Here is a 72,089-nt window from a genome sequence, read left to right on the forward strand (position 1 = left end):
GAAGGACAGTAAAGACGGACACTGCGGGAAAGACGGACACTTGTCATATTTCATAAACAATAATTTTTTGAAGCAAATCAATGATGGGAAACGTTTCTATAGACTGAATTAACACTTTTGAATTAAACTGCCGATTTTTAGCAGCGCAGCTGTCAAATTTATAAGCAAAACAAAGAAAAAATGCGTATATACGCTAACCGATGTAATTTTGTGTGTGAAGAAAATAGCTGGTAAATCGTTTAAAAACAACATATTCATGCTAAACCGACGGCATTGCGTTAGTTTGATCCTTCACTGAATATCCATTGGAAACCTAAGGAATTTTTGAATATTCAGTAAAAAGTTATTGAAGTTTGAAAAAATGGTATCCAAGTCGGTTAAGACGGACACCCAATGGTAGGGAATGACGGACACACAGATTTTGAATCCACTTTGCCCAACAACTATTTAACATTGCAAATACTTACATATTATATATGTAAAAGTAACCAGAAGTCATATAGCAGTTGGAATAGGCCAACTTTTAGAAACGATTAATTCGTCACCAATTAAAATATTGAAGGGAACCATTTTATTTTCTCGCTCAAAGGGGGGGGGATCGGGAAGGGTGTTTTCCCAAACCAATTATTTCCTAAATACATGATGAAATATGTTAATCTTGCTTAATACTGATAATTCGACGACGCGTGACACCTTTTTGCGAGTGTCCGTCTTTCCCATATCAAGTGTCCGTCTTTCCCGCCCATGCGCAGAAACTTTGATTTATACATGCTGTTTATAATATTAAAAAAAGTTTAAATTTTGGAAGAAATTTTCCAGCACACGTTGTAACTTTATTAGACAGAGACTTAAAGGTTCAGTTTGCGCGAAAATTGCGATCAATACAGTTATATTTGAGTAGATATTGAGTCTTTACCTTAAGGTGTTCGTCTTTACCGCCCTTCCCCTACTGCGTTTAAATTTGAAAAAGGAAAGACACAGGAAAAAACGTATTAATTCATTATTATGAATAGATATATTCAATCAATGCTCTCATTTGTACCAAGTAAAATTGTATTCAAGTAAACCATTCGGTGATGATTGAAATAAAAATGTGGCAAAACGGTAACGGTACGGTACTTATATTTTGTAAATCTGTTTTTAAGGAGTTCTTCTTTATATATCAGTTTTCTGTGCTTGGTAATTCTTCTAATTTGGTTTTTTTCTTTGCCGTGCAACAATTGGGCTGAAGGTGTGTAATACCGTGGACCCCCGTTCGTTTGACCGTTTTTAATCTGAACACTTTTTAATTTGAACCCCGTTGGTTTGCACGACGTGCAAATTAAAAATGGTTCAAACGTCATACTCATTATGACATCATTTGCTTATGCAGACAATGCACATAAACATGATTTATTTGTGCTGATCTAGCGTGTTTATTATGTTTCACATTGCGTTTTTCCAACGATTATGGTAGAAATCCGATCGGAGAATGAATATTCGCTGCTTGCAACTGCCAACTGAATCAAACTACCAAAACAATAACAAAGAGCAGGGCAGCCAGTTCACACAAGTTCCAGCATATTTAGGGTTACCAGTTGTTCAACTTAAAAACTAACCCCGTTAGTTTGCATGAGGAATCGTTCAAACGAACGGGGGTCCACTGTATTGGGCAAATGACGTTAAACAAGTGGGCAACAATTGGGTCTGTATGATGTGAGACAAAACCTCAAATTGCATAATATATGAAGTATTTCAAGCTATGAAAACATACACAATGTTTTATTGATAGATCATTTTGCTTACAGGAAAAATTTTGATATAAGTAACGTAATAGTTTCACCGAGAGATAAGAAAAACTGAAAGTTCCTGCGTTAGGTGCGCAACAATTGGCAAATTACCCTAGTGGATTTAAAAGGGAAAGTGTCATCTATCTCAATATATTGAGATACTATTAGGACGCTCGTAGAAGAAATATTAGACAAAATATCATAAAAAGAACATTAAAGTCACACAAAAATGGCAGTAAAATAGCCTAGAGCTGATAAAAAATTAGACAAAAATTGGATACAAAAATAGAAACATTGCCGGCTATCTTCTCTGTGGCAGAAACCAAGGGGCAGTCAAATAATATCATTAATTCATTTTTTAAAATTTTGCGACTTGGTCCGGTCTGATTGAACACCGACCAAATGATTCGCGACAAGCAATCGAGTTGAGCAGGCGAGTCGAGCAGTCGAATCAAGCAATCGAGTCAAGCAGTTGGGTCGAGCAGTCGAGCCGAACAGTCAAGCTGAGCAGTCAAATTGAGCAGTCTAGTCGAGCAATTAAATCAAGCTGTTCAGTCAATCAGTCTGGTCGAGCAGTTGCGTCGAACAGTTGAAACGAGTGTTCGAGTCGAGCAGTTAAATTGAGCAGTTAAGTCGAGTAGTCCAGTCGAGCAGTTGAATCGAGTAGTCTAGTCGAGCAGTTGAATCGAGTAGTCTAGTCGAACACTTGAGTCGAGCAGTCGAATCGAATGGTTTAGTCAAGCAGTCGGGTCGAGCAGTTGAGTCGAGCAGTCCAGTCGAGCAGTTTAATCGAGCAATTAAGTCGAGCTGTCGAATCAAACAGAAGTCAACCAGTTGAGTCGAGCAGTCAGATCGAACAGTCTATTCGAGTAGTTAAATCAAGCTGTTCAGTCAAGCAGTCCAGCCCAGCGATGCCACATATAATTCTGTGTTTCTTGTTGGAAAAATCTGGCCATCTGAATGAATGAAAGAGACGGAGAGTCATTTTGCGGACTATTTCCGTCTCTTTCACTCTCATTGTAAAAGCTTAAAAATCTGTTTAATCTGTATAATTGGCGAAAATCTGTATTCTGTGCATACAGATTCTGTACAGGCGTTTCCTTTCAAATATCTGTTAAACATAGAATAATCTGTGCATGGGGCAACCCTGGTCCAGCCGCGCAGTTGAGTCGAGTAATTTAATCGAGCAGTCCAGTCGCGCAGTTAAATCGAGTAGTCTAGTCGAGCAGTTGAGTTTTAGCAGTCTAGTCGAGGAGTCGGGTTAAGCGGTTCAGTCGAGCAGTTAAATCGAACAGTGGAGTCGAGCAGGTCAGTCGAGTAGTCCAGTCGAGCAGTTGAATCGAGCAGTTAAGTCGAGCTGTCGAATCAAACAGTTAAGCCAAGCAACTGAGTCGAGCAGTCGGGTTGAGTGGCTAAGTCGAGCAGTCGGGTTGAGTGGCTAAGTCGAGCAGCCTGGTCGAGCTGTTGAATCAAGCTATCAGTTGAGTCGAGCAATCGAATCGTGTAATTTAATTGAGCATTTGAAACGTGCAATCAGGTTGAGCAGTTAAGTCGAGCAGCCGGTTGAATAGTCCAATCGAGTAGTTGAGTCAAGCAGTTCATTCGAGCAGTCGAGCCGAGCATTTGAATCGAATAGTCCAGTCGAGCAGTGGAATCAAGCAGTTGAGGCGAGCGTCGAATCGAACAGTTTAGTCGAGCAGTCTAGTCGAGCAGATAAATCATGCTGTCCAGTCAAGCAGTCCAGTCGAATCGAACAGTCCAGTCGAGTAGTTCAATCGTGCAGTTAAGTCGAGTAGTCCACTCGAGCTGTTAAATCGAGCTGTTCAGTCAAGCAGTCAAGTCGACCTGTCCAATCAAGCAGTTGAGTTAAGCAGTCGAATCGAACAGTTCAGTCGAGCAGTTCAGTTAAGCAGTCTAGTCGAGCAATCAGGTCGAGCAGTCTAATTGACCAGACCAGTCGAGCAGTCTAGTCAACCAGTTGAGCAATCGAGCAGTCCAGCAGTAGACCAGTGAGGTGACCGAGAATACAACTCATTGCTACGAAAGCATGACGTCCTGTCAGGGACCTGTGTCTAGTTACCGATAAGCCTCTTATGACGTCTTGTCCGAGACCTGGGTTTCGGTACAGACATAAGCCTCTTATATAAATAGAAGATTCGTGCACTCTAAAAGGTTACGCATTTCAATGATATCAATAAGTTTCTAGAACATACCACACCAGTTAGATGAGCTTCTAGGTACAAAAAGGCTCATAACTGGTTTTAATGGGGTCACATCAGAAAGTCATTCATATCTCGCCAACCAACCATATGATTTCGATAGTTTATATCTTCAGCAAAACTAAATGAACTATGTAATGCTACAACTTTGTCCAAGACACGGACTTTCTATTTAATTGCTACAAAAAGTAATTTTTTGAAGTGCAATACTAAGGGGGTATGTCTAATTATATAAATACTAGCTGACCCGACAAACTTCGTATTGCCACAAATTAACCTGTGTTGTACATAAATCATGAATCTCGGATGATCTTTGTCACAATCTTGAGTTTTGCAAGCCCCCCAGTGGGCGGCGCTTCCGACTGCGGGTCACCGGCAACACTCGCGACCGTCTCGTCCTGAATGATCTAGTGTTACTATAGATAGTTTTTGTGGTCTTGTATTGACTAATGTTTTATGGAAGAGTCTCGAATTTCTCGAGTTCGATTAGTTTTTAAGTTTCGCAAAAATTTCTGTTTTATTTGTATGAGAGTCCATATCCCCCTACCACAGGGGTGAGAGGTCTCTAACTATCGTAAAATAAATTCAAGACTCCAAAATCTCCCACATGCCAAATTTGGTTCCATTTTCTTCATTAGTTCTCAAGTTATAAGGAAATTTGAATTTCATTTGTATGGGAGCTCCCCTCTTAAAAGGGGAAGGGGTCGTAATTCACCATAGAAAAAATTTCTGCCATCTAAAACTCCCACATGTCAAATTTGGTTCCATTTGCTTGATTAGTTCTCGAGTTATGAGGAAATTTGTTTTTCATTTGTATAGGAGCCCCCCCCCCCCCCTCTTAAAGTGGGGAAATCCATAGAAAATATACCATAGAAAATATTCTTGCCTACAAAAACACCCACGTGCCAAATTTTGTTCCATTTGCTTGATTAGTTCTCGAGTTATGAGGAAATTTGTATTTCGTTTGTATAGGAGCCCCCCCTCTTAAAGTGGGGAGGGGTCCTTATTCACCATAGAAAATATTCTTGCCCTCGAAAACTTTTACATGCCAAATTTTGTTCCATTTGCTTGATTAGTTCTTCAGTTATGAGGAAATTTGTATTTCATGTGTATAGGATCCCCCCCTCCTAAAACGGGGAGGGGTCCCAATTCATCATAGAAAAAATTTTTGTCTCCAAAAACACCCACATGCCAAATTTGGTTCCATTTGCTTAATTACTTCTCGAGTTATGAGGAAAATTGTGTTTCTTTGGTACAGGAGCCCCCCCTCTTAAAGTGGGGAGGGGTCCTAATTTACCATAGAATAAATTCTTGTCACCGAAAACACCCACATGCCAAATTTTGTTCTATTTGCTTGATTAGTTGTCGAGTTATGCAGAAATTTGTGTTTCATTTGTATGGGAGCCCCCCCTCTTAGTGGGGGGAGGGGTTTCTAACCATCACTAAAACCTTTCCTGGCCCCAAAAAACCTCTACATGCATATTTTCATGCCGATTGGTTCAGTAGTTTTCGATTCTATAAGGAACATACGGACAGACAGACAGACAGACAGACAGACAGACAGACAGAAATCCTTCTTTATAGGTATAGATGTTAAAAGATGCAAAATATTATTTCAAGAAACTTTTCCAAAGCCACGTATGCTCAAAAATATCAGGAAAGACAAGGGTTTGACCTTCTTTTTTGGAAATGGTTTAAGTGTGCGTCAGTGCGAATATAAAACAAGCGATTATAACTCATACTTTCGTCACAGTTAGTAGTTTTGTTTCGCTTTCCCACAGTCGTGCGTTATGACATCATTATCTCTACAAACTCATAGTCATCAATTACGATCAGTCTAGTGCGACTCATTAACGATTCTACGAAATTGAGCGCTTTTCGCTCTCCTTTCATACTCTCAGTTCTACGTATCAGCGAAGGTGCTGTACATTCTCAAACAATTCGTTCAAAAAATTGCGTCCTGCTGTCATTCCAGCAAAGAAAGCAACTCTCACAGCAGCGCAGCTCACAAATCGCGCTAATCATCCAATCAGTACGCCGAGTGAAGTTTTCGAGTGGCCATTGAACGTAATTTAGTGATTATTTGCGCAAGCGGGTCGGATTTGGCGTCGGCAGGCGACCAGACCGTACCAGCACTTAAAACCTGAATCCACATCTGTCTACAAGACGACCGCAGCGCTTTGAACGTGCGATAATCTTTCATTCCGAAAAGTGGAGATCGACTGGAAAACCCCAAACAGCCGAATTGTTCGCCGCTTATCGCCAATTTCGGCAGCCCGGCTACTTCAATCACGATCAGGTGCCCATCACATCAGAAGCAACAGTCTGACCGCGATGTTCATTCTTTGCGCACTATTAGCTTTGGTTTCCAGTGCTACGAGTGCTACGAATTTTTGCTGTGATCCTCTGCTGGCTCCGATTCGCTGTGGAGTACCGAGGCTGCAGCCGGACGCATTACCATCACGCCCATCGGAAGCGATCCGCGGGGAGTTTCCGTGGCATGCCGCTTTGTATCGGGAAGAAAGCGGAAACTTTTCCTACAGTTGTGGAGGATCGTTGGTTAGCGAGCGATTCGTCATAACGGCAGCGCACTGCGTGATTAATCCCAACAATGGATATAAGTTGACGGTGAAGCGTGTAAAGGTGCTGCTGGGTGGTCACGAACTGGGAGCAGAAGATGAGTGCGTGCAGCACATGAAGGTGAAAAAGATTTATGTTCACGATCAGTATCAGATGGGAGATTACAAACATGATATTGCCGTTGTGGAGGTGCTTGGTCGCGTTATTTTTACGCAAAGAGTTGTGCCCGTTTGTGTGGATTTGAGTGAGTCTGAGGATGGTTATTTCTACAAACACTACGGAAAGGTGCCAGGATGGGGATATACCGAGTACGACTCGGTCTCCAACTGGCTCAGGATGACGGAGTTGCCGTTCGTTAACTACACCGCTTGTCTGGCGAGTAATCCGGAGGTGTTTTCACATACCATTTATGAGGGAATGTTTTGCGCTGGATATGCGAACGGGACCAGTGTTTGTAACGGAGACTCCGGAGGTGGGTTGGTGTCGTTCAAACGAGATCACTGGCTTCTGCAGGGAGTTGTGTCCTTTACTGCGCTTCGTGAAGGGGAAGATACGCTTTGTGACAGCAAGGAGTTTGCTGGTTTCACAAAAGTTCGCTTTTATCGTGATTGGTTAAATAGCATTCTTAAGGATGAGGTTGAACCGAATCGTTCGGTGTTACCGGTAGCGAAGAAAAAAGTTGAAAAACCTCCGGAGGAAGAGGATGTTGAGGATGATGTGGTAGCCTGTGGTGAACGGAAGATCAACAAGCAGCATTTGATAGTTAACGGAGTTCGTAGCTACTCCGGTGAGTGGCCCTGGCATGTGGCAGTGTACGAAGTTGATGGCCGACAGAAACGGTACATTTGCGGAGGAACTCTGATTAGCGATCAATTCGTGATGACGGCTGCCCACTGCATACTGGATGACACACTGAAGCAACGAAGTGGCGTTATAGTGGTTCAACTTGGTCAGAATGACCTGTTTGAAAGTTCGGCAAATATGAGGGAGGTTCGAGTTAGCAAAATCACTTCGCATCAACAGTTTGATCCGCAAACTAAGAGCAATGACATTGCACTGCTGGAACTGTCATCGAATGTACAATTTAACGACTACATTCAGCCTGCGTGTCTACCGAAGAAACAGAAAGGTAGTGGGTCCATTGTACCGGGAGCACTAGGTACTATTGTTGGCTGGGGATATCAACAGCCTTGGTCTTTCATGATTTCGAACATTTTACAAGTCACCAAATTACCCATTGTCAACCAGTCATTGTGCGTTATCGGGGGAAACCTGGCAGCGGAGATGGACGGAATTATTTGCGTGGGCTCAGACAAAGGTGATTTGGTCGTATTTGGTTATAAAGAGAGATTTAATACACAATGTTTTACAGGATCAAATGCGTGCACAGGAGACTCAGGAGGGGGCATGTTTTTCGAAAGGAATGGCATCTGGACTGTTGGAGGCATCATCTCCGCTTTAGATACTAACAATGGTTTCTGTAATCCAGATGGATACTTGAAGGCTACCAATACGGGCCATTTCGGAAAATGGATCAAGCAAGTGGTATGTTCCAATTTTTGCGACTCTTAAGTGCTGTGATTTCGATTTCATTTTAGCTATAACAAAAGTATTCTATGTTGTCCCAACAAATTCTTTAACCCACTTCCAGATAAAAGCCGCGCTGCACGGCATCAAACCTACCGACGATCGAAACATGTCCTTCATGCAGACACCAACCAACTATCCAACCGCACCCAACAGTCCGGGTAAGAACCAAAGCTCGTCCATAACATAACTTACAGTCCAACACGCTGGCATGGCAATTGTAATGTTCTTCAAAACGACACCCTTTTCAGCAGCCTCCAGCCGTCCAGCTGGCGAGTCCCATGTGCATCATCATCAGCATCATCATTACCATCACTATGACTACCCGGCGGCGGCGTCCGGAGGAGACCGGGAACATGTTCCCTGCATGGAGCAAACCGGTTCATCGGAGAGTAACGAATCGAGCCTGACAGCACCGATCAAAAGGATAATCAAAAAGAAAAAATGCTTTATCAAGGATTTGACAAGCAGTCTGCTGTCCAAACTGTTTTGAGTCACCGCTCTGGCGAGCTTCATTAACATGTCGTATGATGGTCTAAGTGTTATCGTACCATACTCTGAATACATGACCCAAATTCGAATAATTACCAGATCCCTTCCGCTTGGTGTTGTGTGACTAGAGCATGTGGGCATGTGAATGTGTGTGTGTGTGTGTGTGTGTGTTGATGTCCTCACAGGATGCTGCGTATGTGTCGCTTATTGTAGAGGCTGTATCCTTCAACTTTGTCGACACTATAGCATCAAACCGGCAAAGCACAAAGGTCGCCTTTCAGCTGGTGTTACATTGGATCCTTTATTGAGATATGGCATCACATTACGACGGCACTTGTACGAAAGGCAATTTCCTCGGAATTCACTCCTATTCACAACAATTAATGGTGACACTACTGGCAGCCGGCTGCCCGTATAGCGAGCGTGCTTTAGCCAGTTACCGTATGAGGCGGGAAAAGGAAATATCTTTTCATGAAAGTAGTCCTCGAAACGCCCGTCGACCGTACCGCGCACTCAGTAGACGGCCTGCGAAAGAAAGATTATTTTCAGGAACTTATACCTACGGTGATGGACCCGAGAGCTTGCTTCTAATCGAGCTAATGCGATGAGTTTTACGAGGCTTGACACATACACGTACACACGGCACGTCTGGTGGTAAACATGTTTTTCGTTCGATATTGATTTGATAACGTAGAATGCTTTTAATCCTGCGGACAGCAGAAGATGGTCGTCATTTCTTAGTTAGTTCGATATTGAGAAGCGAATAAAAGTGATTACCTAACGGTTTTGCCAGAGGGTTGGGTTGAAAGCAAACGAAAACTTTTTCGATGGATCCACATCTTTATTGCGACTAAAGCTAATTCTTTGGAATTTCGAATTTCTTGTTAAAACAAAAACTAGTTGTAATCAATTCCGTGACAACTTTTTCATACTCAAGTGAATTTTCCTAGTGAAGAATTACAATTACAAGTTACCTAATACCTTATACCATATCTGCACTTATATAGTAGGCTAAGGAAATTTTTCGAGAAAAATTGATTTGAAAATAGAAGTTCTATAAACTTCAAAACTATTGATTAGAGTGTCCCAAAATAGCACTATGTCAAAAAACCCGGGGGCTCACCCCTCAAATGATAGCTTAGGATGTCACAGCAAAACTTTTATATGGCGTAAACATTGGTTGACACGATTTAGGGGTTTAGGGGGTTTAGGGGCTTAGGGGGTTTAGGGGTAGGGGTTTTTAGGATACTCTTCTGTTGATATACTGCATTTTAAGATTCTCCGAGACGACTCAACCTATCCAGATTTTATTAGTGGCTAAAGCTTTTTGTCAAATTTCAGTTATGAGTGATATCTTTTCAATACACTGAATAACTCCGGCCACTCTGGAACACTCGGCCTCCCAGATTACCTAGAACGACACTGGTTTAACAAGCCGGACATCGCATGCTCGAATCTCAACTGGCAGAGACTGCTGGCCGTTTGTATGCACCGGCTAATTGTTAGAATTTGTGATACGGAACAGCCCAGCTGGAAAGATAGGGCTATTTGCCCGATCTAGAAAAATGATGACAATTTGGACTGTGGGAACCACCGAGCGATCACCGTTCTCGATACCACCTGTCAAGTGCTACCCCAAATCATTTTCTGCCGACTATCACCAATTACGAACAGATTAGTGGGAACTTATCTTGCCGGCTTTGTCGCAGGCCGGTCTACAACGGATGAAATATATACATTAAGACAGATCCTTCAAAAGGCACGTGAATACAGAGTTCTCACGCACCATCCGTCCGTTGACTTAAAAGCCGCATATGATACCATCGACCGGAAAGAGCTAGAAAAATCGTGGACGTGAACATCTTCTCCAGGAAGCTCATCGAACTGATTCAATCTACGACGGATGGTACTCAGTGCTGTGTTGGGATTTCGAGTGGATTGTCAAGTTCATTAGAATCACACAGAGGGCTTCGTCAAGATGATGATCTCTCATGCCTGTTGTTCAACATAGCGCTACAAGGTATTATAAACCGAGCGGATATCAATTCGCATTTGAAAGGCTATGTCTTAGGACGACAAATTATCTAAGTAAGTAAGTGAGCACTAAACTCGCAATTGTGCTGTGCCCTAACAGGGTTACGGAATGTAACACTTAGGCTTTGATTTGCTTATACTGAACACCTTAATGTAGAAGTGGCAGAATGAGGCGGAACGGAATTTACCCTAGTAGCTAGTAGTGTCCTAGCACCTGATCTCCAAGAAATTAAACGAGAAATTGGGTTACTGAAGACCCTGTTAGGCCGCCGGTTACGGATTCCTACCAGCAAAGCTTTATAAACACTGCCAAGAAATGCTGGGAACGGCTCTACACTGGATTATTTCCAAACGTTGGTAGGAGGAGAAGCTACTGGAGGACCATTTTTGATCCGTCTACAAAAACGGTGATCGGCATGATAAACGCCATCTATAAAGTACTCTACCAGATCCTGTTACGGCGGCTGTCATCGATAGCACAAGGTTTTGCACCACCAGGACCAAATTTTTTACCATCCGACAAATCCCGACAGAAAAGTCGGGAGTACAACGTGCCTACGAATCCCATCTTTATTGACTTCAAAGCAGCATACGATACAGTCGATCGAGCCAGTCTATGGGAAATAATGCATGAATACGGTTTCCGGACAAACTGCCACGACTGGTTAGAGCTACATTGGATCGAGCGACCTGTGCCTTCGAGGTGCGGTGAGGGTTGAGGCAAGGCGACGACTTATCCTGCATGATTTCAACTGACGACTTCTCGGTAGTCGTTGAGATGTCTGTCCTGAATGATAGCTTTTCATCTTGTAACACTCCCAATTCTTTCATCAACTGAACCAGTGTGGCACAGAACCATTCAGTTGTTGTTACTGTGACTTTTGTTCCAACGGCGGTAAGAAGACACCGCTCACTCACCCGCATTCACATGTTGGCATTGGTGCCAACAGCTTTAATATAAAAACTCACTTTGTACGCCTTTTTCACAAAGGTTTTTTGTATAACTTTTATCTAATGTTCATGATATTATGCTCAGTATATAGGATTGGTATTGATTTTATGCTTATATAAGCATTTATAAGAAAAGAAACACGATTTCCTTAAACGGTGCATATTAACCCAGGCTACTCTAATTTTGATATTTTAACCACTATGTCAACCAAAATTAAAGCACAGAAAAAAAGCAAAGCCTTGGGCTTAAACGTCTTTCAAAGACTTGACCCTTCTTTATCGACAGACTTCCTACTGACTCTATCTAGCAGCACCGCCTAGCCGAGATTCGAACATACGACGACTAGCTTGATAGGCCAGTATAGTGCTTCGAAATGTCTTTGGGTACGAAAGTAACCCCATTGGCTTCGTACCACTCCAGGACATCCTTTGAATTGTAGCACGAAGCTAGATCCGGCCAAAACATAGTAGGGCCCTCGAGTTTTATTTATTTATTTATTTTACTGGTCTTCGACTATGTAGCACAGACAGTTCTTAATATAGACTTATTCTAAATTTAAAGGTACTTCTGGTTACATTAAAATCATAACAGTCAGACACAATATTAAATTCACGAGAACACACGTCATTTGGATTACTTCGGGCGAAGAGAGTACGATGTAACGGCAGTCTAAAGAAATCCGCTCGTCGGATATGCCTAGGTGGTACGTTGAACCGAACTTGGCCTAGCAGCTCCGGCCTATCAATATTACTTTCCAGAAGATCGTATAAAAACAAGCGTTGTAACATAGTTCTCCTGTTGGTCAAAGTAGGTAGGCGTATAGGAGCACATCGGTGTTCATACGGAGGCAGACGAATTGGATCATTAGCATTCGCAGAGCATATCGAATGAAGTGACGCTGGATTCGTTCAATCTGGTTGATATGGATAGCATGGTAGGGTGCCCATACAAGCACACCATATTCCAGAATGCTCCGTACGATCGCACAGTAGAGCGACTTCAGGCAATAGATATCGTCGAACTGCTTCGTATTCCTTTTAATGAAGCCCAGCATAGCGTAAGCCTTAGCGGTAGTAACTGCAACATGCTGAGCAAAACATAATTTGCTGTCCAAGAGAATGCCCAAATCTTTAACAGAATTGACTCGGGTAATACTGACAGTTTCCATTTTATAATCAAACAAGATTATGCGTCTATTTCTGCAAAATGAGATGACGTTGCCTTTTTGGAACATCCACGTCCATCCCGTTCAGTGAGCACCAATTTAACAGCAAGTCGATGTCGGATTGTATGGCACTACAGTCAATTGCCCATGTAACTACTCAAAAAAAGGTCGTCGGCAACCATATACTTAGGAGACCTTATAGTTGAGCATAAATCGTTAACAAAAAAAAAAACTAATAACAGCGGCCCCAGGTGGCTTCCTTGGGGTAGTCCAGAGAGTATTTCAAATGGAATAAAGCTAGTTGCATTTACGCGAACAAATGCACTACGACCGGTAAGGTATGAGAGCATCCATCGTGTCAGCCATTCAGGAAATCCGATTTTATCAAGCTTCGCTATCATCAAATTGTGTGGTACTCTATCGAAGGCTTTAGCAAAACCAACATACACGGCGTCGACTTGTTGACGCTTCTCAAGTGCGCTTTTCAGTGAAGAGACATATGCCATCATACATATTGGTGATCGTCGAGCATTTTTTCACGAAACCATGTTGCCATTCAGAAATGATCAGAACCTTCGGGTAGAGTGAGTCGTGGATAAGGCTTTCCAATACTTTGGGCAGGCAGCTCAGGATCGAAATACCACGGTAGTTCGCGACATCATGGGCACTATCTTCTTTATGGACAGGTGCAATTGCAGCAGTCTTCCACACACGCGGGAAAATTCCTTCCGTCATGGATAAATTAAAAATAATTCTTGAAGGAGCTGCGAGCGACGCTGCACAGTTTTTAAAGAAAAGCGGTGGCAGGTTGTCAGGTCCGGCGCCTTTAGATCCATCAATTGACTGCAACTTCAACAATACCTCATTTAGTGAAAAGTTAAAAAGCGGCATGCGCAAATCAAACGTTGGCAAACTACTCAAATACGCTTCAGAAGGAGGTGGTAGGTTATTACTTTGCACACTCCGAAAGAACGACGAGAATAAGTTCGCTGACTCTAGCGGGGATTCGGCTGTATTTCCATTATAATGTACACGTTGAGGGATTCCACCTTGTTGCTTCTGATTTATCACATACGTTCAAAACGATGTAGGGTCATATCTAACCGTAGATTCCACGCGTCGAATATATCAGCGAAAGCATTGTGCATTCAATGAGTTATATTCACCCTCAATATCACGCAACAAAGCTTTGCTCCATTCATCTCTCCGGCGGAAGAACTGCTTTCTAGCTTTGCGGAGTCTGTTTCGCAGATGCTGTAACTGGTTGTTCCACCTCGGCTGCTTACTACCACGCCGGCGAGATTAGTTCTTCTTGGGACAAACTTCGCTAAGTATACCGTAAATGTGCTCATAAGACCGCGACACAGCTTCATATACACTGCAACCGACTAGAAAATCCTCCCAGCCAGTGTCGGCAAACCGGCTGTTAACCGATTCGAAATCACATCGATTGAAGTCAAAGCTGAGCGGGTCCAGAACGTTGAAAACATTTTCCATTTTTTCAGCAAGCTCAAAATTTAACACAAAGGGGCGATGGTGATGATCAATCGTAAGCAACGGTAATGGCGGATCCAGCAGTTGCACACGACTATTATCGTTGATGAAAGCTAAATCAAGGAGCCTTCCATTAAAATTCGCTGTCATTTATTTGAACAAGTCCAGTTGATAAAATAGATTCGACAAGGACAGTTTCCTGTGCGCACGAAGCATTAATTGGTAGCATACAATTCAAATCCTCATCGCATGTCCAACATAAGTGCGGAAGATTATAGTCTCCAACCACCAAAACTAAATTACGGTCGCCCGCAAGATCGATCAATTTTTGCACGCATAATGCATGCTGTTCATATAGTGCGGGTGTTGCTTCAGTAAAGGAAGCAGACGCTTCTGTAGACACTCCTTGAGGTAGATCTTGCCGTTTACAGTCCCGGTAGTAACGAACGGTGCACACCTTTTGCCACATAAGCAGATCGCTTGCCAAATCATGTATTTCTAGGCAAACTATGAAACTTTCTGCTTCCTTATTTTCTCCGGAACATCAAACTTGTGCTGGGCGGTAAAGAACAGTAGCCCCGGAGGCTGCCGGAAGTCCGCCTTGACGTAAGCCTCATCATCCATGATGAGACAATAAGGTTTCGTCAGCATCTGGGTGTACAGTTTCCGGGTCCGCGACTTTCTCACCGTATTTTGCCGTTCGTCACGATTTGATGCCTTCTGCACTTTGCACGTAAGCAGTTCCTCCCGGACCTTGGCTCTCTGAACGAAAGACTTGAACAGATTCAAATTTTTGGCTCCTTCCCTGACCACCGGAGCTCTGGAATTCTCCTTGAACGCTTCCACGACACGCTTATGACCCTGATTATTAATAGAACATTTCTTCCAGTTTTCGAAAAAATAACAGCGATAAAAATACAGTGTAAACAATACACTGTAAACTACTTTTACCAAAATTTTCAAGAGACCAATAAGCAATTTTCTACAGCGTCACTTCCGTGGTGCAATTTGATGTGGGACACCCTTTACGCTTAGCCGTCAATGGGACCGCCAGGCTTGTCCTGCACTCAGAGAACTTATTTTGCTTTTTTGACTGTAACACCTCAGCCAAGCAATATTCGAAAATATTATATATGGGGCGTTTATAGAGTAAATTATTATCCATAAGATTGCTGAACTTAGTATTGCTCTATCTTTAGTATTTACGGCGCACTCCCAGTTTATACTGGTTGGTGCACCAAGATGCGATCCCAGTGTGAACTGGGAGTGAGCCATAAATACTAAAGATAGAGCAAAACTTAGTTCAGCGATCTTATGGATAGTAATTTACGCTATAAATGTCCCATACACAATATTTTCGAATTTTGCTTGGCTGAGGTGTTACAGTTAAAAAAGCAAAATAAGTCTACTGAGTACAGGACAAGCCAGACTGCAATCGTGGTACTAGGCGAAGAAAACTCGAGTGCACGGTATGAGTTGACCGCGGTCCTGAGCAGGAAAAAGTGCCACAGGTCGTGAATCGCTAGAACGGTCTGAGACGCGCAAGTTCTAGGAGAAGGTAAACCAATATCGTACAGGATGCACACGGAAGCCTAATATTTTTAGGGACGAGGGGGAACCTTGAGACAAACGAACGCGAAGTGATCAACAGGTGTTAGCACTCTTACATGAGCATCTCAACGACGGTATAAAAGTAGGAGACGGAACGGAGGTTAACTTAGGAATACCTAAAGACGATAACAACTTGCCGGCATCCGATCTCGAAGAGATCCGGCGAGAAATCGTCAGCTAATAATTGAGCCGCCGGAAAGTACCGGCACCCGGTAGAACTCTACAAAAATGGCCAAGAACCACTAGCAATGACACTCCACTGGATAATTTCAAGGAATAGAAGGAAAAAAATCTACCGGAGGAGTGGCTGGTGGTTTGTCCATCTATATAAAGGGTGATCGGTTCGATTACTGTAATTACCGCGGCATTACGCCCATCAACGCCGCCTTCAAGGTGCTCTTTTAGATTTTGTTTCATCGCCTATCCCCAGTAGGAAAAGAATTCTTAAGGCAGTATTCGGAGGAGCCAGGGCTGGACCAGATCAAATTTTCTCTTTCCGACAAATCCTCCTGAACTGTCGGAGTACAAGTTGCTCACGTATCGTGTCCACGATACAGTCGAGCGCAAACAGATATATTTAGTAGATAATGCACGAGAACAATTTTCTGGACAAACTGACGCGGCTGATCAAAGTTGCTTTGGAGCAAGTGACGTACTGCGTGTATATTTCGGTCAGACGTGAAGGGGAAAGTGCGGAAGATGAAGGTAAGGGAGGATCATTGAAGCAACGCTTAAGAAGTTGTGTAACGCAATCTTTTATACAAGCTGGGAGATTCATGGATCATACCAAGCTGCGTTCGGAGTATTACAACCGGACTCGAACCCATTACTCCTCCAAGGCCATGTGGCTCGTCGGTAGTAATGATCCTTTGAACCCCAGAGGGCTGGACAAAAGCGAGACGCTACAACACCACAACCTCCTTATTAAGCATGCGACGTACTTCGAAACTCCACCAACACTGGCGGTTTGACCAATCAAGTTTACTGCTGCTACTATGAGAGTATTAGAGTTCAACACCGAAATTATTTTTTTATACGAAGCCATATTGCCATATTATATATTCTAGTACATATTTCATTTGTGCTCAGAAACAAAAATCATCAAAGCAAAATGTTTTACAGAAAAAAAGTTATTATCAATCGGTTTTTCTGTTACAGGAAGCAGCCAACATAATTTTGCTAGAAATTGAGATTGATAACCTGAATATATTTATTTGGTTGAAACAACCAGCTTTGGAAAACTGCAAAATTTCGATGGTGCGTTGATTTTATCCACCTACATATCAATATGCACGATAAAATTCAATGCGCATATGCAGCAAACCAACGGAGACTGCTGAAAATTTATTACGTATTCTATGGGATATATTATTATGGTCGCTATAAAGGGACGATTCAAATATGACGTCCGCCAAATTTCTGCTTTTTTAGACCCCCCTCCCCCCTCTGTCCGATTGTGTCACAAAACTCAACCTCCCCCCCTTTGGACGTCACACAAACTCAAAATAAAAATGAAAAGCGTGTTGAAAGTAAAAAGTGGTTTATAAAAATAGCTTAACCTTTTAAGAGTTAATGTAAGATTTAAAAAAAATATAGAAAATAACAATTAATAAAAAATAATAACTGCGAACAAGGGCTCTAACAACATTCAATTGCAAATTGTTACAAATCAATGAAGAAATGAAGCTTTGGTTTCAATTGAAGTAACACGGCTCCGCTTCAAAACAAGCTTCAATCTGCGTCGGCGAAGCAGGTTTCACTACATCGTGACGATAGCTTTTAGAGTTCATTGTACTTTTCTATCCAATATTTAGCAAAATGCTAGAAACTTTGACTGCAAATGAACTGAAATTGATGTGTAAATTGATCCTTCAATGCAACGCGTGGTCTATCTAGTTAACATTGACAAATTGTGCCTGACCTTCAAGTGCCGTCAGTTGGAACAATAAGTTTGAAAATCGAGATAAATCAATGAGTGATGAATGACTGAGAAACATATTTTTGCTGCCTTTTGATGAAAATGCAATTTTTTTCGACGGATGTCACATTTGCCTAGACCCCCTCCCCCCCACTTTGTCACAACCTGTCACAAAATTGACACCCCCTCCCCCCCATAAACAATGGACGTCATTATTGAATGATCCCAAACCAAATCATTCAGAATGATCTGACAGTAAAACTTTAACTTTTCTACTCACGGATGTATTTTCAAGTCAAGACAAAGCTGGCGAGCTGATTTAGCTTATATTTAGCGTAAGCTTTAGATTATAACCTGATTCTTATAGAGGTTATGAAAACATTCTGAGGAGAGGGCCACTTGGTCAGAAAGCAGTTTAAGTTCTGGTGGAGTTTATAGTTTTATTAGCAGTTTTATGAAATTGGTCATGAAAACTACTATACGAACGTAATAAAACTTGGAATTGTTACTTGAGCCTGCCGTATTTGTATGAAAGGTGTTACGGACTATGTTGCAGTAAGCGGTAGTGGCGTAAGCGTATGAACCACGAGTTGCAGGCACTACTTGCAGAGATTTTTATTGTGGACTTGGGGAAAATCGAGAGACTACGGGCTGGTTACGTCGCATGGATGCCGGACGACTGTACAGTGACATCTGTTCTTATCAAGAACCCCACCGACACCAGGAATTGACGGGCCCAATTGGATGACTGGACCAGGTTGAAGTCGGCGTGCGCGTATCGAAACGTTGAGATGTACAAGGATTACTGTCCAAACAGTAGGTCTTGAAGTCGGACGAAAGTTCAAAGTTTAACACGTCACTGCTAGCCAGGTTTCAGTCAGTGCAATGACGTCATAGTCGCTGGAGGATAGTGCCAAGCGTAGCTTCTTGGTTTTTGCTAATCTAATCCACGAACATTCTAGTAATATATTGTTACGAAAGAGCTGCATGAGTAATCTAACAAGAGAGCGCTTGAAAAAGTCCAGATGGGCCGGAACCCGGATTACCCGGCAAACGGCTAAGGGTGGAGCAGGGACCGACGCCTTGATGCTTTGTGATGTAAACATATTTGTCATTCATTGCAGCTGGTATAACCTCTTCACTACTCTCATATACAAGGCCGAGACGACCGACGTTTGCTGGCTGCAGATACGTGACTGTGGTGGAGGGTTCCAGGGTTTCCATATTGCCAGCTCTGGTACGCATCTGCCCTGTGCATTTGCGCAAATCCCAGGCCAAAAATATTACATTGATAAAGGTAACGAGGATTCTCCGAATAAGTTCAAATTTGTCTTCGCAGATAAACTCGCTCGCAAGTGGACGATTTGACAAGGCATCTGTAATTGTGGAAAGAAAACAAAGGTTTTCATCACTAGAACCAATTTGCCAAGGAGTAGTGTGTTCATGGAAATTCATTCGATTACACGAAAGTCCCGTGAAGTTCTGGCACGACTAGGTCAGCCACCATTATAACCAAGATGTAGAATGGTACATACATACAAGCAAGATGGCAATTTATGGCAACAAAACGTTCGAAAGTTTAAAGCCTAATAAAAAATCTACACAACAATATATTTTTAAAATTTTTTTTACTTTATTTCCTGATGGAGAAATTGAAAATTTTGTGCGGCCAAATTATAAATGGAACAGACTACTTTCGAAAATACTGAGCTACTTTGTTCCGGTCGCTGCAGCATCCTGGTATCCATTTTCTCCTGATTCTGACTACGTAGCAATCGTCAGCTCTTCCCTGAACATTTCAGTAAAGTTGCAGTTGTAGTCAATTTAGTCACTTTCAGCGATTTTCTCGGGGTAGGAATAATTTGGATTTTAATTATGCGCGAGCAAAATTTTGATAGGCTGTTTCTCTTGCTTTGACCCCATTTTGACAACTGAATAGAAACTGGGAGAAACAGTCTAGAGGCAACATTCCATATGCGTATGCAAAATGAGGGGTGTTCAATTATTTTTAAATGCACGATTTTTGACTGTACAAACCATTAGTTCTTAGACAGAGAATTTATTTAGGTGATTGAATATCATTAACTTCAAAGTCCTGATGGGAACCTCCAAGGCGCACCATTTCAAATGATCTTCATTCGAAAACCAGCAAAAACTCTCACCACTTTGCAGCGCCGTTGGTGAAGTTCCTTAGCATTTGTCATCGCCTCACAGCCACAGAACGTGAACATTAATTAGTGACAGATGCAAGTGTAGCCACGCACCTCGACGGCAGAAAATGAAATGGGTTTTATTCCATTTTAACACAACTTACAGCTTCCTTCTTTGTACAAAACAGAAACAGCGAGTGACACACTTCAGCGACGAACGATACACGAGCTCCCCCGGGGAGGCACAAATGGACACTCACTCACCTTCCTAAACCCGTGCAATCCGAAGTACTGGTGGTTGTCCTTTTCTCTGTGGCACTGACAGGCCCTGCGAGTACCGAATGGAAACTGCTGCCAACAGATTTGCATACGGAGAAAATTTTATTCGCTTACGAACAGGCCAGCGGAGAAAAAACTGGCAAGCTCCAGAAGGAGTTGCATTGCGTTGAATGCATTTTTTTTGTTGCACTTTCTGTGACCGAAGGCGAGCAGCGTATAGTCCTGCCATTGCAGCCCCAGCCAGCCGTATGCCAGCTGTTATGGTGCGCTCGAATTCTTGGAAACAATTGAAATTCACTGTACGTTGGAAGTGAACTCCCTCGGGGATGTAGGTACTTGTTCTTCTGGTGACATTGCATTTACGATGATACGTTTTACATTGCTCTCGTGTTATGGAAAATGTCAGCTCTTGGGCATTGGCGAGTGCCGCAAACGTGGGATGCTGCGAAAGGTTGTAATTCATGTTAAAAGTAATTTCATAATGAGTCCCAACTAAACCAAACAACTCGTATTCAACTCAACACTCTAATTCTGATTAATGATTTCTCGTTGTTCTAGTTGACTAGTTTGCTTGATTTTACGGAAAAGTTTTCAAAATATCAGAACCGCAGTCCTTTTTAATTGTTCTTCCCAGCAGCATGCATGAACATTAGAATACCGTCGGATTTCTGGCAAAGAATACAATTTACTGACCTGTTTACTCCGAAAGTAATTGCCATCAGTGTACTTTATCCTTGGGGACATGTCATGCAGCAAATTGAACGACTACCAAAAGTACGGCCGGGTGCCGGGACGAGCCGGTTGGCAAATGAAAGCGAAGCTCATGCTCTATTGCCTTCTGTTTTGTGTTCCTCGCCGAGGAAAGGGTTTGATTTCACTCGCAGAAAAGTGTCCTGAATAGCAATCGACTCAGGATGGAAAACTGTGTTGTCTGTAAAAAATTTGCTTCTTTATACACTGACTGAAAAACTTACTCTTTTTTGCCAGTAATAGTTAAATTAATTTGGATGCACTTAGTGACATTTGATACATAATATAGGTATTTAATTTAATGTAATTAATAAATTAGCAATAAAATAAAACTGTGAGAAACGCTAAATCGGTTCACTGCTAGGCGAATCACCGTTGGTATTTTTCCTCTTTTTGGCACACATCGGCCCGGTGCCAAATGGGTCACAAAGCTTCCTGAATAGAGATTCCGTACAAACTCCCTGTTTCGATTCCCTTCGCCGCATCCTGGCGACTGACTGTGAGTTGAATAGTGTTCATTGAGATGCAAGCTTTTAGCTTTCTCCCGGCCTTTGGGTAGGTAATCTGCTGTGGGGCTGCGTGTAAGGCGGGTTGTCTCCTTTCGGTTTCCGGGGACCTAAACTGGGTGATACCGTCCATTCGGCGGCGGCCAAGTGGACCCGTGGCTGGGCTGTTGCTTGCCCGAAATAAAAAATTGAACATCAAGAAACTGGTACAACTTGTGTGTGAAAGGGTTAGCAAAGGTTTTCCTATTTCCGGATTGTCACTTGGAGCCGACGATGTGAATAAAACTTGAATTGGAATTCCTAGAATGAACTCATGTTCTGCACACCAACTAAGCATCGAGCTGGATAGGACTGATGGTGGGAGCCTTTCGAGATCAGTTTGCACTCTCGTAAATGGCAACATTAAATACGGGTGAAATGCTATTGCACAAAGTTTGTTGTGCTGTATGTGGACTGTGGCCTGGATAGATTGCTCGGAAAAGTGGATTGTATGAGAGTGCTCTAGAAGTTTGAAACTCTGATGAATGAAAAATTACACTGCTGTTGAACTGTGACACTATTCTTCAGTTTTACAACTGTCATTCATTAAACGGTTGCACAATTTATAATATTAGTGTGTGCTTATTCTGACATTCCGTATTGTGAAACTTGAATTGCAAAATTTCGAAAAATTTTAAAGCACAGCGAACCACATTTTTACTACCTATTTAATTCATGTGCTATACATTAAATAAAAATAAGTGTTTTTGTACCACCACCAGCTCGCTCGGCAACACCGGAAAGCACGTCTGTCGTATAAAACTTTTCGCCAACGCTTATAAATACCAACTTTTGCAATGTCTCCGAAGGGACCGAAGTTAATGATTGAGAAAATATGCGAAAGTCCATCTCTAGGAATTATTGTCGAAACAACCCGCCAACCCTTGGGGTGATTTTTCATCATCTTGTCTTCTTTTGCCCTCCCAGAGCGCAACGCTGGCTGCAAAAAAACTTTCTCCCGAAGCGAAGTAATCTACCTACCTATTTTTATACCCCACAGCTGAGTACGCTTCTTTTATTGTTTCGCCTCGGTCGCCAACTTTCAAACTAAAAGAAAACTGCAAAATCAGAGCCATCAGAACCAAAGTGAGGCAATGAGCAGAACATACTGGGGAGGAAAAATAATGGCCCCCCGCACCTACAAACGATTGTCGGCGCTTTGTTATGTGCTGGGAAAAAAAATTAATGGAGCTTTCTCGAAATATAGGACTGGGACGTGCTGTTCACAAAATAAAACTTCGCGTTTTGCACCTCGAATGCGAACTGGAATCGGTTCAACTTTGCATTTTCGTTGAAAAACGAAAAATAAGTTTGTATTCACCTGGCGCAGTGGCCTTTACCTTCCAGCGAATTGCTTTGTCAAATTTGTCAACTCAAATTGGAATTTAATTTTGTCGGTGCTGGACACATATCTCTGGGTTTTCTCACTCGTTTGCTTCGCTTCTTAAGTAAGATAAGCAGTGATCGTATAAATAAAGCAGTGATTCCATGTTTTTACTCTTTATTTTTTACTCTTTGCTTTTTACTCTTTACTCTTTACTATTACCTTACTTTAATCTTACCTTACTTTACTCTTACCTTAATTTACTCTTACCTTACTTCACTTTTACCTTACTTTACCCTTACCGTAATTCCAAAAAATCAAAAAATGCGAGCGTCACGAAAAAATGAAAGATTTTGAACACTAATAGAGCTCTGTCAGTTTTGATAGTTCAAATACCGATCGATTCATAATAGATGTAGCAATCATGGTGTTTTTATTACAATTTTCATTTTCAATAGTGAAAATCCACGAAAAGTTTCAAAGTCAAATTTCCCTATAATTGTTTTTATGATTACTTTGCTTCACAAGCATGGACGACAATTGTCACTCGCCGTGACTCGCCACGGCGAGTCGAATTGACTGCTGTCCACTAGATGACAACCGTGCAAGCAAGCTGGATGCAAGCTGGTAAAAGGTAAGGATGACCGCTCATTTTTCTATGACGTTTTACTTGCAGGACGTCAAATTGAACTAGGTTAAATGTTCAAACGATAAAATCATCCCTATTCTGCGATGATGCGTGAGTGTTATGTATGTTTGTCTGTGATATTACCTACGCGGAGAATAAAAATGTAGTTTCAACCATATTTATGGTTGTTTTACGCACAAACAAAAATTTCGTTTTGTTTCAAACTGAAATGTATGATTGAAATGAAAATATTTATTGTTACATCAATGTCAACTTCAAATTTGAAAATACTTTACTTTTAATTCAAAACTGTTATTTACTTGATTCAAACAGAATCTCGTTTGAAAACAACAATATTTTCAGGTTGTTATAAAAATATTTTATTGAGGCTTAAAATAACAATCATTTTGTTTGAAACAAACTGGAGCTTTTTCGCTCCGTGTACACTTATAAAATTTTAAACCTAAAAATTATAAGACGTGAACACACACTTTTCATATTACACATTAGATTTATTTGCTTAAGCAAGGTACGCTGCTGAAAAGAAAACAGCTCAAGAAAAAATCTTGCTATTTACCGAAGAAATTTTGACAACTGCAATACAAGCAACCAGCTGTCATTTTTTTGTGAAACCGATTAAACACGCTAGGTCAGTACAAACAAATCGTGTTTATGTGCATTGTCTGCATAAACAAATGATGTCATGTTGAGAATGACATTTGAACCATTTTTAATTTGCACGTCGTGCAAACCAGTGGGGTTCAAATTAAAGTGTTCAGAGTAAAAATGTTCAAACGAACAGGTGTCTACGGTATACGCTTACCGCTTACCTAAGGGCCCGTACAGAGTAATAGCGACTTCGTAGTCGCTTATCCTCTGTACGGGCCTTAAGCCTGTTTCTATGCAAAAACATATTTTTACCTCTACCAAAAGTCCAAAAACTTACCCACAATCCACGTATTTCGTTCACCGCGTCGATAGTTAATTTCCATAGCTGTGCTGAGTCCACTTAAATTCCAAACAAGAGAGTCGTGTGTTGAACCAGACCTACTAGCATCAACGTATCGGATCATCTGTTGATGGTCACAGAGCAGCATTACATTGAGGCTATGAAAGCCTTTTCGGTTGTAGTATGAGTGCTGCACTTCTGCTTTGGGTTTAATAATTTTGACGTGCGTCCCATCCACACATCCAATGACACCTGGAAATCCTGTTTTTTCAAAGAAACCCCTTTTGATTCGTAGTTTTTCAGCTTCTTCTGCAGGAAATTTGATTTCTAAAGGGCAAACTTTCATCTCAAGGATGTCAAGTACTTCTGCCAATATTCTCGACATCGTTGGTTGCGCAATTCCTGCAAACAGGTCGTTTCCAACACCTTTTTGATAGCTTCCTTCTCCAAAGAACCTAATGCAGGCTGTCAGTTTAATGATTGGCGGAACGGAACACGATCCTATAGTTGGGCCCATGTTGGTATCAATGATGTCAAGTAAATGCATAAACAGTTCTTTATTGACCCGAAAATATTGCACAAACCTGAAAATATCGTAAAATTAGGTCACAAAATTTGGCTGTTTACATTTAACTTACGTGTTGGGCGGAAGATCTAGGGGGTTAGACCGATCTCTGATGTGCCGGCGTTCGATTCTATATGTTGATGTTGATGATTCACGGTTAGTTGAATTATCGATATTATTAAACCAGAATACAGCACTGCTCATGTCTGCAAGTTTTTAATAAACAATATAAGGATATGAAAAGTGAATTTTCGGATCACGATTTAACTGATTCGTTTATTCCAGTAACTAGGTTTATATGTAAAAATTTACGATGAGAGGTAACAAAAAATAAAAAAGAATATAAATATTGCCCTCTTGGCTCTTCGCACTCAATTGGACTGCACAGTATAGTGCAACCTTCAAAACTGTGATGAAAAGTGTGCTACTGATAATATCGCTAGTAGTCTTATATCAATAATACCATAAAACTTTATCTTCACGCAAGAATATCGAAAATTGGAGGGTTTAAGGTGACATCTTCTTCTTGTCTTCTTATTATTTTAACAGTTTTGTTACGTATTTTTGCTTATACTGTCATATTATCGTTATTAATTATTAACGATAAGAAAACTTTATCAATAATCGTTATAGATTTTGATCGGCATTTCCCATCATTACAACTCTCCCATCTGAGCTGACATTTGATTTAGCAGTGGCGCCAGTACCAGGTGTAGGAAAAGCAAATAGTATTTAATTTTTCATTTATTTCATATTTGCTGCATATTTGTTCAAGTTATGAATTATGCGTGGAAATATGTATTTAGAAACTATTTTTATATTATTCTTAGTGTCGATAACAACTCTACGTAAGCATTAGAATTCAAATAGGAATTAACCAAGATTCATTTTTTTTCCCACGAAATTTTGGCAACTTTTCTCACCTACCATCCCTACTGTTTATGTTATTTAATCAACCCAGCTAAAAATCGAAAATAAAAAACGGATTGTATACAATTACTATTATACTAGTATATTATATATAATTATTATAATAGTAATTTATTAGAGATACCTACGTCAATCACTTAGTTTACAACTCTATTCAGGATCGAGAATTTAGTGGCTTTTCAAGTTTTATTTATATTTATAAAAATAAATATCGCAAATAGATATCGTGTTAGTTTTTCGATTTATAATTAGAGATCTTGATTGATCTTGTGCCATCAACGTAGTGATAACAAGGACGCAGCTGGTCCAGAAATCGTTAGGTATCCCATAATTGGACGCCAAATTTATCGTAACCTGAAGAGCGACGGAGCCACAAGGGCCGAAAGGGCAATCTTTATCGCAATAGCAGTTGAAGCAACAGCAGAATCGAGAGTACAGTAGGTCTCGATTCGTGGCCCTGAGATATCCGCCCAAAAAAAACCTTTATCCCGAAGATATGTACAATGCCCATGATAGTAATTCCGAAGGTAGGGAAAATAATGAATTTCTGACACAAACGCTGCCCCCAGCAAAGTGGAGAAGTGATTAAAACTAACAATTCATTTAAAATGATTACTAATTTTAGTTCTGTTTTCTAGCACTGATGAAGGAAAAAATTATAACGTTATAGCCATGCTAGTCCCAGCGATGAACTTCAAAACCTTCCTGTCGAATCACCAAATTCACCGAACGGTGACATAATAATAATAATATAAAGGAACGCTCTTGTCGAAAAGTTTGGTAACAACGATAGAACTAATAATATAGTTATCATGTTTGATGTACTAAATCATAAGCGAGATTTGAAACTATCATAAGGTACAAAGCAATCGTTCAAGTGCAAGTTCACGAGCATAATCAATTCATATTTAAGCTATGTGCCGCTGAAGATGATTTGTAGACCGAAATTTTAAAGCCAGAGTTTACACGAATTCAGTTCAATTTGAGAAATTGTTGCAGTTCATAGATCAAAATATGTTTATCGTTGATCAACAAATCTCGGACGGTAATGCGAAATCAGAAAAATATGTTCAACTTTTATATTTTATTTTGGATTCATAAATTTCATTCATAGATGATCTTCACAGTTATGCTAATAAATTAGTAAATTTCTTTGCATGCCACTGCTCAGTTACTAAATAGTTAGTGCGATATTTAAAGGTTGCTGCAACTGATTTAGATTGAATTTGATGTAGATCCAAGTTATGTACATTGAAAGTACCAGCATCGATATTGGCAAATTGAGATTAATACACTCAAATGAATGCATGTCGTTTTGTTGCGACAACAGAACTGTATGCATGGAATTAAGAGTTTTGAACTCAATTTGATAAAAATATCATCTAATGCGCGGCGACTTAAACATGCGCGGCGATTGGTGTTTTCACGGTAAATAACCGTAATCACATATTCCATATATTTCACGAACTGTTATGAACACAAATGCCATGACATAACAAAATCTACAGTTTTCTATATATATCAAATAATTTGATAAACGTTTGCTCGTTTTACGTCTCTTATTTGGGTTTTTAATTTTACGTAGCTTGAATTAAGTTACACTGGTCGCAGTGGTCCAAGGTCCCCAACAAGGAGAAAAAAAGTTACACTAAGCTAATTGAAACGAAGTCAAACGAAAATTATATATAATCTAACGAGCGTATAGCTATCATCGACAGAGCATCCAACAGCAGTCGCCTGTTTCGATGCATCGTCCTTATCCGTAAGATGGATCCGAGTGCGGGTACTGAAAACAATAAGAAACTATTTGCATACAAATTTGTGATAAATATTTTAACTGTATTCACTATGATAATCCTTGGGGTTAGCAATTGTAACGAGACGTAGCTGCGACATTTGCAGACCAACAGCTCTCGTATTTTCATCACTGTTCTGTTGATTTTTCACTTTTTCAAATGTTGTAACTTTTGTTGTTTAACTAATGATTTAATTTAGAAAAAAAATTGTGTCTTGCGTTTTCTTGCCAATTTCTTCAAAAAACTTTCCCGAATTTTCAATTTATCAAAACCTTAAAATCAAAACAAAAAGCAGCTGACAGTTTGCGCTACATGAACACGATGAACACCAGTCGTGCCAGTCGCAAGCGCTTGTCACCTACTCGCCAGCGCTTGTCACCCAGTCGCCAGCGCTTGTCACCTAGTCGCCGCGTCAGTCATCTCATTCGACTCGCCGTGGCGAGTCACGGCGAGTGACAATTGTCGTATTGAGTCATGTGACTCGCAGAATAAGGGCAATTGTGTAACGACACATTACAAAGAAGCGAGGCCTAATTTCATCGATGTTTTCTTAACACTTTACACTCTACATTTATCATGCTTGTCATGCAAATTTCTGAACAGCCAATTATGTTGTATACGGCTGTATACAACAGGGATTGTCCACTAAAATTTTTAACATTTTTATCTAGTCATCACCAAGCGCGAGGCTCTGTACCACCGCACGGGTTTGCCGGCCTAAACGCCGACTCTGCTTCATTTTATTTATTATATTCTTCATTGCATTGTTTTTTCTACGTTTTTATTCTCTATTGTCGATTTAACAATTTTCGTTCTTAATTCTTGATGCCTAATATTTTAATTTGTCTTTGTATTTCCTTTTGTCTTTGTATTTCCTTTTATAATTTTCATTGTTTTGTTCCTTTTTTACTTCGATATTTTGAACCTTTTTTTGTTTTTATCCTAATTTATCATATATTTTCTTTATTTTCTCGACATTCATCGACCGATTTATAACTATATTTTCGTAATTTTTATGCTTTGTCTTTTTCTGCATTCTTTTTAATTTCCATGTCTGTTAGTATTTTTTTCTTTAAGGTTTGTGCTTTTACTTTTCTCTCTCTTTGTCTTCACTCGTATATTTTTATTTTGCATTCAGTACCCTTTATTGTTTGCATTAGGTTTCTTTCCGTTATTTCCTACCCAGTTTGTACATTTCAAACCATTTACTCATATTTTGCTAACCGTAATCTTGCATGGCTTTATTTCTATGCACATCTTGCATTGGTCCATTTAATAATAAGCCCGCATAAACTCATAAAATAAATCATGGACTTCATCGTAATCCCCGTAGATGCTCCAGCAGCAGTCTGATGTTTTACAGTTTTGCAGTGGGTGAGGCCTTCGGAAGAAACCTACCCAGAAAAAAGTACAACCCGGCATGTCTGAAGAAACATTCCGGGACCGGCAAAATTTTGCCTCGTGCTCTCTCTGTGGGCACGTGCCTGTGGCCATGACATATGAATCGCTTCGTTGGTATGGAAAAATACGTGGCACACATGTAATAAAAGTTAACTCGAAAACGTTCGTCACATTTCCAGTGGTTGAGTGTGCATATAAACTTGGAATGCAGATGGACTTGTATTTTACTGTGTGGGAAACGTTTAAATTAATTGAAAGAATGGTTAAAAACTAGAGTTTTTAAGAATGTGTCCAATAAGGTTCATTTAAATATGTTGCTAACTTATTAAACGATATGGCAGCGAGGTGCGTTGAAATGGAATTTCAATCAATCAAAGGTTATCACATTCATAAATCTTTTTATGCGTCTTCTACGTGCGGAAATTAAATGGAAAATCCTATAAGCTCCAGTCTTCGCGGGCAACATCCGAAGCGATGTAAACGCCGCGTCGTCAGGTAGGTAGGTACATCATCGCTCGACAAGACGAGACCAAAGGAAAGCAGTCTCGGTAAATCATAACCAAACTAAAAGCACGTCATGCAGGCCACAGTTACGGAATCAATCCGATTATGATGCCGAGGGTCGTGTTCAACAACTCTGCGGATGTGCGATCCTCACGACCTAACGACGAGGATGACGAGGGGGTGTGGAAAAACTGAACTGCCATTTATGTTCTGTTCCCAGCAACTCTATCACTGGCGGATGGCAATCGTGTGCAGAGCTGTCTGAAATGAGCAAAAAAAAAAAACCGCCAGAAGAACGAGGGCACTGCAGTAGTTCCCAGTGCGGGCAAAAAAGAGTTATTAAATTTTGAAGATGGTGCACCATCTTTATGATTGCAATTTCTGTTTTTTTGGTTTTATTGGACAAGCATTTCATGCAAAGGAAAAGCCAATTTAGTTGTTGAGCACCTCTTAACTAAACATTAAATCACAAGATAAGCTGTTTATGGAAATTTTATATAAAATCAGATTTGCAACATTATCGTTTTAGTCAATATGTTAATATTTAAAACTCTAATAACATTTTTAATTTCATAAAAAGAACCTAAAAGTCATTGAATTTCTACTCCACAAAGAGGCGCTTTCCGAACTGCCTGTCTCTTGAAATTGATTGCTGTATACATAAATCTAATCTTATCGGTAAATGTTGAAACTTTCCAAGCATTTAATTCCCAAAACGTTTCCCTTTTTATTCGGTTCAGCAGCACCACGCCAACGCGTACAGGACGTTAAGGAAATCGCTTTTTTATTGAAAATTAAGCACACACACGAAAAAAATGCTTACAATTTATGTGTATCCTTCTTTCTATGTACAATTGTTCCCGGGTGCTGAGCAAATCCACTCATACAATGGGAAATATTTGGCAATAATTCCATGCCACATGCTTGGTTTGACTTTATCATTATACCGAGCAGACGGAACGGAGAAGGGAAAAGCATATTGCTCCGCAAATTCCACCGTATTAGATCCCGCTGGTTTTGTGCCAGCGCGTCAGCCAAATCTCGCATATATGTATGTACGTAAGTACTTCAAAAGCTGGCGTTTTGTACGTACTTCTAAGAAATCGAATACAGTGCTCTACACAACACAGCATTACACAGGAGAGACATCCGTCGTCGTCGTCATCAGTGCCAGATAAGTACGAAACTGTAAATCCGGAAGCACACTAAATATCGCGTCGTCAAAGTCCACTGGTGTGTCCAGACCGTAATCGGAGGGTGGGGAACCTAACTTTTGCAATATAGAGTAGATTTCCCACGAGTAATTAACAATACTCAATTGTAAAGGGTGTCTCACATCAAATTGCATCACGGAAGAAACGCTGTAGAAAATTACCCATTGGGTATTTTCTCTTGAAAACTTGGGTAGAAGTAGTTTAGAGTGTATTGTTTACACTGTATTGCGGTCAGTTTTTCGAAAATTGGAAAAAATGGCGTTACCCGAAAAGCAACGTCGCGAATTTATTTTGCGTAAGCACTTGGAAAACTCTTAAATCTCTCATCATGGATGATGAGACTAACGTCAAGGCGGATTTTCGGCAGCTTCCGGGGCTACTGTACTTCACCGCCCAGCACAAGTTTGATGTTCCGGAGGAAGTAAGGATGCAGAAACTTTCAAAGTTTGCCAAGAAACACATGATTTGGCAAGCGATCTGCTCTGCTGCTGCTGCTGCTGGCTACCGGGACTTTGAACGGGCACTTCAAGGAGTGTCTACAGAAGCGTCTGCTTGCTCTGTTGAAGCAACACGAGGGCCCTACAATCTTCTCGCCGGATCTAGCTTCGTGCCAATATTCAAAGAATGTCCTGGAGCGACACGAAGCCAACGGAGTTATTTTCGTGCCCAAGGACATGAACCCGCACAACGCACCGGAACTAAGGCCCAATGAAAAACACTGGCCTATTATAAAGCAGGCACTACGGAAGCATCTTAAGGAGGACAAATCTAGGGAAGACATGAAGAAAAAGTGGGATTCCTTATAGAAGGAGCTGCAGCCAGATGTTGTACAAAACTTTTGTGTGGAGTTAAATGTAAGGTGCGAGCATAATACGGTTATGGTATTGAAGTTGAATGAAATAAATATTTCTAATAGGCTATATTTTATTGTCTGAAAGTTTGAAAAGGATCGGTCAATTGTGTAATTTTCTACAGAGTTTCTTCCGCGATGCTATTTGATGTGGGACACCCTTTATGTAGTCTTGTGTTATTCGATTAGTTGAATTAGATGTAGTCTAACCAAGAAAAAATTTGAGAAGGAGAAAAAATTTAAAAACCCTAATTATTTTATGTAAAAAAGTCCGTAGAAACGAATAGGGCTAAAAAACTTCCCCGGTAATTCGGCATCGAACAATTTGTGGAAAAATATTCATGTGAACGTTTCCATTTAGTGAAATGAGGAGACACTGCCTGATGCGGACTTAGGAACCTAATAGAGACCTAATTCGGCGTCCACTCCGGAACATCCAGTCCGGGTGCTGAGGGTTAGCACGTTAGCTCTAAAGGCTCCGCAAATTAAGATTATAATTAAGAGCCACTAGTCCTATCTCCTATTCATTCCATTCTTTGACACTCTTAATTGGTCCGCTTCGTTATAGGTAAGTAGTCGGGTTGCGCGAGTCCTCCGAAGGTCGGTTGCCGACCCTGAGAGAAATAAACTTGAACTAGCTGAGTTTAAGGTTCGAACCAACACTTATCTTTTAAACATTCAAACATCTTTCTTTCATTATTTTCTTTTACCGTCCCCTACGTTGATTGTAAAAAAAACTACCGTTATAAAAATTTAATCATGTGCCTGACCTCATCAAAGGGCAAGACAAAAACACGAGGTTGGTTTATTGTATTTTTAGCATAATTTCCGTATTTTCTGTGCCGTTTGCCTAATCAACTTTGTGTTCGTTATATGCCATTTAAATTGCTTTTTACAATATTTATATTTTCTTCTCAGCGGGCAATTAAGTCGAGTAGTTCAGTCGAGCAGCAGAATCGAGTAGTCTAGTTGAGCAGTCGAATCGAATGGTTTAGTAAAGCAATCGGGTCAAGCGGTTAAGTCGAACAGTTGAGTCGAGCAGTTGAGTCGAGCAGTTGAGTCAAGCAGTTGAGCCGAGCAGTCGAATCGAGTAGTTTAAACCAGCAGTCCAGTCGGGTAGTTGAATCGAGTAGTCTAGTCGAGCAGTTGAGTGGAGCATTCTAGTCGATCAGTCGATCAATCGGGTCAAGCGGTTCAGTCGAGCAGTTAAGTGAACACTTGAGTCAAGCAGTTCAGTTAAGTAGTCCAGTCGAGTAGTTGAATCGAGCAGTTAAGTCGAACTGACGAATCAAACATCTAAGTCAAGCAGTTAAGTTGAGCAGTCGGGTTGAGTGGCTAAGTCGAGCAGTTGAATCGAGTAGTCTAGTCGAGCAGATGAATCATGCTGTCCAGTCAAGCAGTCCAGCCGAGCAGTCGAATCGAACAGTCTAGTCGAGCAGTTCAATCGTGCAGTTAAGTCGAGCATACGGGTCGAGTAGTAAGACCAGCAAATGTGTCAAGCAGCCGAATCGACTAGTTAAGTCGAGTAGTCCACTCGAGCAGTTAAATCGAGCTGTTCAGTCTAGCAGTTAAGTCGATTTATCCAATCAAGCAGTTGAGTCGGTTAAGTCGGTGAGCACAGTTAAGCTGTCCAGTCAAGCAATCAAATCGAGCAGTCTAATCAAACAGTCCAGTCGAGCAGTCTAGTCAACCAGTTGAGCAATCGAGCAGTCCAGCAATCGACCAATGAGGTGACTGAGAATATAACCCATTACTACGAAAGCATGACGTTCTGTCAGGGACCTGTTTTTAGTTACCGATAAGCCTCTTATGACGTCCTGCCAGAGACCTGGTTTTCGGTACAGACATGAGCCTCTTATATAAATAGATTTTTATTCTAAATTTGTAGCTTCTTGTACAATTTTTGTGTCATTTGTATATAAAATTTGCATTATTTTTGAACCTGTTTTGCTCTATCATTTTACAGTTTCAATTTCGTATCATTCTTGTGTTATTTTGAATAATTTTTGCAGCAAATTTTTATCATTTTTGAGTTATTTTTGTGCTATTTTTGTATGTTATTTGCGTTAAGTTTGTATCATTTTATGCCATATTTTGAATCATATTTGTATTTGTGAATAATTTCTTCATTTATTTTTGTCCTATTTTTTTAGCGATTTTTTTGCCTTTATTGTATGGTTTTTGAATAATTTTATTATAATTTTTGTATCATTCTCGTGTCAATCATTTTCTGTGTTACGAGTGTTAGTTGTATCATAAAATTACGACATTTTTTATCATATTTTTCAACTTCACTTCAAAAATTCGACTAAACTCATTTTGATAGGAGAATGTCCCCGGTTATGAAAGAGGTTCTGTTTTTTGGCCATAGCTTTTGATCAGATCATCGAATTTTAATTTTTTTTTGAAGCATTCGGAAGTTTAAACGTATACCAATCTTTTTGCCAAAGAAAGTATATGGTTTTTGTTTAAAACACAAAAGTAATTGCAAAATTTCAAAACATGTTTTTTTGTGGCTAAAAGAAAAGTTTCCCCGGTTGTGAAACACCGCGGGAAATCTTTAGAAAAGAAAACAATATATAGAAATATCGAAGGAAAATCAAAAATCATTTATCATGGAAAATACTAAAAATACAAAATCATTAATCAATTTCTTCGTTTAATCATCTAATTCTAAATCGCAATGAATGCATGTAAGACAGCAAGTAATCATATTGGCGCATTTCAAATGCACTGACCTGTAACATGTGTTATAAGGAATTGAGTTTTTACTAAACCTAAATGAATCCTGCTGCCATAAAAACTCTTAATGCCCCAATTGAATTAATGTATGATCATTGAAGTATAAAATAATTGATTTTCTAGATGTTTCACAACCAGGGAACTCGACTGTTTCATAAGCGGGGCGGTGACCATGTTGTAAAAAAATTATATAATAATTTTTGAGTCAATTATTTCAGCTAAAATTTGTCTGTGTAATAAAATAGAGGTCCAAAAGTAAGCTTATATGCCTTTACCTGACCTTTTTTATTTCATTTGGTACACAAAAAAAGGCCATTGCAAATCATATTTAAAGTTTTTGTCACCCCCCCCCCCTTGGAAATTGGCTTGAAAAATCGGGGGGCAAAAAAATAATTTGTAGGATATGAGTCAAATTTCTTTTTATAAAATCAATTGTCTGTGGGCTCTACAGTCTGAAAAACTCAAGAAATGAGTCTCCGAGTTGAATTAACGCTTCTAGCACGAAACAGAAATGGAAATTCGAACAATGGAATTTCCGAAAATCGTTCAAAAAAACTTTCCTTCGTTTTTGTCTTTTTGCGTATATTTTTACATAGAAAATAATAACGTATATATTATAAGCAAGAATAGATTCGATTTTCACGTTTAAACCTTAAATAAAAATTCTTAAAATTCATGTTTTTTTGCTCGATTAAAAAATTTACTTTGTTTTTTTTCGCCCCCCCTTCAGTGGCCGAACACCGGAAGGACAAAAACTTTATAAAATATTTGTAATGGCCTAATAAATTGCAAAACATGCGAAAAAACTGTTTTGGGTGTTTTTTCAAAAACTTTTCCTACAAAGCATTGTAAATGTTGAAGTTTGACCGTTGCGTTGTTTGCTCAAAAGTTATATTACTGTAAGACTAGACGTTAATACCTAACCTGACCTTACCTAACCTAACCTAACTTAACCTAACTTGGTTGCACTAGGATAATAAAAAAAACCCGAATTAATCCACCTAGCGGCGTGACCTAGCCTTTCTACTGCCACAATAATCATTATTTAATTTCTCAGGAACATCTATAATTAACTTGACTATAATTTTAAATCCGTTCCGTATTCCTCAAAATCCTTATTTACCAGTAAAATTCACAACGTATTGCGTAGAATAATTATATTTTCTTTCCTTGGGTGCGTAAATACTTGTAAGCATCATTTATGTTACTTGATTATTTAGTTTTATAATCGGTCGGCCTTAACTTTCGGGCTTCAGAGCCACATGCGAAATTTGTTTTGAATTGACAATATGAAATATGTGTTCATAGCAGATTTTTTGATATTTTGATATTAATACAATGCGTTCAAAAGTTAGCAGCTTTGAAAAACAAGAGTTCAGAAAAATTATAATTATACTTTACTTTTGAAGAAAAAGGATATCGACAACAAAATGATTAATCTCAAAATTTTACTATTAGTTTACTTGGCTTCAATTGTGTAATATATCTGAATCAGAAAAAATAACTGAATAGAGCATTAGGTATGAAAAGAGAGAACTTTTTCTTAGCTGACGCTCCTTCAGGTAATTATTTTTGCATAAAATCAAAACTTAAGCTTCTTTTGAATGTACTTTCATGAAAAGATAGTCATTAGCTTGATCGCATCGTTTTTACAATGTTAGTGAGTTAGGAAAACAAGACGAGGTCGAAAAATAGTGCAAAAGCTGCGCCATAAACATGCTTGAGAATGGGAAATATGATCGATATGATTTCCAGTGCTTGTCATTTTTGATTTATTTATTAAAATATAATACATGACATAAGACATCTGTCCTTTAAAATGTCACTAACGAAAACAAATCTTACAAAATTACTACCGTGCAACGTTTACTTCCTATTTTCTAAGCTCTAGTATCTATTGATTGAAAAGAGCATCTATTGATACGCAAAATTTGTTTGAAATTTGTATAAATTTATTTGGAAAAATCAACTCACTAGTATTTTTAATCCTATACACCACTATATCTACATGCTTCAATTAACTGCTTTTCTTCGCTTTTTGCTTTTCTTGTACAATTGTGAGTAACAGCAAGTGAAGAAAATGACAATTGAAATCTGAAATCAAAGAAAAGAAAAAACTTTTCGATTGAATCCTACTATTTAATATTTATTTGCAACAGATACGTAGTTCACCTACGACGTGCAGGCTTCATCAGTGTCCTATTTCAAAGCGTATACGTTTCTGTCGCGAATAAATATTAAATAGTGGAATTTATTCGGTAAAAGTTTTATCTTTTCCTTAAATTCAGAGTTTGTATTCCACTAAGAGGCTTCAAAAACTTCAGACAATTGGCATGTTTCTCACTTCTCTTGAATTTCAATGCAAATTTAAAAATTGCAAATTGCCATCACATACACAAATACATATCCACATCCATACATACATACATACATACATACATACTTACATACATACATACACACATACATACATACATACATACATACATACATACATACATACATCCATACATACATTCATACATACATACATACATACATACATACATACATACATACATACATACATACATACATACATACATACATACATACATACATACATACATACATACATACATACATACATACATACATACATACATCACACACATTGAATACAATCAACATTTGATTGATATGTTTTGATTTCACATGTTTTAACGGTTTAATATACGGTGCTTAAGTGTTAAAGTTTGAATAACTTTTTAATAAACCGTCCGATTTTCAATAACTTGGTTTCGTTTGATAGATCTCAACAGTAATTTTCAAATAATAATAAATTGTGTGAGGATTTGCAATGAATTAATGCTTATATTTAACAAAAATATGTTTTAAATACTATTTTTTTACATTTCTTTATGTAACTTTCAAACTACAAGCCCAATCGTCATGAAATTTGAAAGTTAAGGGTTTTCAAAGCTCCTCTTTCATATGCAATCAATTTTGTTCAAATCGGTTAAGTTATGAGATAATGAAGTCCCATATTTTTCGTATTTTTATACATAACTTTTGAACTAAAAGTCCGATCAAAATGAAATTCAATAGCGACCTATGGGACACCTAGACCTTTCATTTGACACTAAGAACATTAAAATCGGTCCAGCCATATTCGAGAAAAGTGAGTGAGATTGAAAGCGTTACATACACACACACACACACACACACACACACACACACACACACACACACACACACACACACACACACACACACACACACACACACACACACACACACACACACACACACACACACACACACACACACACACACACACACACACACACACACACACACACACACACACACACACACACACACACACACACACACACACACACACACACACACACACACACACACACACACACACACACACACACACACATACATACACACGCACAGAAAATGCTCAGTTTTCAAAACTGAGTCGAATGGTATATGACATTCGGCCCGCAGGACCTTCTTTCCATTTCCGGTTTTTCAAGTGATTTCTATACCTTTATACTATATATTTATAAGGTAGAAAGGCAAAACGTTAAAAATTACGGGTGTTTCACAATCGGGGCCGTTTCAACAGGGGACAATCCCCTACGTTTTTTATGTGATTTTTGTATCAGACACTTTCCGTCCACGTTACAACGTTTTGACATTTCTTTGCACAGTATTTTTGTTTCAGCTAAGAAAATCGTTGAGAAACCCCCAAATATTATTATATATTTGGAAAGAGCATAAAATTTCCTATTAAAAATGAACAAATTAATAGCATTTGCCTTACTTAGATTGTTTTGGAAAGCAAATATGTAGCGTGACAACCGTAGGTAAACATGTATAAATAAAAGAAACAAGGGATAGTTCCTAAAGGAAAAAAGATAGATCTCCACTATCTTCGACGAAAATGTGCAGGTTAATTCTATTACTAATTTCTTAGAACATCTAAAAGGCGTACGAAGCGTTATTAAAGAGCTAGATCAAAAAAACTATTTTTAAGGGTGTCCCTAAGAGTTTGGTTCTATAACTTTTTTCATGTAAGAAATAGAAATCTTTAGCATTCAACGAAGTTTCTTGAAATTAGTTTTTCTACAAATTTTCTGTAGACAGCAATCATTTCTGACTTAAAGTAGAGAACATATTTTTTGTATCTGCTTAGGGACACCCTAATGTCCAAATGTTTTTTAATCACTAGACAGTGCTTTTTAAATGAAGAAACTTTTTTGAAGCTACTATTATGCTATGTCTTAAGGTGTCGATGCTATTACTTATGTCTCACATGTTTTGAACCCGTCCGGCTGCCCGCCTTGACGTTACAACGCGAGCTTCAATCAGTTGTAACTTAGGTTCTACTTACCTTATCTTCATTCTTTAGGTACCATTTTAAAGGTAGAGGTAAAGAGAATACGGATCATTAGATTGTTCGAATTTGTACTTTTCTGCGAAAGCGGAAAACTACGCTTTTTTCGTGACGTTACAACGCAAAAAATGGCCCTATTTCATCCACTTGAAATACAAAATAACTGCAAAATTGCATCCAAACTATTTTTGGAATGGTTTCAGCATATATTCCTTTGTAAGTTGGTCGAAAACAAGTGCTATTATGAAATGTTTTAGCGCACTGTAGCAGCATTTTTAAAAATATCGCGAAAAATCATTTATGTCTTGTAAATTTCATTTATTTTCGACACACGTTTTAAATAACTTCCGAAAATGCTAGAATACCAGTTAGGGCAGTTTTGAAAGGTTCAAACATTACCCAATCATGAAAAAATATTCAACAATGCTAAAAGCAACTTTTATAAAATGTCTGGTTGGTATACCGGCCCGCGGAATGTGTCATCATCATTTTGTCAATTCTGTGTCAGTTTTTGTGCTATATAACTAAGGCTTAGTAACTGGTTGAAAAACGCGAAACAGAACTAAGCGTCATATACCGATCGATAGGGCTCGACGAATCGAATTGAACAATCTCTCTCTCTCTCTCTCTCTCTCTCTCTCTCTCCCTCTCTCTCTCTGTATGAGTGTGTGACGTATTATTTTAGTCGACTGTTTCTCGGAGATGACTTAACCAATTCGCTCGTCGTTACGTGGAATTGTTTTGCGGTCCGACGTATCGAAAAATTACGTGACGTGATTTTCTTCGGAAGTACTCAACAATTTTAGTACCAAATAAAAGATCTTGTAACTGTAAATTTTTTGGAAAAGTTTTGTTGAAAACCAACAAGCTGTTTAATAATTATGTTCAAAAATGTGTTTTTGCTAGGTGTTAATTAGTAGTTAATTGTCATCGTAAGTCGTGCTTATGGGCTTCACAAGCAATTGCGGTCGAGCAAACTTAGCCCCAGTACTAAGTGTACCCTGTACAATACGTTTATTAGACCGGTAGTCCTCTACGGGCATGAAACGTGAATATTGCCAAGAAGAGGATCTACAAGCACTCAATGTTTTCGAATGGCGGGTGTTAAGGAAGATGGCGGTGTGCAAGAGAACGGCGTATGGAGGCGAAGAATTAACCACGAGCTCGCGCGTCTCTACAGCGAACCGAGTATTTGAAAATTGGTTAAAGCTGGATGGATACGATTGGCAGGGCATGTTGCAAGAATGCCGGACAACTACCCTGCAACGATGGTGTTTGCCTCAAATCCGGTAGGAACAAGACGACCAGGAGCGCAGCGAGCCAGATGGTTAGACCAAGTGGAGCGAGATCTGACCCTGATTTGACAGATAATCTGATCTGAATTAACCCTACAAATTTCAACAAGCTTTTCAGGAAAATTATGAAGCCGCTGCTCAAAGTTTTTAGTGATTGCCCATTATATTTTGTATGGAAAGCTGACAAATTTTTACATAAGATATCAAAAATTCAGGGGCGTAAATACTTTTTAAATAAATAATCTTGCGAGAATACAATGCAGACGCATGGTGTTTTGTTTTACATTATTTTTTGGATATTAATCGTTTTTTCCACGACGGTCGTATCAAGTGTAATGAGTTTTCGAATTAAGCGAATTGGAAAATATTCATTACAGCTTTTTAAAATATTCTTTTCGTGCCCCCTCTGTACCGCATCCTAGGCACACCAGTGTCAAAGTCCTTTTGCTGAAACAACATCTCAATTTCGTATGCAAACGCGCATGAAATGTCTGTTCTGTTGCTTGCTTTGATGTTCGGCCTTGACGGAGCTTCAAAGTAGTTTGTTTTGTTTTGTTGACATGTGCTCGAATCTACATAGTTCTCATACAGTAGTTATCAGTGAACATTCTCGAATGAGCAAGCGAAATACAAAACTACCTACACGCTACTGAGTAGATAACAACTTTAAGTGCGGTAAATATAAACTCGATTGATAGGGTAGTTGCTCCATTAGTTGCGCAGCTAAGCACAATGTAATTTCTTTTTTCTGGTTTATTGAGGTATATGCTTCAATTAATGCTTGTGGGATGTAAATCTATCAAACACAAGGCATTTGTCACAAGGCAAGACAATTGCATTCGTTGTACGAGAAGCTTTATAAAGAAAAAAATGAATTTTCCGATTCAATTATATTGTACCAATAGTTGCGCTAATGTTCCCTTAATTAAGTTTGGTGTTCCTTCAATTATAGCGCAACTATAGAAATGAGCGCCCATAGTTGTGCGGTCCAACTGCGCCTATAGTTGTGTTAGATTTTAGAAAATCGGCATTTTAGCAAATAATGCTTTAATTTTGAAAGGTGTAGTCTAACTACCAATACTCATAAGAACTTGTTTTATATAATGAACATAATTGTTTTATTTAAAATTCTATGGTGCGAAATATGCATTACTAATGAATAGCAGCGCAACTATTGGTACTACCACAACTATTGGATCAACTACCCTAATATGAATGAATACGTTTTCTTTTCGATTTAGATCATGTCCAAACAAAGTGTCTGCTGTGACTTGTGAGTATCAAAAGCTTTTCTAGAACATAATAAGATAAAGTCGAACGCTTTTTCGCCAAGGAAATTGCTTTGCTCCTGGGGCTTTTCTAAGAAAACATGTTTGCTCCAAGCAAGAACTACGACGTATTACAACAACCATCGCTGGCTGTGACGAGGCTGCGAAGTTCTCAGCGGGCCCCACCGGATGAGGCCCGGCACGTATCGCCCTCCTCCCTCAACCCTCCCAACCAAGCCACCGCACCGTTCCAAAATTCCATTTCTTCGGATTACTCTTGTGTCAGTCATGCATGCCAAATGTTCTGGTCTCGTCTGGCTTTCTCGAGGATTGTGGAACAGAATTGTTTGATTGTTGCCATCATCATCATCACTATCGTCATTCGCCTCACGTGATTCGCATGCTCGCTCGGGTGGTTGTTGGTTTGATGCATGTCACCAGCGAGCGCGCGCGCACAGTCAGCTCACACCATCAACAACAACAACAACAACAACAACAACAACGCAACGATGACGAGAGCAAACAAGACCCAAATCTGCTTTGATTCATGTCAGTTGAAGGTTTTCCTCGCTGGGGATGAAATGTTTGTAATTTTATTGTTGCGGGCTGCGGTTCGTTTAAACGACTTTTTTCCCGCTGAAGCCAGCAGACGAAGGGTTGAAAGGAAAAATATAATAATGTTTAGCAGATTGGACAAAATCATTTCGTGGAATAATGTCACGGTTGTTGATTGCTCTGCTTTGTTTTGTTCCAGATTTGAAATTTACTCCCGGTGTGGTGGTTTCATAACGCGTGACAATAAAAGTCAAGTGAACTGAAGGGTGAAAGTAAATCGATTTGGCCTGTTTTTTCCGCTTTGTCAACCAAAACCCAAAAATAGAAATTTAGAAACCAGAATGAGTCAGCTCAATCAACAAAGTAACAAAGTAATGTAATTGTAAATTTTTTAAAGTACCTTGTATGAGTAATCACCGTTTGTCTTGTAAATAATTTTATCAGGGCTTATCAAAACAGTTATGATGACTGCATCCAAAGGTTCTTGAAACTTTGTTATTTATATATCGTCTCGCAAACCATTAGTCCGTCAGTTCCCTTTCACTAGAGTCTAATTACACACTGCATTGTGTCAAACAGTTTGACGGTAGAAACATGAAATTCCTCCTTGCTAGTTGCGTGCTTCTGTTCGTGTTCGGAGTACTAATCCAAGCGGACAGCAACCAATGGGGACGCCGCATACCGGGTGACAGGCTGCTCAACTCGACCACCATCGTGAATAATTCGTTTCCGGTGCCGATTAAATCAACCGTTTATCAGTACCAACCACCGGTCGGTAACTAAACAAGCCGTACCAGTAATCACTGTTTTCTTGGATTACCTACGAATGGCCGAAACACAAATGGCCGAATCACGAATGGCCGAAACACAAATGGCCGAAATAACGAATGGCATAATTTACCAAATGGCCGAATCACGAATGGCCGAATCACAAAAGGCGGAATCACGAATGGCCGAATCAAAAATGGCCGAAACACGAATGGCCGAATGTCATATCCGACCGAAAATATTCATAGCCTTCAACCTGCGCAAACCTTGGGTACATGCTGTCCTTACTCGCTACCGCTCGTTCGGACTTAACTAAGGGATAATCCCTAATAGGCAGTAAACCTAGGAAAACGCATGCACCTAAATAGTAGTAGTTCCTGCGGGGGGGCTGCCCCCCCGCAGTGGCCGGCGCTTCCGACGGCGGGTCACCGGCGCACACTCGCGGCCTACGGCCGTCTCGCCCTGAATCATCTAAGAAACATTTGCTACTAACACGGTAAATACGTCTCGCACCGTATAATGAAGATGTATTTATAACCAAGAAATATGAGGTAAAAACCAGTATAAAAATTATCTTTCGTAGATATATGCTTATATTATAATTGTAATCTTATTCTTACTGTCATGGATTTTCATAAAGAAGTAAATGCAGTAAACTACAAGTTTAGTAGCCTATTACTAAAGCGGCCGAAACATTTCATTCAATATCCCGCCGTGTCCATCTTTGTTGACCGCACATAGCAAAGCCAACAGTTGTGTCCATTGTTGTTGAGCACGGTAGTTGGTAGTTGTCCTGTGAAAAATGAGTGCATCCGGCGATTCATCCGATGTTGCTGGTTTCAACAACGAAGAAAGTGCGCCAGTCGTTAAAATTGTGTTGTCGCAGAGAGGAAAACCGATGCTTTCCATTGATGGGATACTATTTAATAAAAACAAGTAGAAGCGGAATGCTTCTTATGCTTTTTTCATTTCACCCAAAATATAATAAAACAATTAAATATACGCGGACTAAAACAACATTACTCGACAATACAGACATATTCATGGCGGTAAAACGGCTGCAGGTTTGTTGATAAAGTACTTTTATTTGATGTTTTTATAATGTAATAAAAAATCTAGGCTTTGTCTTTTCTGTCGCAAAATCGGATACAGGAGGCGTACGACGCGATGGAAGAAACGATGCTTGAAGAATTGGAGAATTTCCTTACATATTTTCGGAATACTTACATAAGTGGGAGGAACCGGAACAACAGGCCATTGTTTCACCCCACTCTGTGGTCAAATTTTAAGCCGTCATTGACAAGCTACCGCGGACCACAAACAGCTTGGAAGCATGGCATCAACGATGGACAACCATTGTTGGTTTCCATCACCTGTCAATGACCACGATCATCACTGAGCTGCGGGTGGAGCAAAAGGCGATAGATGGGAACATCCTTAGAATTCTTCAGGGGGATGTTCCGAATTCGCGCCGAGAAATAGACGAATAAATCTACTCGAAATGTGTTAATGCTCACAAAATGAGCAGCAAAAATTTTGTGGACGCAGTTGCGCTTTTATTAAGCGCTAAACAAAGGCGTTCGTAAAGCATGTTTTGTTTGTTTAATAGTAGTAGTTTGTTTTTTGTTTGATTAAAGTTATTTGTTAACTAATTGCCAATTCAAAGTTTTTTATTGAATAGTTATTTAGGCATTCCGAAAAATTTCGGCCTTTCGTGATTCGGCCATTCGTGATTCGGCCTTTCGTGATTCGGCCATTCGTGATTCGGCCTTTCGTGATTCGGCCATTCGTGATTCGGCCTTTCGTGATTCGGCCATTCGTGATTCGGCCTTCTGTGACTGTTATTGAAATTCGGCCATTTGGATTTCGGCTATTCGTGATTCGGCCATTTGTGTTTCGGCCATTCGGTACCAGCCCGTTTTCTTTGATACATATTATTCTTCTGCTTTTCCTCGCAGCAGCTAGGAGCCGTCCGGCCCCCGAAGCTAAGCTACATTGTGGCCCGGGATAATGTGCGACCTGGTTTGGGTGGTTTTGCGGCGTTAATTTCCGGCGGAGTCAATCGAACGACGGCAACACTTAAGCTCAGCTCAAGACCGAACCTGGGATTCAACTTTACCGTAGAGGTTTACGGGAAATAGTTCTGAACTGAGGAGAGTGTTGATGTTTGGTTTACAAGTTTATCCGATTGAATTCAATCAAAAGAGAAATAAAGCAGTTGAGCAGTTGTAATAATGGACAACAAATTCATTACAAAGAAAACTGTCTTTGATCAGATGAAGGATGTTGGGCATTCTAAGTTATAAGATTGGTTAGAAATGGTTATAATAGTAAGTGATCAATTTAACTTACCAGATAAAATTAATTAAATTCAATGTTCTGGACATCTTCTTTTATTAAAAATTTACCAACTTTACCAACTAGTTATCAATTTATCAGTATTAGTGAGGTTTATCATTAATTTACTGCACCGATTTGAGTAATAGTAAAAAGTTTTCAAAGATCATTCGGTCTAAATGTTGAACATGCGAAAAATTTTCAAAATATATAGCCTGTCAGAATAATAACAAATCACTTTTGAGTATCTTAATAAAAATTCCCAAATCAACGACGAAGCGAATATTAGTTAAAGTAAAATGAAATAAACCATTTTCTTTACTTCCTGGTTGATTTAGCCAGTCACCGCTTCAGTTGTACCACAAATTTGTGTATCATATTGGTAAAATTTCCACTAAATTGAAGATTATATCACACATTGTACACAACCAAGCTCTCTACTATAGCTTTCCAATTATCTGATTTGAAGTTTCGGCACAGAAGGATCACAGCATTCAAGAAAATCAGAGAAAAACACGCCTTTCAGTTGGGATTATCAAGTTTGCTCCCTAAAATCTTGAATGAATAAATGAATTCATGAAAAGCAACTGAACTACTATACAATGCGACCAATAGCTCTGACCTGTGATGCTCTTACTAAGAAGTCTGTTGAATAGGAACGACTTTACTTCGGTAAAGTTTTTAATTTCCCAATTTTGATTCCTAATTTCATGTTCAATTTAATACCTGCGGAGTAACCGCCACTATGAATAAACGGCACAAAGGTTTTACTTTTATGATTTCCTTTTCATTTGAATTTTTTCTCGCACACTCTGTGATCCGTTAAGCTGTCAATAAAAAATAGATTAAAAACTTATTATGCTGATAGGATCCGGGTCTTTTATTAAAACTTCTCTCTTATCATGCTTCCTGGTGGCAAGAAGATTTTTACTCTTCGTTTTGTTGCCTACCTCTCCCAACATAGCAAGTTTTTTCATTGGTTTTCCTTATTTGGTTGGAATAAACTTCAGTTCGGAGTAGAGCTTGTTTGGATTCTCTGATTCCATTATAGTACAGCAGTGAAATATGATTAAATCGTTTATCAATTTCCAGGGGCAACACTGCAAAGATATATGAGATTTCAATACCGTCATGCTTCAATTATTCTTTAGCGGGCAATGAGGATGCCTAAGTCGAATTTGTAAGCTCTATGAGCGCGGTACTCATGGTGAAAATATGAGAATAGCTAACTCTTCAAAATCAGGGCCCGGCACTCGAAGTGTAATCAACTCCAGACCAGGGATGGCACAATCACTTTGACTCAATTCACATTCATTTGACAGTACCGTCTCAGCCAAGCAGAATTTTTAAAAGGTATGTATGAGACGATTGAAGAACTAGTTAAAATTTTGCTGTATCTTTTGTAGTTACGGAGCTACAATGCTAGTACCTCAATAGTAACTAAATAAACGTTCATTTAGTTACTAATGAGGTACTAGCATTGTAGTCCCGTAACTACAAAAGATACAGCATAACTTTATTCAGCAAAATTATAGACAATAACTAATTCTGCAAATCTCCCATTTAAAACTTGGTTCAGTTTTGCTTGGCTATCAAATGAATGTGAATTGAATCAAAGTGATCGTGCCATCCCTGCTCCAGACCGTTGTCGCAGCTGTCACACTGGTAACAGCTGTCTATAAATTTGCTAAATGACAGTTCTGCGTGTTGTTTACAAGCAAGTATTGTTTTACAACTTAAACGTAATAGTGTGATTGCTTTATATTTAGCTGGAAAATCACATCCATCGATTGTTCGTGAGCTCAAACACTTCGATATTTATTTTTATTTTATTTTATTTTTAAAGATCAATTGGAAAATATGACGAACGACAGTTTATAAATGACAGAATGCTCGATGAATCGACCTCGCCATTTAAAATCTTTGTCACACACGCTGCTTGCTGAACTTTCCTACTTTAGTGTTTGAAGACCCAATCAACGGCAGCGATTGGGATACGGTGGTAGTTTCACTGCATTCCCAAGCAGCAATGTGAGTTTTATTGTACTCTTATGGTGGTCTTCAGGACCAATTTTGGTCTTAAATGCTCTCATAAGAGTATAATAATACCCAAATTGTTACTTGGCTTGTGCCATCGTAAGCCTCTCAGCTTGAGCCTCAGGAAATGCTTTTGCACCCATAGATTCCACGACAGCTGATAGGGACACCAAACCAAGCAAGCCTTTTCAATCAGCGGGCGTACTAACGAACAGTACACAGTGCCTTCAAGCAGTGAGGATCGCTGAAGCCCCGCACAATTTCAACGATGAAAGCAAGCTGTCGGGAAAATTTCGACATTGCCTTGGTACGATGTAAGTTAACGCAGAGGTTGTCAACAAGCAGTACCCCAAGGTCATAGGCTTGATCGACGTACTGGCCTGGGAACGACAGAAAGTCATTACTTGACATTTCGCGAAGCTGATAACAAGCCAATTTTTCCTGCACCAATCAGCAAACACACCCAAGAGCCTCTGAAGCCGAATACAGTCGTCTATGGAAAGAACTACCGAATATAGTTTTAAACCAGCAGCTTTATCCACTTTCAAGCAGCTAAGCAATATCGTTGACAAGCAGTAAAAACAGCAGAAGTCCCATGTTACTGTCTTGAGTAACACCCGAGAGGTCGGTAAGAATAGGAATGAAGATGCACACGTAGAACTCTGCCGCATTGCTAGGAACTAAGCCCTTTTGTAAAATTCCGAGACACGTCGAGTCGTGAAATTTTCCGCAGAAAACTTCTCCGCAAAGATCTCCAGAAGATCGGATAGACATTTGGTAATTTGACAATCCGCTGTTGCCGAGAACTACGCGTGCCTGCATGCATGGAAGCTCTATCTTCCTCTAAGGAGCTAAGTGCTTCGAAGTCGGATGGAACAGGATGCGCTCGGCTAACAATGACGCTAGATGAGAAAACCCCGAGTGTACAAATTGGTTGGACGAAGAATGCCTTCATGCGGTGGAGACGAAAAATAGAACTTGAAAAAAGTATCTAACGAGGAGGAGGAAAAAGTGTCAGAAAGAGGACAGAGATCATAAAAAGCTAAAACAATCATTCCGGGTTAATGACACGTGCAAGTTTTATGAGAAGGTGAAACTATCTCGAAAAGGATACACACCGATGTATAGGGATGAGGAGGGAAACCTCATGGTCACAAACGAGCGTGAGATGGTCGATAGATGGAAGGAGTTCTTTCATGGGCATCTCAATGGCGATACAATGGAAGGATACGGAACGGAAATTAATCTAGGAGGATAAACGATAACAGCGTACCGGCTCCTGATCTCGACGAGAAATCGGTCAGCTGAAGAATAAAAGAGCCGCTGGCAAGGATTGACTCTTGGATTTCAGGGCAGCATACGATACAGTTGAGCGGAAACAGCTCTGGTGGCTATCCATGAGAACGGTTTTCAGAATAAACTGATGCGGCTGATCAAAGATGCGAGTTTCGGGGGAACTCTAGAGTCCCTTCAAATCACGCAAAGTGTTGCGGCAAGGGGATTGTCATCCCTGTATATTGTTTTACATCGCGAAGGCGTGATGCGGTGCCCTGGCACCGATAAATGAAGAGCAATCTACAGCAAAAGTAATCCAATTCTAGTTATCGCAGACGATCTCGACATCATTACAAGAAAATTTGAGAGAGCGGAGTCTACGCTAGGCTAAACCGTAGACTGGTAGAATTGGGTTATAAATTAATGCGTCAAAACCCAGTTATATAGTAGGCAGAAGCTCCAGAGAAAACAACGTTCGTTTTCCACGGACTGCGACTAATAGTAATTCCGACATCTATCGGAAAATAGTGAAATCTCTTTTTCCTCCGAAAAAAGCTTACGTGATCGGGAATTGAAGTAATGCTTGTTTGTCATATTATTGTAAGAATAGCCCACGACGCTGCAACTCACTAAACCACGACGACTGCATGTTGCATGCATGCATAATTGCGCAACCCAGCTAGCACAAAATGGTACAACAATGTATGAAAATTATCGTAAATATCTCTTAACAAATTCGGAATCGTGTCTAATGCTTAATAAAGTGCGCCGAAGCTGATTTTCAGTCGTATATAATGATAACTGACACACATATGATTTTCAGCACAAAATTGTATGGCAGTACAGAGCGAGTCGCACTTAATCGGATTTTATCGTATATACATACTTATATAAATGAAATGTGTATAATTATTCCTCATCTCGAATATCGCCTCTAAAATAGTGCCAATTTTGCGCTTCAAATATGATTTATTAGCATGCATATATGTACGTAATGCTGATTTTTTGCTTTTATATACGCATAAAAATGCTTGCTGGGAAGTTTTTCATCTCTTACATACAATCGCTCAAGCTTGCAGAGTTACAGGATTTCCAAACATTTGCCTTTTATTTGCGCTCTAAATTTTTTTTTGTTTTCTGCCAGCTTTGAACATTCGCAGTAAAAGAATTACAGAATCCACGCGAGACTCAGCTGCTTCAAAGTTGTTTTTTTTATTTCCCGTCAACTAAGCATGAAAAATGGTACCTTACTATGGCAGTAAACTGGAGCAAAAAGTTGTTTTTGTTCTCCAGTTTAACGTGCTGAGGGGGAGCGGCAGGATGAAATTGCTTCATCCGCAAAACTCGGGCCCGGGAAAATCGTAGTCGGCTCAAACCAGCAGTTCGACGATGATAATAATGGGTGGACAGGGGGTGAACCTAAGAAACCATACGAATACGGCCCTAATCGGCGGATAAGCTTCGAAAGTATTGACAGCCGACTAACGCCCGGGGTCGTGATTTATCGGTTGGGATTGCTATAGTTAGCAGATTTGGCCGGTAAACACGGATCACAATGGAGTGAAGTATTTTTCTCCGTTTAATGGCGGTTGTTATAGAATTGAATCGTAAAATCTCTTTCTTGATTACGAATTCTAAACCGAATCTGAAATAACACTTTGCTGGTTCCAGAAACGTGTTGCTTCTACTTTCGTTAATTATGCCATGTAGAGGCGATCTGAAAAAGGCAATTCACTGTGGGAAAATTTGACATCCAATTACTATGCAAACACGCCCAGTCTGTCGGAATCGAACCGAATCATCTTTTATAGTCACTGTCTGGCGTGGACTTAGCAAATGTGGCCTGTCGGGCGACAGTCGTTATCGCAATTCCATATGTCAGAGCTATCCGCAGACGGCGTTGTTTCAGGGAAAAAAACTTTTCCCCGGAGCCACTTCGGTGCTATCGTGATTGGATTCATGCTGCGGCACTTGTAATTGGACTTACAGGTCATTTAAGGAAAGCCTGTTTCTACATGAAGGCTCATAGTTGGGTTGGATCGGAATTCTTGCCAGTCATATTAGAGCTACCACTAGCTGGGGTCTGCCGAAGAGATAGCCATTTCCGGCGGAGACGAGATTGGCGTGTGTTGATACTCGAACCCAGACATATGACTATAAGTTTCTTAACAGGCAACGGAAACTTTTACGACCGCTCTGAACCGGAGAGATGATGTAAAAGGAAAAAAAAAGCGAAAAGGTTCCGGAGACGCGTCTGGAATTAGATTGCTGCAAAAGACGTGCCGGTCAGCAGAAAACGTTCAGTACATGACCTTTGTTCGCCGGGAGATAAACCGAATGAAATATTGTTCCAAAAGCATTCAAATAATATATAAATAGGCCGAATGTTCAAAATGCGATGAAGAAAACGACCCTTAATCCACAAGAACAAATGCGAACATAATCGAATTATACCGGCTCGATACACGACAATATCCCATTGTCAGAGAAGGCTTGAAAGAACTCTCATCTAGAATACTTACTCGAAACCGCACCATTTTTCCTGGTAAAAGGGAAAAAATGTGCCCATTAAAGCATTTTTCTTCCAAACAAACATTCCCCTTTTTTCCATTATCTCTTTCCGTCGCTCGTCGAACGTATCGTGCGCTCGCTGGCTGCGATTTTTCCGACCAATCATCACTTCATCGTTTTCCTTCCCCGTGCGCTGCTGGAACACACTTCATGTTTTTGTGGAAACGACACACTTTTTTCCTTCGTTTCAGCGTTTCCCCCCAACGCAACGCAACCGTCCGTCTTCATCGTGTTTCTGTGAATGCGAAGGGGACTTTCATTTCCGCCATCTCATTTACAAAAAGCTCGGCTTCCTTTGGAAAAGTTTTTTCCCATTCTCTCGCGCTGTCTCTCGTATCCACTTCATCCGAAGGCACACTGACTGGTGGTACACAGCCATCTTTTGAATTTCGAGGAGGCAACGAAAGATGTACCAACAGAGGGTACCAGCAGAGATAACAAAAGCTCACAGCCGATGGGTAACCGGATATGAGTTCTGGACACGACAAAACTGAAGATAGGAATTTAACGAGCCGAGGTTTGCCTTACGGGCCAATTACGGGCTGGTGGCGAACTGGATCAGTCGGAATGTTTGGCCATGTGGTTTAATTATGGGAATGATGCAAAGACTTTTTTTCTGCAGAAATTTCCCTAGCAGCAGTTTGAAATTCAATCATACTGAATGCGTCTTTATTCGTATTTTTTCCTTTTGCAAATACCGGTCAGAAGAATGGGCAAAAGCACCATTCCATTTCCTTTGTTTGGTTGTTGGGGGTTCTGCATAGCTTTCCGAGGAAAGACTACAGTTTCACTCCTGAAGTGAGTTTTACAATTGAAGCACACAAAACAAAGTCACGTACACCAATCAATCTATTGATTTGTCTTTTCAGCAACATTCTTCGGTCGAACTAGGGTCACGTGCTTTGGCTTTCAGGTCAGAGCAATAACTTTGTGTATACAAGATGCAGGATGCAACCCGTGTGCATGCGCTAGAAGCTTCTCTCTCCATATTGCATGTTTTTTGTGGGTTTTGAGCTTCACACTCTAAGGGAATCATAAAACTTGCTCAAAGATTTGTGCCTAAAACTTATAAATTTGCCATATTTCACCGGCCATTTTGAATTTTACTATTTTCATCAGCGAGGAGAAAAACTTCTTTAGGAAAGCCAAAAAAATGAGGTTGGATAAAAAGTTGTCTGCCAATAACTATTTTCAGATATTTTAAAATTAGGAATGGCTAGTTTTTATGTCACAAGGAGCGTTACGATCATAATTAGAAAAACTTAAATTTGACACATTTCTTATGAGCGTGCATTTAAAAAACCTAAACACGCCACTGCACTGTGGTCCAAAAAGGCAAATTGTAAAACCTTTTATCACGAACCGTTTTCATGGCGATATAAATGCATTGCAATGCAATTTTTCTTTACCAATAGCTATCTAATAACGCCAGCTACCGTTTCAGATAAAACTAATCCGTTTGGAGTTCCGTTTAGAGCATTTGCATCGCAGTGATAATAAGCGAAAGAAAGGAGACGCGACGCAAAAAGAATTCCTCATTTGCACATAGTCCCTTTTCACATGTTGCTCTAGATTTGTTCATACATATGCTTCCCACAATCTAAAACTACCGAAAGTTAGTCATGACTTACTATGATAGAAATAAAAAAAATAACTTTTTGAGTTAGGACATAGACATGGTTTCTTTGGCAAAGTTGTAGAGAATATAAAGGCGAGTAGCTTTGCTGAAGTAATAACATTTTTATCATTATAAAGTGTGAGTTATAGAGCATATTCTTTGGAAGTTCCTTAAAAAAGAGTTTTTCAAACGTATCATAGTAACCTAGTTACATTTTACAATTTTCTAGGCAAGTATCAAAGCACTCAAAACGCACGTTTTTGTAGAAATCTGAAAGTCTCTGGAATCTTTTCTTACAAAGATTTTTGTTTTCTTAACTTCACAAGGACAGAATGGGGCAAGTGGAGATATGAAATCAGTGCTTCATCGTGAAATATAGGCAGCAGCTAAAATACATTTTTGCAAAAGGCTTGCTTTGCTCTAATATAGGTGGATGGGGATAAGCCGCACCTTTACAAGTTTTTAATACTTGACATAGGCTTCAGTGTGAAATACTGATTTCACGTCACTATTTGCCCCGTTCTGCCCGATACGTTTGTGAAGTCGAGGAAAAACAAACTTTAAATAAGCAATAACTTAGCAAGGAAAAGTCCTAGAGTTTTGCAGTAAAACATGTATTTTGAGTGCTTCAAGGATTACCTAGAACGATGTATTCTTATAGAATGCATATAACAAAAGTTAAGTGTGAATAACTAATTTTTTAAGGAACTTCTAAAGAAAATGCTCTATAACCGTGCACTGGACAGAGATACGAATGTCATTTTTTTAGCAAAATAGACTGCCTTTATATTTGCTACAATTTTGCTGAATAAACTATGACCATATTTCCCAACACAAAAAATTTATTGACCAAACTCGTGTTTTAGTTTTTGACCTTGAAATGCGGTCAGGCATTAATATTAATATTTTTTTGAAACGATGGTTCTACTATTGATGGAGGGACGGTAGGGGAAGGTAATGAGAATTATTTGGGAACGGAGGGGAAAGAGTGGGAAGGAAGGGGGGGAGGGTAGTAGGTAGCTACACTTAACAAGTTGTCGTTGTCCTTTTGTCCAATGCTGGAAGCTGCATGGGGCGAACCAAGCTATAATCTGAGATTATAACCGGATTTGAACCCACAACACCCGCCAGGGCGTGTGGTTCGCCGGTACCCGTGTACCTTTGAACCATAGAGGCACTGGACAAAAGGAGACTGCGCAACCCGCCTTATTATGATGTCCTGAAAGTAAAAACAAGTTAGACTAAAACTTCTTGGTCGGTGGTTTCTACAGTTGACGGAGGAAGAGGCACAATTTGTGTGTCTAAAAATAATCCAAAACCAGACACGTTGCTACATTAATCTGAAAAGCTCTTAGAACTCAGCAGCAGCATTTCTCTAAGCGTTTCAACAATCAACAGGCACGATAAAAAAATTTATCAATGGGGGATACTTTCCGGTACGGTTGGTTATCCGGGACAAACCATTCAAATACGGGACAGTCGCGCAGAATCAGCCTAAAAATTTATGCCCAATTTTATATCGAATCCCGAGCCTAATGTCACGTGCAATTTCAAATCCAATTTTAGTACAATTTTAAGTTCAATTTAATATTTTGAGTTTAATTTCATATCTAACTTAATTCCAATTTCAACTGCAAGTCCAATTTCATGTCCAACCTAATGTCCCATTCAATTCAAGTTCAATTTCGATTTTAATTCTAAACCTCCGATGTTAAATTTAGTTTCAAGTGCAATTTTAAGTCCAATTCAGTCCTAACATAAACAGTTCAATGTTTCATCCAATTTCTAGTCCAATTTAATTCTACATCAGATCTGAAGTCGAATTGTAAGCCTAATTTTATGCCTAATTTAATCAAAATTTCTCCCCTATCCATCCCCTATCTCCCCATCCCCTATCCCCTAATCCCCATCCCTATTAAATGTCACATTTGAAGTCTAAAATTGAAGGCCAGTTTAAAGTGCTATTTTAAGTCCAATAGAGGTTCAATTTCATGTTCAATTTAAAATCAAAATTACCGTCCCATTTTAAGGCCAATTTCAAGTCTTAATTTAATCCCAATATCGATTCCGATCTCAAGTCGAATTTTCACTTCAATTTCACGTCTCACTATAAGTATAATTTAAAATACAATTTTAAACCCAAATTAAAGTATAATTTCATGTCTGGATTTGGAGCAGTTTTTAATCAAATTTCAACTCCATTTTCAGGTTTAGTTTTAATTTAATTCAATTTATTGGTCATTTTATTTCAAATCAAATTCAATTTCAATTCCAACTCCGATTTCAAGTCCAATTTCACAATCAATTTCGAGTTTGATTTGAATAGCAATATCAGGCCCAATGTCATGTCTTGCGGGTTCCAACAGTAATATCGAAATACAAAAATACGCGTCGATTTGTTTTGAACAAAGAACGTAAAAAAATGTTCCGAAGAGAAAAGGGAATTTGACTGTAAATTTCCCGTGGAATGACCCAGTTGCATTTTTTATCTTAATTTTCTTAATTACTGGCTTTACACGAAAATTTCCGAATATCCAGGTTAGTCTCAAACAACCGGTACTTACATACTGAGAATCTTTTCGTATGGTAATTTAGCAACGTTTGCTTTCGTGTCTCGCTCGTTACATTTTTCCGACAGCGGTTGTTTTAGGACGCCATTTTGGATTCATTTGAGCACACTTAGCAATGGTGCGTTCACCAACCGGAACTTTTATTGAAATCTTATAAACGTGTATTTTAATCGTAAAATCGGTTACTTAGGAACATCACGCGTTATTTCTATCATATGAATATCAAATATCAAAAGCTTGATAGCTTTTACACAGCTCCCTAATAAAGTAGTCAGAGTTTTTAAGCAAGTTCTATGATCGAAGGATGCCAAAAGGTATCTCGCGCAGTCAATGTTTTCGATTTAATTGCCAAAATAAACCCGTTTGGCTCAGGACAGCTTTCGTGCATAACAACAAATGTCTATCGGTATTTAATAACTGACCGCGCGCAATTTCGAACGAATCGAATATGTTGATAGCACATAACTTTCGGTGCGGTAAACTGATGATTTCTCATAGTTTTTTCCTATATCGCTATGTCGGATCTCCACAACCTGTTTCGCAATGGCCACGTAACCAGAAACGTCCTCAAATCGTACGCGAGCTCGAATGACAGTGATCGCACCACCTCGGTGGATCCAGATCAATTCCTTTCTACTAACAACAACTCCTTCCTGTGATACTTGTGGATGATGCAGAGGATTCCTCGGTCTCTAGTAGCAGCAAGTGTCGGACTAACATTCCTTTCCCTCCCAAATTGACCTGCATGGGCGTGGCCAGCTTTGCTATTGATCATCACAAAGAATTAGATCACCAGAAAATGCACACTGAGAATGATCTGCTACTCCCAAGCATCGTTCTGAAGGTCCTTTGTGCAATCTCAGCTGATCTAGATCAATCGCGGGCAACTCACGGGCGGTCAAACTATGCTATGCTATGCTATGCTATGCTAATAGCAATATCAGGCCCAATATAAGTTCAACAACAATTTCTATTTCATGTCTTATTTTAAGACCTATTTCTAGTCTAATTTAATTCCAATTTGGGCCCGACTTAAAGTCCAGTTTCGAGTAAGTTTATTTCCAATTTCTAGGTACAATTTTAAGTCTAATTTAATGTACAATTTCGAGACAAATTTAATTTCAATTTTATCTCGAATTTCTAGTCCAGTTTAAAGTTCAATTTCAATTCCAATTGAGGCCCAATTGCATGCCTAGTTCACTGGCCCATTTCAAGTGAAATTTTCAATTGTTTTAATTCCAATTTTAGTATCAGTTCAATTTCATGTAAAATTTTACGTAAAATTCCAAGCCCAATATCAAGACAAATTTCATGTTCAATCTTAAGTTCAATTTTAGTTCAATTTAATGTCCCATTTTAAGTTTAATTTAATTACAATTCCAACTCCAATTTGAAGTCAAATCTCAGGTCTGATTTCAAGTCCAATTTCAGGTCCAATCTAATGTCTCATTTGAAGTCCAATTTTGGTTTTACATTCGATCTCACATGAGGACCAATGGACATGAACAGTTTAATGTCCCATTTTAAGGTCAGTTTCTAGTTCACTTTAATCTAATTACACCGCCGATCTCAAGTCCCTCAATTCTATTTAAATTTAGCTTGAATTTGGACTTAAAATGCTTACATTTTCATCAATTTTCTCCAAAAATAATGGATAAATAACTAATGGCTGTTTTTTGCGATTCTGGATTCGCCTCAAATTTCTTTCCAATTTCACCTGCAATCTCAAATCCAATTTCAAGTCTGATTTCAATAGCAATTTCAAGCGTAATTTAATATTTTTTGAAACGATGGTTCTACACACTTAGATTTTTTCACCGAGCACGGTAAAATAAATTGCCGAGATCCCAACAGCTGAGATCTCGGTGAAAATCTCGGTAAAACATTGAAACACCGAGATCTTGGGAATCCAAAACATCAAACAACTGTCAAACTTTACCGACAATCTCGGTATTATTTTTCCAAGATATCCGGTAATCAATACTGAAACTCGGCTAAAATTGCCGAATATTCGTAAAGCGTAAGCGACCCAAACTGTCAAATTTTAACGAGATTTTCTGTAAAACACTAGCCGAAAATGCCGAACTACGGTATTAATATGCTGAAAACTCGGTATTTTTAATAAGTTTATGAAAATCAATAAAATTTTGAATAAAACCATAAAACTATCATAATTAACCAATATGCGCATTTTTTTATTTTAAAGAATTATTGTTTAACAGTTTAACAGTGTAATAGTATAGTTAATAGTATAAACTATTGAAATATAAAGGCAAAGTTAATAGGTAGAACGAGCAAATTTTTCACCTGTAGTGGTTGATTTACCTACTGAAAAAATTGTTTCTCTGATAAACACAAAGAATTGCTCGTCGTTGGTCATGCAGTTGGTGACAAATACATCGTAGCATTCGCATAGTCTAAGAAAGCCTACTACTGCATGGCAGCCAACGGGGGTGTTGTATTCTTTCCATGAGATGACGCATTGGCCTCCACACTGCAACATCTCACCCCGAATTATGAGCACTGGATTCACGTTATGGGTTGGGAGGGAATCGTCAACCTAGAGAAATGTTTTTCATATTTTATCTTCCAAAATTCAGTACAGTAATTAAAAAAGCTTACTCCAATCCATTGCACCAACCCGTCTAAAGGATTTTCCTGTATTGCGGCTGCACCACGCGTGCGCTTACTTAAACCGAATGATAGCCAGGGATCGAAAAAAATCTGCAAGAATTTATGCGTTAAGTTAAAACATTCACACATTTATAAACATTCCATTTACCATCCGAAATTTCTTTGAAGAGATGCCGATACGCGTTTAGAATTTTCACAATTTCAACTTCACCGGTAACGAAACTGCTATCGATCGCGCACAGTTAATTTTTGACATTGCTTTCTGAAATCGCGGTAAAACAGTTTGTGGCTTTTTGCAGTAGCATTTAACGAAATTTCGTTAAAACGATATTGAAGTACCTAGATTCGGCACTTTATTTTACTGAGCTCGGGGATTTACTGTTTTACTGATCTTCTCGGCAAAGAAGATTGCAATATCTCGGTAAATAAGCTTCATTTCCGATATCTCAGTAAAATAATATTCCAAGTTACGGTAAAACGAGAAATGTTTACCGATATCACGGGAAAACAGACCTATTTTTGTGTAGTTCGGTATTTTACTTTACCGAGACTTTATTTTGGAATTAAGTGTGTACAATTGAGGAAGGGACGGTAGGAGAAAGAAAATGAAAATTTTTTGGTGAAGGAGGGGAAGGGCGGAAAGGAAGGGGGGGGGGGGTATTGGTAGCAATGCTTGACAAGTAGTCATTTTGAAGTTTAGTTTCATTTTTAATCCAATTATGTTCGGCTTTTAATTCAACTGCAAGCCCATTGCATATCTAATTTCGAGGTACAATTTTAAAATTGTGAAAACAGTTTTCAGTTCAATTTTGAGTCCAATTTTTAATAAAATGTTAAGTTCAAGTACAATTCTAATTATAATCTAATGGAAGCGACGTCCAGTTATTTACTTATTTATTTGTTTTCATCTGGATCTGGATTTTTCTTTTCACATCCTGTCTTTTACTCTCTTATTCTCTTTACGCTGTTCTTCACTTAAACCCATTTTTTCATTCTCAGCACCAGGCAGCTTATCACGATACATTTTTAATTTTCTGGTTTTTAAGCTCGGTACTCTTTTTTGTAACTCGGTACTCTTTTTTTGTAACTCGGTACTCTTTTTTGTTTTCGGCATCTTGTTGGTATCCTTTAATTTTACTATATTTCTTTCGATGATAAATTCGTATTTCGTTCTAACGTGACTTTTTCAGTACCGTCATCCGGGGATACGTGCAACACCGGAGTTACTTGCAACACTTTTGCGCATCGCGCTTTTGACAGTCCTAACGCATTTGTTTGTAAACATAACCATTTAGTCAACGACGTTTTACCGTTTACGTTTACCTATTGTTTTTTTACGTTTACCTATTGTTTAGTTAAGTTTAATCCATTATATCATTGATTTGCTTGTTTTTATACGATTGGAATGTAATTTCACTTTCAGAGTAGAAAAAATGGATGCGCAAAGTTGCGTCAGTGTATTGACATGAAATTATTTTTTATCGTTTGGTTCCTGTACACAACTAGTGCATCATATAAGCTAACAAATAGCAATTTTGAGCTTTATTTATTATTTGAGCTTGAGGAAGTAACGATGAACTCGTGCTGTTACTTCCAATATAGCGTGGCTTGCAGCACTTGTAAAATAGATAATTATAGTAATAGACAGTATGTAAACAGTATGTTTGCATCTGTACGATGTTATTTTGTCTACTGCCATCTCCAGAAAAATTAAAATTGTGAAAAATTCCACGTGCCTTGAAACGGCAATTTGAAGTTCGCCGACATGCTGCATTTTCACCGAATATCTTTAAAAAAAGCGATAGACAAAATTGAGAAACAAAACGTGCCTCCAGTATCTCTTGTTTTACTAGAAATATACTAGTTTTTGTAGTGAAATTATACTCAAAATATCTAAAAATACTCATCCGTGGCTTGAAATCAAATTTAAAATCATAAGAAACGCAATATCAGAAAAATGTTGCAAGTAACCCCGTCGCCATTAGTGGATCCTCTTCATGCAAAATACACTAGAATTCCTACAATGGACCCGATCGTCATCCTATTGTAAATCACAAGGGTCCATAAAGGAAAACGCACTCAACTTAATCATAGATGTTCCTGAGAAATAATTACTGTTGCAGCTGAAATGGCCAGGTCACACCGCTAGGTGGATTATTTCTTGTTTTTTTTTTCGAGAGAAAGTGATAACGGTACAGTCTCAGGCAATTATTGTTGTTACAAACAATCATGTAGATTTTAGCGTTATCCGTCTACAGTAATCTCGTACCCGGTGGTAATAGACGGAAAATGTTGATAATAAAAAAAAGAAAGCAATAGCGGTCCAAAAGTGCTACCTGGAGGTACTCCTGTATTGTTTTATATTAACATGACAGAGATGCACCCAATTTAACACCCCTTTTGCGTTCTCGTAAATAGGAATCAAACCAAGTAGTTAAACCAGCGGAGATATCCTATTTGCTGAGCTTAGCGAGTAGGTTTCTGTGGCCGATGCGATCAAATATTGCTTTTAAGTCAGTGAATAGCGTAATCCTGATGACGCTGCTGCATTGCACTTAGGCGTCCAACAGAACAGTAGAAACTCATATTCCACAAAAAAGCCATACAACGACGTAGATATGTAGTTCTCAACATGAAATAAGAGATCCTGAGTAAGCACACATAGAAAGTATTCCGCGGTACGGTTCGACATTACACTTGTCACCTTTTTTGAAAACAGTAAACGTAAAGAAGGACTTTCAACTCCGAGGAAATTGATACAATTGATTGGAGAGACTGAACAATGAAGCGGTTTCAAAGTCTCGCAACATTTTTTAAGCAGCACAGCAGGAATGCCATCCGACCTAAGGCTTCAACCCTTAGCGACTTCAGGAATTGTTAATGTTTAAACTGCAATCTCGTTACCAAGAACAAAACGTAATACTGGTGTAATACTTCAAGTAAGTAAGAAATATACTTCTAAGTAGCTAAGAAATATCTGGTTTGGCAGGCCATCTTCCATATTTATGTAGATTTACATAAATCTTGAATATTTGAAGAAAATTTCAAAATAATGAAATCAGTTGGTAGTTTAAGTTCAAACTAATAGCATCGCACCATCGATCGATTAAGTGCCTGGTGACATTAATCCTCCGTCATCGACAATAACGACTCCTCCATAGAAAGTTGCTCGAGAGGAGAAAAAAAGTCTACGCTTCGACTGACGATACCATTCAATTCGAGCTGACTCAGAATATTGCGTCCATTCCAGATTCAATGACTCAATTGCGAGCTGACGCGCGCTAAAATCCTTGTCAACGCCAGTGCAAACAGACACAACGCTCCCTCTACTTGAGTGCTGCACAAACGGGCAGAACCCTGACTTTTAAACACCGAGAATGAAATACAACATCGTTTTATTCGCTTCCATCCTCGGTTTCTATCATCCAGGCGAGCGTTCTTATTCCGCCCCGTACTTGTCCGTTCAAATTTGTTTCAATTACCTTCAAATCGGCTCACGTCATTATTGTTCAATTCCTCCGTCATCATTATTGGCAACGGCGATGAGTTTGCCGAACTGCTTCCGATTTTTCCTGCATATACTTTACTTATACCGATCTGAACCCCGGTGGTTCCTTTCGGTTTGCTTACATTCAGGTCACGAACAGTGAACCGACGCGATTATATTATGGTCGCCATCCTCTAATGTCATTATCATCTTCCTGCCAATTTTTCCTTCCACCGCGAAGCCAACGGCGGTGGAGGTTGTATGAATTAAGTCAAGCGTTACATCGGGTGCTTTCTGGGGCGGAATTTTGAACTCATTTGAAACAGCGCCAGCGTCTTTGTCCTACCTCCGGAGCACCCCTGATTGGCAACACTGCATAATTATGACGCAATCAGCGCAGTCGTTATCGTTTGCAGTTACCGACGCGAAAAGATGCTGGCTGGGGCAACTTTCGATTGGTAACGAGCGTCCACCTTGTGCCGTAAAGTTTGATCACGAACGGGATCGCAAACGCTACCGGAAGAGGACACGCCAACAAAAATAAAATCGTCCTTCCGTTCAGAAGCGTTCGTGCTTCTGGGGTTCGTGGCAGGCTGGCAGGCAGGCAGGTAATTCCGATTAATTCCATTTGGTGGACAGGGAATTGCCTCCCAAGGGAGAGAAATGAATATGACATTGTCGAAAATTGTCGCTCTTTCTCGCCTTGGTGAGCATCAAAGAGAAAAGGTCGTCCAGTGGAGTCCTTCAACTTTTGTCGTCGAAGGACCTGGCGAGTGCATCTGCCTTTGCTAGGTATATACCTTTCGATGAATTTCCAGTGGTATAAACAGAACGGGGTGAACTGTGGCTAGTAAGAAGCTTTCCTTAGCCGAACAGAATGGAGTTAAATATTTCCTCTTCGAAAATAACTCTAAAGCGTAATTTTTGAACGAAACGATTTCATAAAATTTTGAAATTAGCTGTAAAGCATTTTCGGTAAAAGTTTACTAAGAAATCAATTTTTTACCCTGCTTTACTTCTACTTGAAATTCACTAAGTTCAAGAGGACGACGACTGGCCATGGCCATTGTGTTGGGACAGCCATTATCATACCTTCACGATAATGGACGAACGAACGAAACGATTGCCGAGAGAGAGAAAATTCGAACTAATTGCTTCATTTAGAAGATGCTGTCACCGAAGACTGAACAACGGCCATTACTTCCTTGGAAATAAAAAGTGCACGTAATGAGGACAACCGGAATTACTGTCACAATTACCGCTACATCCAGAGAAAAATGCTCGGAAACTGAAAGGCACTTAGGGGAAAAAATAGTTTGCTTATCAAAATGGGCAAATTTTCCTTGTGAACGAACATCATCGTTCGTTGCCGGCTCATCTGTTCCCATTTCGAGTGAATCACAATCGTCCACCCACCCTCCACCCTGCCGTAAAAAATAAAATAAATTTCTTGACGTATTCGACAATCCTTCAATCAGCTATTGGAACCGATTCGACCTTATTACGGGCAGCCATTCGTGACATCGTCTGCGAATTTGTCTGCTGTCTGCATTACACGCAGCAGTACGGCACCGAACCCAAGTATGTATTCCTTAAAGTGTTTGAAGATAAAGATGTAGTATTTGGATTTGGGGGAATTTCGGAAATTGAATCTATTTCGAAAAGCTTTTACAGAGTGGAAAAAAGACGGATGAATAGCAGGGTTGATGGAACCACCACCGGGCGAAGCTCAGTCAAGGATGCGAACAGAAAACTGGAACGTAGGATTCATAATCCGTTTGGAGTGGCATTTTGCTGGAAGCCTTTTGTTGAAACGTAGACACCTTGGCATGTACCTATCGGTTAATTCTATTGATAATCCGTGTGAAGGAATCGAACTGTGGTCAAGAAACAGCTTACCATGGCCTTTGCACATTGATACGCAAATTTAATCCTCCAGCAAATCATAGCTGATTTCGGCGAGAATTAGCACTTGATAATCGTAAAATTGAAATCACGAAAAGATTAAGATTGTGAGAGCTCTTCAAATCTCCAAAAGACTCAAGCAAAGACTCATTATGATTATGTTTTCGATTAATCTTTCTGAATGCAAAAAATATATACTTTGCAAATCATCCACAAAAATATCATTTTAGATTGAATTGTGTCGGTGTTTTCGGTGCACTTATCTTTCTTGTATGAAAAGAAATAGTGCGCTGAAATTGTCGGGTTCTCTGAAAAAGCACTTCTGTGAGCGATTTTTCTTGCAATAGAAACATGAAACAATTAAACAATGGTACACTTCAATTGTATTTTTAAATTTAATTTCCACATTGAATCATATTTTAATTAGGTTAATTCTACGATCGCTTTAGTGTTATTAGCATCATTAATATCAATTTTGCACAGTCCCGAAGCGTTTTATTTGACACTCGTTGAATAAACTATTATCCACCATGCATACATAATACAGTGCAATTGTGGCATGGCACAACTGAGCAATTTTGTACTAATTGACAAATGTTCCATCGAATAATTTCAACTCTAGCTTGCCATGTCGCTTTTTTGTTAGGTTGGAACCATGGTTTTAAATACTGTATACTCGTATAGCGTATCGTATAGTTTACCAATTTTAAACTTAGAATTTACTCGCGTTATATATTATATCTTAAAGTGTCTAGATAGTTGACAGTCAATAAAATTTTAAGGTGAAATAAGCGGTCATTGATTAAGTACATTTCAAGAGCAGTTTTTTTTGTTTGAATCAAAAATTCTGTTCATGAAAATATATTCGCTGTGTTCAGTTTGGGAAGAAGACTGCCGTGAATACATTTTTAAAAACAGAACATCTGTTTTGTACCCGAAAACTGCTTTCGAAATTGGGCTTTTTGTTACGTTAATTATTAATCTTATGCTATAAAGGGTATCCCACATCAATTTGCACCACGGAAGAAACGCTGTAGGAAATTACCCATTAGGTATTTTCTCTTGGAAATTTGGGTAGAAATAGTTTAGAGTGTATTGTTTACACTGTATTTCTATTGCTGTCAGTTTTTCTAAAATTGGAAAAAATGGCGTCACCCAAACAGGAACGTCGCGAATTGATTTTGCGCAAGCACCTGGAAAATCATCAACTATCTTATCGGGTCTTCAGAAAACAAGTCGTGTGGTTAAACATTACTACGAAACTCTGAGCATCGAACCGAAGGAGAAATTCGGTTCGAATGGATGTTCTATTAGTGATCAGGATCACAAGCGTGTCGTGGAAGTGTTTTAGGAGAATCCCAATGCTTTGGTCAGGGATGTAGCCGAAAAGTTGAATCTGTCCAAGTCTTTCGTTCAGAGAGTCAAGGAACGAGAGTGCAGAAGGCTCCAAATCGTGACGAACGCAAAATACGGTGTGTAAGATTCGTGCAAGGCTGTCGAACACGGCGAAGGCTCGCACTATGAGGACGCTGCGTTTCAACATCCAGCAGTTGACGGCAGATGGCGTGGCAGTGGAGTACGCCAGGAAGCTTGACTAACGAATCGCAGAACAGCAGGTAGAAGGAGAAGATATAAATGGGCTGTGGAGGAACATCCATGGTGCCATCAGAACAGCTGCGAGAGAGGTGGTAGGCACGACGCGTGGAAGACAGCGTAACAGCTGGGTTGATGCCGAGTGCCAGAGAGTGAAGTGATGAAAAGAACCAGGCCAGGAGTCACTGTGGCAACGCGTCAAAACAGAGAGAAGTACAGGGAAAAAGAACCCATCGTTTAAAAACACGCGAGTACGAGGAGCACGTGCTCGCCGGCGCAGAGGAACGATAGGCCTGCTACGATACACGGAGCTTCTACAAAACGGTGAGGTGCAGGAAGTTTGCCTTGCTGTGATGTGCAATGATAGTGGTAGCGACCTGCTTACTCACAAACCGGCGGTAGCAGCCAGGTGGCAGGAGCACTTCCAGACACTGTTGAACGGAGAGGTAAACGTGAAGATCAGCAGGGACAGGATAAGAATTGTAAGCGATGGCCAAGCCCCAAACACAGGAGGAGGTTCGGAAAGCAATCAATGAGCTGAAAAACGGTAAGACTGCTGGGTAGAACGGTATCCCGGCTGACTTCTAAAAGCGGGGAGCGAGCGGCTATACGAAGCAATCCACCGGAACATTGCAAGGATCTGGGAGGAAGCCCAATTTTTCCCAATTTTTAAAAAGAGACATCGACTCGAGTGTAAAAATTATCGAGAAATTACATTGCTCAATTCTGCCTACATGGTGCTGTCTCGTATCATGTGAGGCAGACTGTTAGCGGAGTCCTTTGTCGGCGAGTACCAAGCTGGTTTTCGTGAGGGTCGCTCCACGACGGATCAAATGTTTACCCTGCGTCAGTTACTAGACAAGTTCCGGAAGTACAACTTGCAGACACATCATCTGTTTGTGGACTTTAAGGCGGCGTACGATTCAGTCAAACGAAACGAACTGTGGCAGATAATGCTAGAACATGGTTTTCCGACGAAACTAGTTACGCTGATTCTTGCGACGCTGGTTGGGTCCAAATCATGGGGGTTAGAATTAGAATAGCGGGTGAGACCTAAGCTGCTTTCGTAACGTTGGATGGACTGAAGCAAGGGGATGCAAATGCACTTCTAACCTGCTATTCAACATCGCCTTGGAAGGTGCAATACGAAGAGCAAATGTGGAAAGGACTGAAACTATCATCAGGAAATCTCACATGCTTCTTGGCTTTGCCGATGACGTCGATATCATCGGAATCAACCGTAGAACAGTGGAAGAGAGTTTTAGACCTTTTAAAAGCGAAGCGGCAAGTCTGGGGCTTACTATTAACACCGCCAAAACGAAGTACATGATTGCTGGCAGAGTGAACGAACGGGAACGTGGCAGACCAAGTTGTGTTGGTGCTAAGGTGGAGTTAGATGGGGAACGATATGAAGTAGTGGAGGAATTTATATACTACAGGGTACACTCGTGACATGTGACAAGTGTGTAGCCCGCGAAGTGAAACGTCGAATAGCAGCCGCGAATCGGACTTTCCACGGATTACGTAGCCAGCTGAAGTCCCGTAGTTTGAAAATTCGCACAAAACTGGCGCTCTGCAGAACACTAATCCTTCCGGTGGCCCTTTACGGACAGCAATCATGGACGCTAAAGGAAGCTGAACAACGAGGCTTTCGGGCTTTCGAGCGTAAGATTCTGCGATCCATACTTGGTGACAAATACTTGGTGGAAAATGGAGTGTGATACAAACGCATGAATCACGAGCTGAAATATGCTGATACAGTGAAGGTAGTACAATGTGGCAGGCTGCGGTGGGCTGAGCACGTGGCCAGAATGCCCGACGAAAGAGTAGCTAAAACTATTTTCAGCAGAGAACCAGGAAGAGGCCGTAAACTGCGAGGCAGACCCCGCACCCGATGTTAATCGACCGGAATTTATGCGTTTAAGTCTGGGAGCGCCATAGATTGCTCTTAAGATTATAGCATGCATTGTATTTGTCGTTGTAGATTAAAATCGTGTGCATTTGAGCCAGTAATATCTTTATGTAAAGATATTTAAACAAATTGACAAAATCAAGAACAAAACTTTTGCTGTCCTGTTACCTTACAGAAATCAAGAATTGGTTTTATTACCAATGCAGATATAAAATTGACCTAAGATTAACCGTCGTTCGTAAAAAATCTTCGACCTGTTGGAACAAGGAGGTTTTGTCACTCTTTCTGGCGCACTTTCTCAACTCAGGTATCCAATTAGTCTAGGTTTAATCGTGGTACGTAAAGAATCTTCGACCTGTTAGGACGGGGACATTCTCTCACTTTTTTTTTCTAAAAGCACGCTAAAATTTTGATGATGTCTTTTCCAACCAATCACGAAGCAAGGATATTATTTTCAAATTTTTAATATTGCAACCTCAAGAAGCAATGTTTTGCTTTGAAAATACTGAAAATAGATTAGGAAACCGCTAGGTTGGGGGGATCTGTAGCCGCAAGGTTACCGAGTCTGCTTTGAAAAGCGAATGGTCATGGGTTCGAATCTTAATATAATCAGGCCATTCGATGTCAAAGGGACTTTAGCATGGGTTTATTCTCAGGCTCCTCATCACCCTTCCTTCATGCTTAATTCTATATTATCCCGATATGGCCTTTTAACAGTGCAAAAATTACTCTTATAGTAAAATTCACTACTACAAGGTACTCTCCCAGATCCTGTTACGCCGGTTGTCACCGATAGCACAAGGTTTCGTAGGGAATTATCAGGCGAGTTTCATGGGGGCTCGCGCAATTGCGGATCAAATTTTTACTATCCGACAGATCTTGCAGAAATGTCGGGAGTACAACGTGCCCACGCATCACATCTTCATTGATTTCAAAGCAGCATACGATACAGTCGACCGAGACAAGCTATGGCAGATAATGCACGAACACGTTTTTCCGGACAAACTGACGCGACTGATCAGAGCTACATTGGGTCGAATGATGTGTTTCGTACGCATCTCTGGGACATTCTCAAGTCCCTTCGAGACCCGGCGAGGGTTGAGACAAGGTGACGGTTTACCCTGCATACTGTTCAACATCGCTCTTGAGGGGGTGAACCGACGAGCGGGCATCAAAACGAGAGGCACAATTTTTACCAAGGGTAGCCAACTTCTAAAGTTTGCAGATGACTTTGATATCTATCGCTGAAAGCGGAGTCTAGGAGAATTGGGCTCAAAATAAATGCGTGAAGACCAAATACATAAAAGGAAGAGGCTCAAAGGAAACAAACGCGTTTATGTCCGATTTTCTCAGTTAATCGATTAACGAGTAATCGAATATTTTTTTATCAATTGTTATTCGACACGATTAATCGTCTGTGATTAATCGGGTAATCGACCAAACTTCGGTTACTCGTTGTGTATACTGCCGCTACTCGCATAACAGTCCCATTTATATAGGAAACTCCATAGAAAATGGGACTGTTATGCGAGTAGCGGCAGTATAGGTGATGGATAAAGCGTAGTAAAAATCGAACACCGTTGCATTGTAACTCTCTTGCTGTGATAGATTTGGGATTGTTGACGGCAGATGGTTTCCAATATTTTTAGATAAAAATGCATTGAAATCTAGGTTTTTATTTGTAAAATTATTTTCAATGAAAATAACTTTTTATCTGTATGTTGGATAACTCATCGAACAAAGCTGGTGCGACCAACTTGGGGGTGTATTATTTGGAACTCTAAATCAACAAAGTCCGCTGTGGGAAAACTTCACTGAACTACTTACGGCTTGTATTACGTGCGCTATTGCTTCATTGGATAGCAACAGCTTATAAGTATCGTGCAAACTTGAAAATGGAATCCTCGCTTTAGTTATTTCTGACCTGTCCTGTAAAAACAAGTTGTATCTGTAAACTGAGAAGCAGTTTCTTCTTCTCCTCTTTTGGGAACTCTTACCACTGCGTCCATTATTGTGAACTATTGTGGTATGCCCCGTTATATTATTTTACTATACGCTTCAAGCTTACCTATCTAGCTAGCTGGTAGCTGGAGCGAGACATGTGCCAATCAAGCATGACTTGGTTTATGAATCGGCTGATCGGCGACGCAAACCAGATCTCCCCTTTTTGAGATACTGCAATCTGCGTACTATTTGTGCTCCACAATTGCAGAGCAAGTGTTCCGAGGTTAAATATCATCTTGTACGAAACCGAGATTCCGAAGATGATATTTGCTCAGACAATATCCTGTCGCAAGACCTCTTATTGAGACTCGGCAACTTTTGAGTAACCCAAGGGTGGATACTCGACGTTATATATTTTTAGATTTTTAGATATTTTTGAGCGATTGTACAGCCATCCTACTGGCCATAACTGTTCGGCTCTCCTTTTGTTTCAGCCCACCCTCCACCACACAGTCAGAGATCAGGCAGAGTGATCTCGACTCGTGAGTAGAGAGTTGGAGCCACATATTCGTTTGTCGACTCACAACGAGTCGGCGTGTTGGGGACAGACGAGGATCAGGACTGAACTTCTGCTAGCGCATCGTTCAAGTCCTGCTCCTCCCCTGCTCTCCTCTCCACCTCATTCGTTTCTTTGTTTTTTCGACAGAGAGAGAGCTTGCATGGTAAGAAATCATCCACTGCATCAGTGACCGGTTTGAAGCAGCAAGCGCAAATTGCTGTGGAGGCCGCCCTGGTACTCCACAGGCTCCGTTGCGGCGAGAGAATTTATAGAACCCCCTCCACCATTCATCCCTCAGCACGGGTCGCGTCACACCTTGGATTAGGGGTTTATCCATTCAAGTTTTACATAACAGCCATGGATAACAGCTATTACAACCATCTCCTTTAGGGGCTTTGGACCTCCTGCTTTGGCTGAAGTTTTTGGAGCGTCTTAGTAGAATACGAAACCTAAAAATAAAAATAAGAAAACTTATCCAATTTAATTCTACTATGTGTATTTTATTCAATGACAGATACGTATTTCGCCTACGACTTGCAGGCTTCCTCAGTGTCTGTTTTCGAAGTTCGAAAACAGACACTGAGGAAGCCTGCAAGTCGTAGGCGAAATACGTATCTGTCATTGAATAAAATACACATAGTAGAATTAAATTGGATAAGTTTTCTTATTTTTATTTTTAGGCTCCTGCTTTGGTTCCTGGAAGTCGAGAGAACCGTCCTGCAGACGGAGAGTTTACATTTCAGCCTTCGCATGAGTGCTTCCTTCTCTGTCCGCATACGACCCTAGTTTCCACCGGTTGTCCGATTTCCACTAAGTAACGTATCCCGGATGGTACCACGAGGAGGTAGAGATAGGAGTTGCTGAATAAGTGGCTGTGGAATCTCATGGTGGAGCGCATTATTCAACCATTTACCATCCGGTTCTACCATTTACCATAGAGAAGCAGTTTAGTACGCAGTAGTTGTCGAAATTTGACTAATGAATTTTCAAAAAAGCTTTGGCTCAAATCAAAATTAAAGTTCGAATCGAAATCATTTCTTGCATTGTACTTTGTTTTCTGAAATTTTATTAAAATATTTCCACGCTGCGCTCACGTTGGTTTTAAGTTTTCCTGCTGAAGATTTATCGCTCATATTTACACAAGCTTTGCGTATTGATTGCGTTTACTTCAGAAGTGAAAAACGGTCGAAATTAAACCCGATCTAAATTCACTTTTGGACGTAAAAATGTGAATAGCGCGCCGAAAACACATCCACGTGTACGCGTACCTGTGTGACTACGAGAATGAAAAATAAAATAATTTACATATTTCAAATAGCAGCACAGAAACCGGAAAGCGGAAACCAGCGGGACCAACCAACAAAACTAACATTTTAAAAATGATTCACGATGACAAATGTAGAAAGAGATATTTGAACCTTTTCGTTCTCATGCGAAATCCCATGCATGCGAATGCGATTAGCCTCTGTTTGCCTTGCCAAAGAGAGTTTTAAGTTTGTTCGCACTTTACTTACATGGAATCTCTACGCCGAATTGTCAAAACCGTCAAAACTTGCGTGAAGACGGTGAAAACACAAACAAAAATATTCTTTCTCGCACAAAAAAGATATCATGGATATCATGGCATGGCAATCCGTCAAAAAAAGTAAAAGAGATCGTTTACTGCTGGCAAGACTGGCTGGCAACGAATATTTAATTTGCGAATTGCGACTACGAAGGTAAGCTCCGAAGTCGCGACAAGTTTAATTTAAGCTTTTCGTTAAAATTACCATATTGGCTTCACGTCATTTTGAGTTCAGCAAGCATAAACCTCAAAAAGCAGTATTCGTGTCAGTAATCGATGCGAGTGTAATCGATTAGTTCGATTATGTGGTTAGGCGATATTCGATTAGAAATTATTCGACTATTGCATGCTGTAATCGATTACTCGATTAATCGAGCGATTACCGGACATCACTGCGTTTCTCCTACGGACGGTAACCGTTGACGGCACGAACTAGAAGTGGTAGAGGAGTTCGTATATTTGGGATCGCTGGTGACCTCGGACAACAATACTACGGCGCATCCAAGCGGGAAATCGGGCCTACTTTGCCCTTCGTAAACGCTACGATCAGGAAGCATACGCCGCCGCACGAAGCTAACAATGTACAAAACCCTTATTAGACCGGTAGTTCTTTATGGACTTGAAGCCGTGCCGCTGCTCACGGAGGACATACGCACCCTTGCCGTGTTCGAGCGGAAAGTGCTGCGGATGATATTTGGCGGAGTACAAATTGAAAGCGGAGAGTGTCGAAGGCGTATGAAACACGAGCTACAGGCACTGCTTGGGGAGACTCCCATCGTACATCTAGCAAAAGTTAGCAGGCTACGGTGGGCCGGACACGTCGTAAGGATGCCGGACGACAGTGCGACGAAAACAGTCCTCTTCAACAACCCCACCGACACCAGGAACAGGGGAGCCCAACGTGCACGATGGCTTGACCAGGTCGAAAGCGATTTGCGACTTCGGAGACGACTAGGAAATTGACGACGAGTGGCCCAAGACCGAGTTGAATGGAGACGAGTGCTTGAAACAGCACGAGCCACCCCGGCTCTATGCTGAAGAAGAAGTAAAATCCACTGGTTAGCTGCGCCAGGGATGGCTAAAATTAGGGACAGCGCTATCACGTGGAACGAGATGGGTAAAGTAGAGAAAAGCATTGAAGGAAGGGTACCGAATTACACACAAGCACGCATAAAAAATTCAAAAAGGATATCGCTCACTCAATAGCGACTATAGCAAAAATAACTGCAGTGCGGGTTATACAGCAAACACCCGGGCGATATCACAATAGATCAACGATACTGGTCGCAGTGATGAATCCATACTGGAAAAAAACCTCTAGGCTATTAGCGTTTAAAACCTGGCTACTTTTCGGGA

General features: G+C 39.9%; 3 protein-coding genes across 4 annotated transcripts; 2 read left to right on the top strand and 1 right to left on the bottom strand.

Moving 5' to 3' along the window:
* Positions 1-6,205: 6,205 nt before the first annotated feature.
* Positions 6,206-8,678, top strand: LOC128737217 (transmembrane protease serine 9-like). Of its 2 annotated transcripts, none has more exons than XM_053831806.1 (4): positions 6,206-7,886; positions 7,941-8,113; positions 8,220-8,316; positions 8,407-8,678. In XM_053831806.1, exons 1-4 carry the CDS (start codon positions 6,323-6,325, stop codon positions 8,646-8,648), a joined length of 2,076 nt encoding a protein of 691 aa, XP_053687781.1. In that variant the 5' UTR covers positions 6,206-6,322; the 3' UTR covers positions 8,649-8,678. The 2 variants fall into 2 exon arrangements, with proteins under 2 accessions (XP_053687781.1, XP_053687782.1); XM_053831807.1 differs by having other exon boundaries at positions 8,410-8,678.
* Positions 8,679-18,817: 10,139 nt separating this feature from the next.
* Positions 18,818-25,215, bottom strand: LOC128736411 (putative nuclease HARBI1). Its single transcript, XM_053830894.1, has 3 exons — positions 25,085-25,215; positions 24,444-25,030; positions 18,818-19,197 (listed from the first exon to the last, which is right to left on the bottom strand). The coding sequence occupies exons 1-3, from the start codon at positions 25,213-25,215 to the stop codon at positions 18,818-18,820; spliced, it is 1,098 nt and encodes a 365-aa protein (XP_053686869.1).
* Positions 25,216-42,553: 17,338 nt separating this feature from the next.
* On the top strand, positions 42,554-44,868 carry LOC128738145 (uncharacterized). The gene is made up of 2 exons (XM_053833035.1): positions 42,554-42,730; positions 44,689-44,868. The coding sequence occupies exons 1-2, from the start codon at positions 42,554-42,556 to the stop codon at positions 44,866-44,868; spliced, it is 357 nt and encodes a 118-aa protein (XP_053689010.1).
* The last annotated feature ends 27,221 nt before the right edge of the window (positions 44,869-72,089 follow it).

The sequence above is a fragment of the Sabethes cyaneus genome, chromosome 2 (genome assembly GCF_943734655.1).
Source record: "Sabethes cyaneus chromosome 2, idSabCyanKW18_F2, whole genome shotgun sequence".
NCBI classification, from domain to species: domain Eukaryota; kingdom Metazoa; phylum Arthropoda; class Insecta; order Diptera; family Culicidae; genus Sabethes; species Sabethes cyaneus.

What these genes read in the sequence shown, in the direction of transcription:
- LOC128736411 (XM_053830894.1), bottom strand. Translation starts at nt 25,215, where the DNA reads ATGAGCAGTGCTGTATTCTGGTTTAATAATATCGATAATTCAACTAAC. An exon ending in CTAGATCTTCCGCCCAACAC is followed by an intron (nt 25,031 to 25,084) that starts GTAAGTTAAATG and finishes CGATATTTTCAG; the next exon opens with GTTTGTGCAATATTTTCGGG. An exon ending in ACGAAATACGTGGATTGTGG is followed by an intron (nt 19,198 to 24,443) that starts GTAAGTTTTTGG and finishes CCACAATTACAG; the next exon opens with ATGCCTTGTCAAATCGTCCA.
- LOC128737217 (XM_053831806.1), top strand. Translation starts at nt 6,323, where the DNA reads ATGTTCATTCTTTGCGCACTATTAGCTTTGGTTTCCAGTGCTACGAGT. An exon ending in TTGCGTGGGCTCAGACAAAG is followed by an intron (nt 7,887 to 7,940) that starts GTGATTTGGTCG and finishes AATGTTTTACAG; the next exon opens with GATCAAATGCGTGCACAGGA. An exon ending in AACCGCACCCAACAGTCCGG is followed by an intron (nt 8,317 to 8,406) that starts GTAAGAACCAAA and finishes CACCCTTTTCAG; the next exon opens with CAGCCTCCAGCCGTCCAGCT.
- LOC128738145 (XM_053833035.1), top strand. Translation starts at nt 42,554, where the DNA reads ATGAAATTCCTCCTTGCTAGTTGCGTGCTTCTGTTCGTGTTCGGAGTA. An exon ending in TTTATCAGTACCAACCACCG is followed by an intron (nt 42,731 to 44,688) that starts GTCGGTAACTAA and finishes TCCTCGCAGCAG; the next exon opens with CTAGGAGCCGTCCGGCCCCC.